At 42.1% G+C, this 69,388-nt stretch overlaps 2 protein-coding genes across 5 annotated transcripts; both read right to left on the reverse strand.

The window, feature by feature from the left end:
- Nucleotides 1-23,862: 23,862 nt before the first annotated feature.
- LOC143126206 (uncharacterized) lies at nucleotides 23,863-27,408 on the reverse strand. The gene is made up of 4 exons (XM_076288118.1): nucleotides 26,831-27,408; nucleotides 25,775-26,101; nucleotides 24,793-24,903; nucleotides 23,863-24,386 (listed from the first exon to the last, which is right to left on the reverse strand). Exons 1-4 carry the CDS (start codon nucleotides 26,958-26,960, stop codon nucleotides 24,268-24,270), a joined length of 687 nt encoding a protein of 228 aa, XP_076144233.1. The 5' UTR covers nucleotides 26,961-27,408; the 3' UTR covers nucleotides 23,863-24,267.
- A 5,514-nt stretch (nucleotides 27,409-32,922) lies between these two features.
- Nucleotides 32,923-60,103, reverse strand: LOC143126207 (uncharacterized). 4 transcript variants are annotated; one of them, XM_076288122.1, is made up of 7 exons: nucleotides 59,970-60,103; nucleotides 54,406-54,741; nucleotides 41,195-41,452; nucleotides 40,638-40,652; nucleotides 37,210-37,296; nucleotides 35,390-35,494; nucleotides 32,923-33,891 (listed from the first exon to the last, which is right to left on the reverse strand). In XM_076288122.1, the coding sequence occupies exons 1-7, from the start codon at nucleotides 60,022-60,024 to the stop codon at nucleotides 33,650-33,652; spliced, it is 1,098 nt and encodes a 365-aa protein (XP_076144237.1). In that variant the 5' UTR covers nucleotides 60,025-60,103; the 3' UTR covers nucleotides 32,923-33,649. The 4 variants fall into 4 exon arrangements, with proteins under 4 accessions (XP_076144237.1, XP_076144235.1, XP_076144234.1 ...); XM_076288120.1 differs by having other exon boundaries at nucleotides 40,638-40,682; XM_076288119.1 differs by having other exon boundaries at nucleotides 40,638-40,718.
- Nucleotides 60,104-69,388: the final 9,285 nt, after the last annotated feature.

Genomic DNA, 69,388 nt, shown 5'->3' on the forward strand with positions numbered 1-69,388 from the left:
CACATCAATCTGGCCCATAATCACTCATTTGTGATTTGCACCCCCCCGGTAAAAAATTAAAATGCAATATTATTCTGCTTTAATCGCCCCTATCTTCAGTTAAGATGTTCAGAACTGCACCAAATTTTATTTGTGATTGACCTGGCATTCTCTGGGGGTATGCCAAGTTTCGTAGAATTTCATCCATGGGGGGGTCTTAAAAAAATAGATTATGTGTACATTTAGTGACTGTACACTCATTGGCCTGTAGATGGCGGTGCACACATATACACATGCACACACACACAGGCACCCACATACTATCGGTATTAGAACGGCCGATACATAATTACAAATTCAGTAGGATTAAAAGAAAGCCAAAATATATATTCATCATCATCATCATGGCTGCATTTCCAGTATTGGCGATAAGTAGTCGTTTGTCCACTAGATGGCGCATCGTTGCAGTGAGACGTAATTTTGTTGGAAGTTAAACGTGGGTTGGAATAACAATGGACGCTTCCTACAAGGACTATAGTTTACCGCAGAGAACGTCTAATAAGGATAGGATGATGTTCACATGAAATGTAATTCCCATTTCTTCTTGAAGCCGAAATAAATCTGAGGATGTTTATCGGACATGCTTGGTTTTTAGTGCAGGTACGTTAAAGGAGAATTCCGGTGTGATATTGACCTAAAGTGTGTTGAAACATGATACCGAGTGTGAACGTATGTCTCATAGCCCATCTCGGCTTGTCCCCTGCACTCCAAAATCTGGTGCTAGTTAGCCGATGCTACCAACAGCTTGTTCAATGGTGGTGCTTCGGCATCGGGCTAGCCGTGCAAATAAATCACTGTTTTACACCATTTACGAGGCTCAATGTATCTTCACACTTCATTGGTATACTACCGAAGGCCCTGACATTTAAAACGAGACATTGAGAACTTTGAAAAAGCACTGGTAGTTTACTTACAAGACGATTTATACAGACAGTATCTTCACGAAGTTTAGCGTTTGCAGCCATCTTGAATTTAGTCACGATAAGTCGAGCGACGAGTAAGAATGAACAGGTATGATAAGGGATCAGATTCCAAAAAGAATTCAGTGGAAATGCATGGATTCCAGTTTCTTCCAGTAGCAGCAACTGGAATCCATGCATTTCCACGGAATTATTTTTGGGATCCCTTATCATACCTGTTCATTCTTACTCGTCGCTCTACTTATCGTGACTAAATTCAAGATGGCTGCAAACGCTAAACTTCGTGAAGATACTGTCTGTATAAATCGTCTTGTAAGTAAACTACCAGTGCTTTTTAAAAGTTCTCAATGTCTCGTTTTAAATGTCAGGGCCTTCGGTAGTCTACCAATGAAGTGTGGAGATACATTGACCCTCGTAAATGGTGTAAAACAGTGATTTATTTGCATGGCTAGCCCGATGCCGAAGCACCACAACTGAAAAAGCTGTTGGTAGCATCGGCTAACTAGCGCCAGATTTTGGAGTGCAGGGGACAAGCCGAGATGGGCTATGAGACATACGTTCACACTCGGTATCATGTTTCAACACACTTTAGGTCAATATCACACCGGAATTCTCCTTTAATCTTATAATATCAATAAGGACCTAGGTAATGTTACCGTTAGCGTTATGGTTGAGTGATGGAGGCCAATTTGATTGATTGCATTTGTAGAAAACTATAAATGCGGTTATACCAAGCAAATTGATAGCAGCACTGTAATTGTATCTTTCGACTGTCATTTGTTGCATGTGCTACAATAATCATTCTGTGCAGTGGAAGATTTACCAACGTTACACCGGTCTGATACAGTTTTGCCTATACATGCGTGAGACTGAGACGCCTGTTTATTTTGTTTTAAGTGCGTGCAGGGTGTGAGAGGGGAATCGATGTGCTTTGATTCCAGCTTGGTAGTTGTAGTCTGTGAAATTAAAAAGCATGTGTGTGTGAAGTATCCAAACAATGACACCTTCATTTCATTATGGCTGCTTTAGCAACAACACACCTTAAGCTACTGTGTAGTGGGTCCCATTTAGAAGTGGCTACTTCATTCGCGCTTTCCTTGACTCATGGAGCTGCATGAATTTTATTACAACTTTTGATACTGTAAGGCGTAAGCCATTGGTTTCCAAAGGAGATTTTATTTGTGTCGCCAGCATAGCCTATTGACAATTTATGTTGTAAAAAGGCCTACCTTATAAGCCTACCTGTAGCTTAGGGAAGCTAACAGCTTTCTATTAGGATCTAGTTTGTTAGTTACAGTTTTGTCACAAGTCCCTGATGCATTTTTGCATTTAGAATAGCCAGAGCGTGAACAATATAGGGTGCCTATGGACTAGGCTTGGTGAACCCAGCCTGATCTGCCCGCTATTTATTTTTTGATTTCTTAAAAGATTGAGGTTGGTCTGGTGAAAGCCAGACTAGCCATGGACCTCAGTTACACAATGCAAGGGAACATGAATCAGCCTATATTTGCACGAACAATAACGGACAACAGCTCTTCAATTTTGGCCCGTTAAAATGTGTATCTAGCGACGCATTTCATCAAGGCCCATTTGGACATGTCAGTTATTTGCACCACTAGATGTAAAACAGCATTTCGTTTCAGACTACTGTTACTTAATTTGTGCATTAACAATAACGTTTCAGACTACTGTTACTTAATTTGTGCATTGACAATAAAGTATTACATGAACTAAAGATGACAAAAATCTTATGTAGAAGAAGAAACATTCACAAAAAATCCATCCATCCAAAAATGACCTTTGTTTTTGATAGCTGTTGAAAACGGCATGGAACTGACAGAGATGTTTTTGTTTATAAATAAATAAATAAATAACATTATGCTGATACCTTTTGCTTTTCCCAAATACAATGTAGCCTACAGGTGTAAGTGACCTTTCATCAATCCAGTTGCAATGGATGAACTGTGATGAACTGCCCTACTTGTGATTGTTTAGAGATGTTAAAGGTTTTATAACAATGCTACATCTTCTTTGGCTATTCTACAATCTATTCACCTTTTCAGCACCAGTAGGCTACTCTCTGTGTAGCCGCACACACACACTCAGGCATGCCAAACAAGCATACACAAAAGTTTCAAGAGTGGGGATGGAGTAAAATATGGAGACAAATTGAAGTGTGATTTATTTTCGCGGAACGGATGTACAGGACTGAGCGGCGGTCATATTGTGTACCGCTATGCGGTACATCTAGTTTAATTTACCAGCGCGAATGCGGTGACTTCCTCTGGCTGGCGTGGGGTGGCTTCTTCCTTCCAGGTAAAGGAATTTGGGGCGAATGGATGCCAGAATAAGAGTCCTCTGGAAGGCACCACCATTGCAGATGTCATGGGGGGGGGGGGGGCTAGGAGATGATTTTGTTATTAATGATTAACTTTGACTTGATTGATATTGGTTGATATTGGTTATGATTCTTCTTATGTAAAATAATATTTATTTGCTGTTATGTTAAGGTGGCCTTTGTCTTTGTGTTTGTCTTCTTGTAAATGTTGTTAGTCCTAGAAAACCTTGTGTGTCTTGAATGGTTTGATCAGCCAGTATATATGTTCCCCCAGTGTGTCATTGTGGAAGGTCAGTTCTTTATGTTCAGTTCTGTCTGAGTCAGCATTATTTTTTGATTTGATTTGAGTTGAGTTCTGTTTTGTAGCTTTAGGCCTAGAACTATCTCTTTCGAATTAGTTGAAGATTTCGTTATGATTTCTAGTTCTGATTTCTGATCTCGTTATACTGTATGTTTTGTTAGAATAAACATTTATTTTGAAACGTTATCCCTGCATCCTCGTTGCCTTGCTGCCTGGTCCCTTACACTGATATTGCACTCCTGATAATCCCCACCCTTTCAACTGTATATTGCATCTTGATTGCGTCTGTTGAGGGTTCCACGACCATGGCACCCTTGACAGGGACAACAAGGAAGCGATCATCCTCAGCTGATCATCCTCCCCCCCCCCACACACACACGTACTGATGCACACACACACACACACACACACATATACTGATTCACACACACACACACACACACACACACACACAAACATATACTGATTCACACACACACACATACTGATGCACACACACACACACACTCTTACTGATGCACACACACACACACACACAAGTACTGATGCACACACACATTCACAATCATGCCCTTCAGTCCACATGTTTAGCTGCAGAGAAAAACTCAATAATTCTGACTGAGTTCATGCAGCAGCAGTAGATCTCCTGTGTCTCATATGTGCCCTCCAGTGCCTAAGATATACGTGTTTGTGTGTGTGTGTGCGCGTGTGTGTGTGTGTGTGTGTCTAATAATGGTAGAAGTTTAAGAAACATTTGCAAGTAAAAACGTTCCTGTGTGTGTTTGAAAATGTCAAAAAGTTGTGGCCACTCCCACAGACCGACGCAGTGCCACAGACTGATGAAGGTGATTGGTGAGTGTGTTTGTGTGTGTGTGTGTGTGTCAGAGAGAGTGCAGTGCAGAGAGAGTGTGTTTGTGTGTGTAACGTCCTGGCTCGAGGACAAGACAAAAAACAAGGGCACACGCCACACTGCGAGTAAGTTTACAATAATTTATTTAGAGCGTTTAATAACAAACAAAAGATCCTTAGAAAAACCCTGAATATGTCATTAAAGTCAGCGGTGTAGGTGAATGTATGGATGCACTGAGCAAATGTAGTGGTGCTAAATAAAGAAAGGAGATAAATACCAACACCTAACAAAACCAAGACTCAGGTCTGCCACTGCCACCAACAACCCTACGCCCCACTCTCTACCCACAATGCATTAGGGTTTGTTTAGTATGTTTGCAACATTTAGTATGTTTAGGCCTACTTAGTAGAAAAAAAAAATTGGGTAGGCCTACCTTCAGGGCCGGCGCTAGCCATTTGGGTGCCCTAAGCACAAATGCTTGGTGGTGCCCCCCCCCCCCAACACACACACACACACACACACACACACATCCCAACCAACCACCACCACCACCAAAGGAATAAAAACCATTCAGAATATTTTAGTTCGTTTTTTTTTTTCTAATTGCAGTTTCACCAACAGATGTCGCCTTGGCCTAGTATGAACCTCTTGGAAATGACCGCATAGAACAACAACTAGTAAATCAAACTAGTATCATGTTCAGTTGCAGAGTTTTTCCAAAGTTCACCTTAGGGACTGTACGATATTTACCGGGGGGGGGAGGGCCTAAGAGAATTTTTTAAGCCTTAGGGGAAGGCCCAGGAGAAATTTTTTGGCCTGGGGGGAGGGCCGAGGAAAATTATTTTTTCCTGATACATGATATTTTTTCCCCCTGATCAATGATCCGTTTTCGATATTTTAAAAGGTTTGTAGGCCAAAACATGATTCACGTCTTTTTGACAGAGTGAGCGAGTCCAAAAAGTCGCAACCCTACCTGAATCTCCCACAACTCCCCTCGTAAGCTTGCAGGTCACCCGCTGTTATGGGTCATAAACCAAATATTTTAATGATATTCGGGTCATTTGCCGGCGGGTCAGTTAAAATGTATTAAATATATATTTTCTACAAATAGGCCTACTTAAAATATCACGAGAAGGCTAGCATCAATACAGTAAAGCATCAATACAGTAGGCTAAGTCAACAGTAAAGAAGCTGAAGACGTGAGTTAAAATAATAAAGACACCCTTCAGGAAAAGCGATATAGGCTATGGGAAATATTGGGAAACGTTCTTAAAGAAGATGACAGTAGTACAAGTTATGGTCTATGTAGGCCTACTTCTTGCGAAGCCATTTAAAAGTATGACATCCGAAACGGGCAGCCTGCAGGAATAAATCTTATGGCACAGACTACACAGCCATATCTACCGGTATGTATAGGTTCGCGCATGCATAAAAGCTTAGTTCGTTGTGTTTGTGACTTTAAACAGTGGATGTGCTTTAGTAAAGCTTTGTGCTTCATTCAGCATTTTAAACCAGTTCTTACGCTAACGTTTTGACCAGCAATGTATCTCTCTTGCCTAGGCTACCTTGCCTCCCCATTTCTATTTTCGAAAGAAGTATGTCCATGGCCAAATCTTATCCTAGTGTTCTAATCCTTGGTGGTTGCGTGCGTCTTATTCTCATTCTCTTTCCTGCGCAAACATTAGGCCTATGTCCTGCATGCCTGCGTGTAGTTCTACTGCATAAAGTTTCGCAAATAAATTAGTTTGTTTTACAGAAATGGACTACTGCATGCAGGCTATAACCAAAAGCACACATTTTGTAAATAAGCGGGTCGGATCGAGGGTCGGGTATAATTTTGTCCTAATTAATATTCGCGGTCCGAGTTGCGGTCGGGAACACTGGTTTGTAGCCCCGTGTGTGTGTATGTGTGCTTATGACATTTGCTGGCCGTTTTAACCTTGTAAACGTCATTTTTCGACCAGTTTTATTTGATTCACGTAGGGGGGAGGGCCTAGGAGAATTTTTTTGAGCCGGGGGGAGGCCCCTGGAAAAAAAAATTTGACCAGGGGGGAGGGCCAGGCAGAACATTTTTAACCCGATCGTCTGGCGACCGGCCCTCCCCCCCCGCTAAATATCGTACAGTCCCTTACCAAGAGTTGTTCCCAATCATCATTTCATTACGTTGTGAAAGTGTCACTTGTACCGTTACTTTTTCACTACACAATTAGATCGTTTGATCATAATAACAAACGCCAAAAAAGCGTCCTGAAATGCAAAGCAAACTAGGCTAATAGGCTAACGTTACCTGACTATATCTCTGATGGCTCAAAGAAATGGCAAACCCAGATTAAGCATGATCAGAAATAGCATTGCTAGCTAGCAACCTGAGGAAGGATTGCATTGCTAGTCTTATGCACCGATTGCTAACGTTAAAGTAAAGTGTTGAATTGCATTCAATAACCCATAATCCATATCCATATCCACAACGTAAAATAACTAGCTAGCCAGCATCAAATTATTTGCAATGTAGGCCTAACACTTGAACATGAACATGGCTAGTAGGAGCTTACTTACAAAGTGTATTGACGGCAGTAGTATTACCTGGCATAGGCATGCATACACGCAAGGGCTACAAAACTTTTTTTTAATTTATTTAAACATTGTCTTAACTGCAAGTGAAGCGCGAGCATCATCCCGCTGTCTTCTTTTTCCTTTTATCCGCCCCCGACTCTTAGTGCCTTTTCAAGGTGATGTCTACTGTCTGCCAAATTTGGGATTGAGGAATAATCGAACAGACCACTGGGAGGTGGGGGAGGGGGGCACCAGAGGGAGACTGGAGAGAGGGCTGCACAGGAGATTCACCTTTTTCTCGACTAATTTGGTCTAAGCCTATATTACTTTTGTATTGCTTTTGCATATTAACATGCTTTATACATATTTTATTTGTTATTAATACAAGTAGCCTATTGTGGTGATTTTTCACGACCCAGATTTATTGGTGCCCCCCCAGGCACTTGGTGCCCTACGCGCAGTGCGTGATGTGCGTGTGCGGAGCGCCGGCACTGCCTACCTTATGAAGGAAAGGCTACTGTACGTTTCCAATATGACCCAGGGTAATATGCTGATTTAGCCTACAAAACAGAGGACTAAATTATAAGCGTGATATGTCATGTAGGCTTAACGTTTCTTTTAGGATAGGCTATGTTTTTGCTGAAAACGTAGCCTAGTTCGCCGGTCATTATTCATTCATTCTGCATATCTTTGCGATCGTTTTCTTTCAATAATGTCCAATGGCTTAAACATTGTCCTTTATTGTTTGCTTTAGGCCTACCTTTATATTTTAGCCTACATTATCCAACTGACGTATTGTCATCTGATCTTGGGCACTGCCAGTCTTTACGCAACTCCGCCGCAACACTAAATATGAAGATGCCCTGCTTTCAGAGGATAACTTCCGTCCTTTGGTTGTATAGGCTATATATGATATAAAATATCTATAGCCTACATTGTATATCTTACATTCAAATATTACCTTTCTGTTCTGAGCTGGGAATAGGCCTATAAGCGCAAATTAGGATGTAGTGGAGTAAACGCAGTTTATCCACCTCTGAAATTTCAGAAATAGAGTTTACCCACCTCTTATTAGAGTTTATCCACCTCTCAAAAAAGTTTATTCACTTTTAACATTCAAAACTGTATTATCCAATACTATCCTATATTCCTAATATTGTACAATAACCTCCACCATTATCAAACATGTTCTGAATGCCTTTTTAAAAAATCCGATACCGCATGGCGCAGTCCACCTCACCGAGATCACAGAATTCATAGTTCACCCACCTCTTATTTTACCACTACATTCCTGGTCTTGAAACATTCACAGGAATCCACAGGAATTAAATATTCATGTTGTTTTATCCAATATTAGTAGCCTGACGTAGTCATACTCAATTATAGTCAGAATATGAGTCTGATACTGCTCCATTGGTACATAATTATGGGGCGTGTTTCAACCGATACAGAGGAGGAATGCCTCTGCACTCAATTGGATAGACCTAACCAATCAGAGTAACGAAATAGCTTACCGTGAGGTGTAGGAAGAAAACACACAAACCATCCTTCTTCTCCACAAATGCCTTAACATTGTTTTCTGGTCTTTTGTAAAAGTTAGTGCCGTCAATAACTCCTAGCCTACAACACTCATTAGCGAAATCTAAGAGATACGTAGTAGGGTAGGCTATTAGGAAAAAACTGATAGCCCATATCCCCTGGGAAAGGCTGTCGCAAATCCCTCGAACAGGTGGTCAATCAGAGATTTCAAATGAACGAGGGAACATGTCGCAATGCAACAGTGCTGTTTTCCCTTGATGAAAGTGAAACCACGAGTTTTCCCACATCTCAACTTTGGCCAAAGTTTTCAGAAATAATCGTTTTCAGTGATAAAACCTAATTAAATAATATGCATTTTCCATATAGGGTCTTAAAAGCCATGCATCACAGCGTTTTTGTTTCAAACATAAGCCTAATCTAAGTGTGCTCAGTGGGGTATTACGAAGCACGTTAGACATATCTAGGCTATGTAGACATATCGAGGCTTCACAAAGCCTTGACTCTATCATGTTGCGTGCTGTATGAAATTACCACACTGGCTCAGAGGCAAAACGTAACCTTTACTAGTAGGCAGGTTACGAGTAGCCACTGATTACAGCTTCATCAGTAGACCCGAACTCTAGTTCAACTTAATAGAACCACTCACGACAACCCCTAGTCCAATGTGATTGGCTGTCAGAACATGACACGGGTATGGGCTTTCCAGCCCCATATACTACATCCCCCCATTTAGCTAAACAGTAGCACACAAATGCATTCCATGTAGTATTCCCATCTTCAAGAGTAACATTGAAAACATTATTTAACACAGTGATTGCATAGAACTCAAAACATCATACAGCTGACAGCCTCACTGTATATTACTCAGTCAAGCTGTACTAAAGAATGTAATCCTGTAGTCGAGTTGGCAGTTTCAGGTTTCTTCCTGCTCTGGTTGTCTGGCCTGTATCAGTCTCTGTGTCAGGCCTTTGTCCTGGCACATCATGTGTCCCATTCTGCCCTTGCTCACTCTCATGGTCGGACTCAGAGTCTGGGCCCACGGTTTCATCACTGTCTCCATGCACAGCAACTTGTTGGCAGGGAGATCCGAACGAAGAACATGCCCCATCAACAGCTGAGCTGGTGAGTATTTCATTCCTGTGACTGGCATGTTTCTGAAATGCAGGAGAGCCCTGTGAGGGTCAATACCCGTCTGTGTCGTGGCTTTCAACATGTTCTTCACTGACTGAATGGTCCTCTCAGCCAAGCCATTTGACTGTGGGTAGGCTGGGCTAGAATGCGTTATCTTGAAACCCCATTTCTTTGCAAACTGGGCCATCTCAGCACTGGCAAAGGGTACATGATCTGCAATCAACTCAGTGGGTATTCCATGCCTAGCAAAAACACCCTTGAACTTGGCTATGACAGTACCTGATGTCTTGTCGGACAGCTTCAGGACCTCAGGATACTTGGAGAAGTAATCCACTATGAGTAAGAAGGAGCGTCCTTGAAATTCAAAAATGTCAGCCGCTACCTTCGCCCATGGTGTATCAGGCACTGTGTGAGGAAGGAGGGGCTCCTTCTGGTTGTCAGGTAGCTTCTCTTGGCATGAGGGGCATGATTCAACCATCATTCTGACATCTTCTGTGAGACCAGGCCAATACATTACAGCTCTGGCGTGCGCCAAGGAGCGCTGGATGCCCTGATGTGCAGTGTGCAGCCGCCTCAGCATCTCAGCCCTGAGGCCTCTGGGGATTATTATACGGAGGTTGACCATTAGCAAGACATCTGCAATGTAGATGTCATTCTTTGCATGCCAATATGGCTTTGCCTCTAGTGGAAGGCACTTCTTCCTCTCTGGCCACCCTCGCTTGTGAAGACTCACCAACGTCTGCATCTCGCGGTCTGTCTCCGTCACTGCTCTCAGTTGCTCCAGGACAGACCCATCCAGCTGAGATATTTGCACGCACAGCACTATTAAAGCCCATTCGAGATCCAAAATGTTAGTAGAGGCGGAGCTCCACCTGTAGATATATGACAGAATCCTACACGTGAGAGAACTTCGTTTTTAAGACAATTGATTGGTCAGTGGGCGGTAGATTACACGATTTGAGCTATAACTTAGCACATAACCTCCTCCCGACCAGGTTTGGTTGACAGCATAAGATACCATGGTGATATAGCGACACTAAAACAGATCCACTTTCGTTTTCACAGCATACCCTGGCTTTGAGCGCAACATACCTCGCTAACCCACTAATCGAGATTCGTAGTATACCCCCCAGATGACGTGATAGACCAGGCGCTGTTGCTCACCTGTCCATCATCGTAAAGCCCGATTTGATTGGTCCGCCCGATCTAGGGCGAGCATACTTGCTCCACAATGGAGCAATGCCCAGGGGGTCAAGAGCGTGCAGATTAGCTTCGGCATGTTAGCATACGCCATTTTCAAATATGGCGCTGCATGGAGCATTTGGAACCAGCTCCATGCACGAAAATCCGTGTTGGGCACGAGCTCTCATGCGCGTACATGTTGGTGGGCGGGTACCTATCCGGCGGCTACAGCCAAACGTTATTCAGTGCGTATTTCTTGAGGATCCTATGAGAAGACGTGCATATTATGGTTGTTTATCCATCATATGACAAATAAACAAATAAACAAATAAAGAAAATTGTATTGATCTTGTTTCGTTGTTGTTTGTCCCGAACAAACATAGCCTAAACATGATTAAAGACAATAAATTGAACAACAGCGGCATAAAGACCTTGTCTTGTTACACCATGGGTCTCCAACACGTTGCTCTCAACCTATAGCCGCCCGAGCTTGCCAGAGGCTGAAGCACTAGGCTACTACATTTAAACACAATTATTGCCGCGAGGCATTCCAGCCTACGAATTTAATAAAAAGTAAACCATGCATAATTAAAAAAAAAACTCAGTCTAGGCTACTTCGCTATGCAATTAGGTTTCCATTAGAGCACAGCGCACGTTCAATGAATGAAGGAAAGGCCTTGTCTCGCAATAAACAGCTGGAAATTCCAACACTTTTTCAACTACACAAAACTTTACAGTGATCATCAAATACCCTCTAGATTTAAATGCACATCAGTCTCAACATTTAGCTATATAATAAAAGTCAAAAAGTAAATTAAATCCCATACCAAAACCGAAAATCGTCTGCGTTTGATAGCCTGGTATGCCGCTCCAAACAAAACGCATGTCTCACAATAACGTACAATGTAAGAAATAAAGGTCTGCCTCGAATAAGCCTACCTCAAATAAATACCTGTGCTTTGCAGCCTAAGTAAATAGCAGACCCTGGACATAATTTAGGATTTACGGAAAGTATGCAATCATACGATGTTGGACGCCTGGCGATGCTCTGGCCGTTTACTGTGCCTCTGACACCGCTGCCTCATTTGGATGGTAACTCCACAGGTGAGCGCAAAGATTGGATGTCGTGGATGCGTAAGTAAACTGTTTTTTGCTGAGTCCGCAGACAACATTCTCTTTAACCGTTACTTTACCATCTGCGGTGTACAACTCAAAGTAAAGACACCACATTTTAGATGAGTTGGGGACGTAATTGTCCGCTCAGGCTGACCGTTCTGTGCGTTATCTTCAATACTATCTTCAATATTATTTTCAAAACAGGGTGGCTATTGAGGGCTCTGGCTCCAGTCATTATTGTGGCTACTGGCTTTTATTGGCTTGATTTGGTCATGGGCCATCGCTAAAATACGTTTAGAGCACCCGCTGAGATGGCAAACAATAAAATAAAAAACAAACTAATCATAGACTGTAAAAATGCGCTACACTTGGCACTAAAAACCGAATAGTTTATTTATAGTTCGACTACGGATATTTCACGTCATGTTCGAATGCACATTTGCAGCAGGACAGCAGGCAGACCCACTGATCTATAATAGATCAGTGAGGCAGACCGCTCTTAGTTAGAGCCGCTGTGTTATCCAATGAAATTAAGTTGCGCTTCAGGCCGACTCCACTCGGACTCCATGCGCGTTCCCGATCAACTTTTTCTTCTTCTTGTTATGAGGCAAGGACTTTATGTGCATTATCGCCACCCTCTTACTGGAGGACGACTCTCTTTTTACAGAATATCCAATAAAAATCGACGTTGGTCCATGCGTCATTTCCAGCTTTGTAACTTGGCGCATGGTCAGAGCCGACTGGCGCTGGATCCGAACCCCAGTGTTCAAGATGGCGTTGACTATGAATTGGCCGGATTTACTAGCCTAGCCTCCACCATTTATTTGTATGGAGGGCGGGACTTAGTCACTCTCTCCAGTTATATATAATACCTCCATGGCAATGCCAGACCGAACTTTCCGACGTCAAATGTTGTGGGCGGGACTAAGTTTGGAATGGCACCCAGGCTACATTATTAGCGTAGATGTATAGTCCATCTTATACACACCCATAAAGCCAACAAAGAAAATGCAAAAATAGAGACTTTTGTGTAATTATTCCATATTTTGTGTAGTCATTCTATATCAGAACCTGACATACAATCCAAATAGTCTACAAGAAACCTCAGAAATGCATACTTTTATTGTCAGTATGCATTTTGGGTAACCAAAAGACCTATGGGGAGTTTCCATAGGGCATTACAAAACGCATGAGCATACCTTGGTAAACTAGATGTACCGCGTAGCGGTACAAAATATGACCGCCGCTCAGTCCTGCACATCCATTCCGCGAAAATAAATCATATTAATGAATTTGTCTCCATCTTCTACTCCATCCCCCACTCTTGAAACTTTTGTGTATGCTTGTTTGGAATGTGTGTTTGCACACATTCCGCACACAAAGTAGCCTACTGGCGCTGCAAAGGTGAATAGATTTGTTTCTGGGCCAAAAAATCTGTAACATTGTTATAAAACCTTTAAAATCTCTAAACAATCACAAGTAGGGCAGTTCATCATCCATCCATTGCAACTGGACTGATGAAAGGTACACCTGTAGGCTACATTGTATTTGGGAAAAGCAGAAGGTAGCAGCATAATGTATTTATTTATTTATTATTAAACTAAAACAATCCCTGTCAGTTCCATGCAGTTTTCAACAGCTATCAAGAAGAGAGGTCATGTCATGGATTTTTGTGAATGTTTCTTCTTCTACATATGCATAGGTTTAGTCATCTAGTTCAAATTATATTCAGCTTTATTGTCAATGCACAAATTAAATACCAGTAGTCTAAAACAAAATGCCGTTTTACCCAGTGGTGCAAATAACTGACATGTCCAAAAGGGCCTTCATGAAATGCGTTGCGAGACTGTTCATACACATTTTAACGGGCAAAGTTGAAGAGCTACTCTCCGTTATTGTTTGTGCAAATAATATGCTGATTCATGTTCCCTTGCATTTTGCAACCATGAGGTCCATGGTTAAGCTCAATCTTTTGACGCAATCTTTTGATTTTCACCCAGCCTAGTCCATGGTAGGCGCCCGATAGAAATATTGTTTAATTTTGCGATTGAGATATCCACGCACTGGCGCCCCCCCTGCGACGTGTTCGCCCCCCGGTTTTAGAGCTATTCTAAATGCAAAAATGCATAGACATTGCATGACAAAACCGTGACTGTTAACAAACTATAAGCTATATAAGGTAGGCCCTATGCTAGGCCTATTACACAACACAAATTGTCACCAGGCTATGCTGGCGATCCAAATAAAATCTCCGTTGGAACCAATGGCTTACACCTTACAGTATCAAGCTGCCACCTCTTGGCGAAAAGTTAATAGTTTTGCATATCAGTAGTAATACATTTCACGTAGCTGTGAATCACGGAAAGGGCGAATGAAGTGGACACTTCTAAATGGAACCCAACCCACTGTACAGTAACTCAAGGTCTGTGGCTAAAGCAGCCATAATGAAAGCGTTATCATTGTTTGGATACTTCACACACACGTGTTTTTTAATCGCATAGACTACAACTACCAAGCTGGAATCAAAGCACATCGACTCCCCTCTCACACCCTAAACACGCACTTCGAACAAACAAAAAGCGCCTCAGTCTCACGGAATAGCCATAGGCAAAACTGTATCTGACCGGTGTAACGTTGGTACTAAATCATCCATCGCAAAGAATGATTTTTGTAGCACGTGCAACAAATATGTGTAGGTACAGCCCTGCCCTGAATACATCTCAACGTGCGCTCTAAAACATCTGGTTTAAATGGAGATGTAGATCATCACGGGATCATAGACAGGTTATCTTTCAGGTAGCCTAGGCCTATATATTTTCCATTAAAAAACCATCACGTAGCGAACGTGTTGTGGCTAACTCACTTAGCTCCTGTTAGTAGCCTAGGTTATGGTCATAAGCAAATGAGATGACAGTCGAAAGATACAATTAGTGCTGTTATCGATTTGCTTGGTAGCCTATAAACGCATTTATGGTTTTCTACAAATACATCAATAATCAAATTGGCCTCCATCACTCAACTATGCTAACGGTAACATTATTTTACCTACGTTCTGCTATTGATAGGATTAACGTAGCCTACCTGCAGTAAAAAACAAGCATGTCCGATAAACATTCTCAGATTTATTTCGGCTTCAAGAGGAAATGGGAATTACATTTCATGCAGAAATCATCCTACCCTTAGACGTTCTCTGCGGTAAACTACTGTAGCCTACAGTCTTGTCCTTGTAGGAAGCATAGTGTCTTTCTAACCCACTTTAGATTAACTTCCAACAAAATTACGTCTCACTGCAACGATGCGCCATCTAGTGGACAAACGACTACTTATCGCCAATACTGGAAATGCAGCCATGATGATGATGATGAATATTTATTTTGGCTTTCTTTTAATCCTACTGAATTTGTAATTATGTATCAGCCGTTCTAATACCGATAGTATGTGGGTGCCTGTGTGTGTGTGTGCATGTGTATATGTGTGCACCACCATCTACAGGCCAATGAGTGTAGAGTCACTAAATGTACACATAACTTAATTTTTTAGACCCCCCCATGGATGAAATTCTACGAAACTTGGCATACCCCCAGAGAATGTCAGGTTAATCATACACATAAAATTTGGTGCAGTTCTGAACGTCTTTACTGAAGAGAGGGGCGATTAAAGCAGAATGATATTGCATTTTCATTTTTTACCGGGGGGGTGCAAATCACAAATGAGTGATTATGGGCTAAGTTGATGTGGGCCCTTGAGACCAACATACCATAAAAAATTCTTCATCCTCGGTGCCACGGTTCAGGTAGTTATTTAGGAAAAACTGCATTTTTTGGGTTTCGGGGGGCCCAGCGTGGAGGGGGAGTGGCCCCCGGGGACCAAACGAAATTTTTCCGTAAAAGTCTAGTGGGGCTACATACCCACCAAATTTCATGTGCCCCGATGTTTCGGTGCCCCGGGTATCGTTGACCAAAATTTCAGGAAGTAGATGACGGGAAAAAAAAAAAAAAAAAAAAAAAAAAAAAAAAAAAAACTTTGACAATCCCTATATGACCGCTTCGCTAGCTTCGCTAGCGGCGGTCATAATAATGGTCTAAAGTACTCATTTTTCTATATTGATCTACTTTTGCACACAGCTTCGCAAGACCTGGTGCTAGGGCTTAGTTGTGTTTCTAAAATCATATCAAGTGACCTAGAGGGCTGAAATGTGGTCAGTTCAGAGATGCTTGTTATCCGGCAGAACGAAAAAACAATATTCTAGGCTCTGTAACTCATGCTCGCATGCTCGTGCAGCGACCGGCAGCAAGTCACGTCTGTTCGTAAACTCTGTTTGTTTTTGTGATTGTGTCTTTACGCACCTTTTACACACAGTATTTAATGGCCAACAAAATATCTACTGCTGGACTTTTAACATACTTTATTGAGTTGACCAGAAAAGCATCAAATCATGGTGATAACCATCTTGTTCCTTCTGTGGACAGTGATCTATCTCGCGGAAGCGCTAACCGGGTTCACCAAACCGGAGCTTATAACATACAGCAGAGACTTTCTTCTCCAATGGAGTTACTTTCAGGATCTTCGTGGTGTGGATCTAGTGGTTCCCGATCTAAACTGTCTTGCCGATCAAACAATTGGAAAAAGGGATTCTACCGGCGCGTTTCCCCGCAAGATCAGGAAGCGAGGAAAGCGGGCTGGCCTGCGTCAAAGACTAAGGAAACAACCCCTTTCCCGTATCCCTTTGCCTTCCATAATTTTCTCGAATGCGCGGTCTCTTCGAAACAAGGTCGATGAGCTGCAAGCCAATGTCAGATTCCAACACGAATTCAGAGACGCTTGCTTGTTAGCGATCACAGAGACATGGTTGTTGGAGAGGGATTCGGACACCAAACTTGCCACTGACAGTTTTGGCTCACCCGTGCAGCTTGATTGGGATGCTGCTGCGACTGATATATCACGAGGGGGCGGGGTCTGCCTATACATGAACCAAAGATACTGCAAAAATGTTCTTGTAAGTGAAAGACTTTGCACTAAAGACATTGAACTGTTGTGCGTATCACTCCGCCCCCCTTATCTTCCTCGAGAGTTCCCCCAAATTTTTGTCATGGTTGTGTATATCCACCCAAGAGCAAACGCTGACAATGCCTCAGAGACTATATTGCAATCTACCCAAAAACTACAGGCAATATCACCCGACGCTCCAGTGCTGATCCTTAGGGATTTTAATCATTGTTCTCTTCAGAAAACCATTAGGGACTTTGACCAATATGTTAAGTGCCCTACCAGACTCAACAAAACGCTGGACTTGTGTTATGGCTCCATCAAAGGAGCATATAAAGCTATTCCCCTTCCTCCACTTGAGGGGGCCAACCATAATTATGACCGCCGCTAGCGAAGCTAGCGAAGCGGTCATATAGGGATTGTCAAATTTTTTTTTTTTTTTTTTTTTTTTTTTCCCGTCATCTACTTCCTGAAATTTTGGTCAACGATACCCGGGGCACCGAAACACCAGGGCACATGAAATTTGGTGGGTATGTAGCCCCACTAGACTTTTACGGAAAAATTTCGTTTGGTCCCCGGGGGCCACTCCCCCTCCGCGCTGGGCCCCCCGAAACCCAAAAAATGCAGTTTTTCCTCAATAACTACCTGAACCGTGGCACCGAGGATGAAGAAATTTTTATGGTATGTTGGTCTCAAGGGCCCACATCAACTTAGCCCATAATCACTCATTTGTGATTTGCACCCCCCCGGTAAAAAATGAAAATGCAATATCATTCTGCTTTAATCGCCCCTCTCTTCAGTAAAGACGTTCAGAACTGCACCAAATTTTATGTGTATGATTAACCTGACATTCTCTGGGGGTATGCCAAGTTTCGTAGAATTTCATCCATGGGGGGGTCTAAAAAATTAAGTTATGTGTACATTTAGTGACTCTACACTCACTGGCCTGTAGATGGTGGTGCACACATATACACATGCACACACACACACAGGCACCCACATACTATCGGTATTAGAACGGCCGATACATAATTACAAATTCAGTAGGATTAAAAGAAAGCCAAAATAAATATTCATCATCATCATCATGGCTGCATTTCCAGTATTGGCGATAAGTAGTCGTTTGTCCACTAGATGGCGCATCGTTGCAGTGAGACGTAATTTTGTTGGAAGTTAATCTTAAATGGGTTGGAAAGACACTATGCTTCCTACAAGGACAAGACTGTAGGCTACAGTAGTTTACCGCAGAGAACGTCTAAGGGTAGGATGATTTCTGCATGACATGTAATTCCCATTTCCTCTTGAAGCCGAAATAAATCTGAGAATGTTTATCGGACATGCTTGTTTTTTACTGCAGGTAGGCTACGTTAATCCTATCAATAGCAGAACGTAGGTAAAATAATGTTACTGTTAGCATGGTTGAGTGATGGAGGCCAATTTGATTATTGATGTATTTGTAGAAAACCATAAATGCGTTTATAAGCTACCAAGCAAATCGATAACAGCACTAATTGTATCTTTCGACTGTCATCTCATTTGCTTATGACCATAACCTAGGCTACTAACAGGAGCTAAGTGAGTTAGCCACAACACGTTCGCTACGTGATGGTTTTTTAATGGAAAATATAGCAGTGCTATAGGCTACCTGAAAGATAACCTGTCTATGATCCCGTGATGATCTACAATCTCCATTTAAACCAGATGTTTTAGAGCGCACGTTGAGATGTATTCAGGGCAGGGCTGTACCTACACATATTTGTTGCACGTGCTACAAAAATCATTCTTTGCGATGAATGATTTAGTGCCAACGTTATAAGGGTCAGATACAGTTTTGCCTATGGCTATTCCGTGAGACTGAGGCGCTTTTTGTTTGTTCGAAGTGCGTGTTTAGGGTGTGAGAGGGGAGTCGATGTGCTTTGATTCCAGCTTGGTAGTTGTAGTCTATGCGATTAAAAAACACGTGTGTGTGAAGTATCCAAACAATGATAACGCTTTCATTATGGCTGCTTTAGCCACAGACCTTGAGCTACTGTACAGTGGGTTGGGTTCCGTTTAGAAGTGTCCACTTCATTCGCCCTTTCCGTGATTCACAGCTACGTGAAATGTATTACTACTGATATGCAAAACTATTAACTTTTTCGCCAAGAGGTGGCAGCTTGATACTGTAAGGTGTAAGCCATTGGTTCCAACGGAGATTTTATTTGGGTCGCCAGCATAGCCTAGCGACAATTTGTGTTGTGTAATAGGCCTAGCATAGGGCCTACCTTATATAGCTTATAGTTTGTTAACAGTCACGGTTTTGTCATAACTCCCTCTATGCATTTTTGCATTTAGAATAGCTCTAAAACCGGGGGGCGAACACGTCGCAGGGGGGGCGCCAGTGCGTGGATATCTCAATCGCAAAATTAAACAATATTTCTATCGGGCGCCTACCATGGACTAGGCTGGGTGAAAATCAAAAGATTGCGTCAAAAGATTGAGCTTAACCATTGACCTCATGGTTGCAAAATGCAAGGGAACATGAATCAGCATATTATTTGCACAAACAATAACGGAGAGTAGCTCTTCAACTTTGCCCGTTAAAATGTGTATGAACAGTCTCGCAACGCATTTCATGAAGGCCCTTTGGACATGTCAGTTATTTGCACCACTGGGAAAAACGGCATTTTGTTTTAGACTACTGGTATTTCATTTGTGCATTGACAATAAAGCTGAATATCATTTGAACTAGATGACTAAACTTATGCATATGTAGAAGAAGAAACATTCACAAAAATCCATGACATGACCTCTCTTCTTGATAGCTGTTGAAAACTGCATGGAACTGACAGGGATTGTTTTGTTTAATAATAAATAAATAAATACATTATGCTGCTACCTTCTGCTTTTCCCAAATACAATGTAGCCTACAGGTGTACCTTTCATCAGTCCAGTTGCAATGGATGGACTGTGAAGAACTGCCCTACTTGAGATTGTTTAGAGATTTTAAAGGTTTTATAACAATGTTACAGATTTTTTGGCCCAGAAACAAATCTATTCACCTTTGCAGCGCCAGTAGGCTACTTTGTGTGCGGAATGTGTGCAAACACACATTTCAAACAAGCATACACAAAAGTTTCAAGAGTGGGGAATGGAGTAGAAGATGGAGACAAATTCATTAATATGATTTATTTTCGCGGAATGGATGTGCAGGACTGAGCGGCGGTCATATTTTGTACCGCTACGCGGTACATCTAGTTGTATTCAGCTTATCCCATCATACTGCACTGCACTGCAGAGGGGAAAACGGTCACCAAGCGGGTTAAAGTCAGGACTGATGAATCCATACTGAGTCTGCAGGGCTGCTGTGAGTGTACAGACTGGGAAATGTTTAAGCAATCCTGTTCGGACATTGACGTTCTCACAGATGTTGTCAGTTGTTATGTCACCTTTTGTGAAGATAATGTTATTCCTGAAAAAACTGTAAAGGTGTAGGCTACCCAAATAGTAAACCATGGGTGACGAAAGCACTCAGGGCACTCCTAGGCATTTAGAGCAGGGAACCTTCCAGACCTTGAAAAACTAAAAAAGGAAGTTAAACATGAAATCGCAAGAGCAAAGCGGAGCTATAAAGAAAAGCTAGAGGACCAACTGGGGAACAATAATTTAGGCTCTGCTTGGGATAGCATGAAAACCATAATCGGAACAAAGGAAATAAGAAATTCTAAATTGGTGCTGGATGGGTTCACATGTGATAGAAAGCTGGCACTGACGTTGAATGAGTTTTATCTGAGGTTTGACACACCCACATTTAAAAAAACAACCTAATGGATAGTGCCCCAACGCCCTTTGATTTGCATGCCGTAGTAGATATCTTCAGACACTCAAAGGTTAAGAAGAGCCCCGGGCCTGATAACATAGGGGGTCGCCTACTCACTTTGTGTGCTGAATAACTTGGTCCAATATTTTATTACATATTTCAGCTCTCCCTGAGCCAACAGAGAGTCCCCAAAATTTGGAAAAATTCGACTATTGTTCCAGTGGCCAAAATCAGTCGCCCTAAGGTTTTAAATGATTTTAGACCAATTGCCTTGACCTCATTGGTGATGAAATGTTTTGAAAAACTAATGAAAAGGGTGCTCCTTATCAAAACAGAGAATCTATTGGACCCACAACAATTTGCTTATAGGGCCAGGCGGGGGTTGAGGATGCTACAGCCGCTCTGCTTAATCTGATACTTAACTCATTGAATGCCAAGCTGTTTTCGGGAGCTTTGTCCTAGAGTGCCAGCAATCTAGACCATTGTTGATGATTTTTGTACAGCCACAGCATATTCTGTGTTATAGCTATGAACACATACAATGGCTTGTTTAAAAGGTGAGACTTTAAGCTCTCGGTGGGTGCAAACCGTGTATTCCTACACGCCTCTGTTCCTGAGAAATCCCAAGCTAAACAGTGGCTAGTTTTCATCAAAATCCATTTTTAGAAATGGAGATCTTTCATGAAATATGAAGTGTTGCCTGTTACTTACTTGTGTAAACTTTCCGGGAAGTGATCAGCGAGATCTGGCGAGACTGCCACCTAGTGATAGACCCACGAAAATGGCCTGGTTTTGCCCTGACGTGCAGGCGTCACTGATTCGACCCAAAGCGGCAACCGAGTTATGATAAAATGTCCAGATTGTGCATTTTCATGAGTTTTCGATCGTCATATATTTCATTTCCATTAATCACAGAGTTCCCAAAATCACATATAAGGTGTGTTAGAGTGTCTAGTTTCGTTTTTGGCACTCAACGCATGGCACTCAATGAGTTAAGCACCTTGAAGGTAGCAACACTCATGCCAAAATTTTATTTGTCGATTTTTCATCAGCCTTTAACACTATTCAACCACACATTTTAGTTGATAAGCTGTTAAGTAATTTTGATTTAGATTTCAGTTTAGTGGGTTGGATTTTGGATTTTTTTATGGACAGAACTCAGAGAGTAAGGGTGAATGGGGTACTGGAGATACTGTCCTCTACAGGGTCACCACAGGGTTGTGTCCTGTCCCCTCTTTTATACATTTTATACACTGATGACTGTCGCAGCCAGCATACTGTACAAACAGACATATTGCAGATGACTCAGTTATTGTCAGTCTTTTAAATGGAAAAGAATCTGAGCATGGTCCTGTTTTAAACGATTTTATAGCCTGGTGTGATAGTGCTCACTTACACTTGAATGTATCCAAAACTAAGGACATGGTCATTGATTTTAGGCGCAACCCTCCCCCTACCCAGGTCACTGCTATAAATGATTAACCTGTAGAGGTAGTGGGCTCATATAAATACCTGGGAAGCATAATTGATGACAGGCTAAATTTTAATCTTAACATAGAGAATATCTGCAAGAAAGGCCAACAGCGACTCTTCTGCCTCCGTAAAATGGCAAAATTCAACGTGGATAAAACCATATTTTATAAATCATTGAATCTGAAATCTCCGTTCCTGTGGTAGTTTTGGGTCGTTTAAGAGGGGTCTAAAGACATTCCTATTCAACATATACTTAGTTGTTTAAGCGCTTATGTGTTATGGTTTGTATAATGTTGTTTTATTTCAATTAGGCTGTTAATTAATTTGACATTATTGTTTATTATTGAAATTCTCCTTAATGTTGTCTTAGCATGTCATTGTTTTTATACTATTGATTGAATGGACATTATTGTTTTATTATTGCCTTTCCCCTTTTTTCCATTGCTTTTTATTAGGCTATTGATTGAATTTATATTATTGTGTATTATAACTATTCTCCTTATTATATTTGACCTACATTCTAATCAGTTCCCTGTTCAATTTTAAATATTATTATGTTGTTTGTATTTATGTGTCGCTTTGGACAAAGGCGTCTGCTAAATCCATAACCATAACCATAACCATATCAGTACAGTAGATTTGTCCAAAAAAGGCAGAATCTATTTTATCAGCAAATGGTCATCCTCTTCACCCTGAGTTTCTGTTGCTACCTTCTAAGTCATGCTTCAGATTCCCTGCAGTTAAAACCAATAGATATAGACATTCATTTGTTCCCAGTGCCATTTCTCTAACTTGAACTCGGGGCTGACATCATGGTGTTTTTGGTGCACAGTGTGAGGTATGATTTCCTCATGTATGAAGGTACTCCATGGAGAGCAGAAAGTGTTTCCTGTTTTTATTGTATTTTATTTATTTATTTATTTATTTTTTTGCCTGTATACAGACTGCACTGCTTATCTGCATGTATGTTTTCTTCACCCATTGGGTGTTCATGTTGTCATGTTGTACTTTTTGTCCTATGTTGTCTATGGATGTCTTGCTGCAAACCAAATCGCCCTTAGGGGACAATAAAAGTTTTAAGTAAGTAAGTAAGTAAAGATGTCCAGCATTTGATGGTAGGCCAAAAGAGGTGGAACACACTGCCCTCTGAAGTAGGCAGTGCAATGTTGGGGGGGAAAGCCTAGAAATGGTTATGGGAAGATTTTAAAAGAGAGACTGGCACTCTTGCACTCTACTAACATTTGTATGGTCCAAGGCAAGACTACTTTTACTTTTATACTTTAAGTAAATGTTACTTTTACTTGAGTAAAAAAGGTTAAATCAGTACTTCTACTTTTACCAGAGTATTTTTTTAAAAAGTATTTGTACTTCTACTTGAGTACGCCATCTCTGGGTCTCTGCTATCATCATTTTTGTATGCTTGAGGTTTTCCTTTTAAGCCCTAACTGATGGTTGCCATGACACCTCAGCTCAGCCAGACATATCCAGTTCACATTGGTCATGTGACTCGCACGCGGAAAGGGAAAACTACAACGCTCAAAATAACTCTCTACAATCAGATGATTAGGAGTTGGATCATGTTACGTAAAAACAAATAAAAGTAGATTTTGCAAATTTGAATCATTGTCATTTTAATTTTCTTTGCTGTTTCATCCAAAAGCATTGAATTGTGCTCACATCTTACACACACACACAGACACACACACACACACACACACATGTTCACTGTCTAGGCTGCACCTGAGCGTACACACACACACACATACACACACACACACGTTCACCGTCTAGGCTGCACCTGAGCATACACACACACACACACACACACACACACGTTCACTGTCTAGGCTGTACCTGATCATACACACACACAGACACACACACACACACGTTCACTGTCTAGGCTGCACCTGAGCATACACACACACACAAACACACACACTCACACACACACGTTCACTGTCTAGGCTGCACCTGAGCATACACACACACACACACACACACACACACACACACACACACAGACATACACACACACGTTCACTGTCTGGGCTGCACCTGAGCATACACACAGTCCTGTGTGGGCCCTGAGGGCTCATAATCCTCCTGCCTCCTCTGGGTGATGTCCACCACCGCATAGTGCAGCTCCTCTGGGGCAGCTGGGGAGAGAGAGGGAGAGAGAGGGAGGGAGAGAGAGAGAGAGACAGAGAGAGGGAGGGAGAGATAGAGAGAAAGAGAGGGAGGGAGAGAGGGGATAGAGAGAGGGAGGGAGAGAGAGAGAGAGGGAGGGAGAGATGGAGAGTGAGGGAGGGAGAGAGAGGGAGAGGGAGGGAGGGAGAGAGATGGATAGTGAGAGGGAGGGAGAGATGGAGAGGGAGAGAGATGGAGGGAAAGAGATGGATAGATGAAGAGAGAGGGAGAGGTGGAGAGAGGGATGGAGAGATGGAGGGAGATAGGGAGGGTTAGAGATGGAGGGAGAGAGAGATGAGTGTGTGTTACTATGTGTGTGGAGGTTTGTGTGTGTATGTGTGTGTGTGTGTGTAGTAAAGGGAGAGCATGTCTAACCTGGTGTGTGTGTGTTCTTCCTCCTGTAGAAGTAAAACACGCCTCCGGCCACACACACACACATCAGGAGAAAAACCAGAGACACTAATGCAGGAACTACAGGGTTTAAACCTGAAAGAGAACACACACACACACACACACATCAGGAGGAGAACCAGAGACACTAATGCGGGAACAACAGGGTTTAAACCTAAAAGACAAAACGCGCACACACACACACACAAAGTGGAGCACCATAGACACTAATGCAGGCAGCACAGGGTTTAAACCTGAAAGACAAAACGCACACACACACACACACACACACACACATACAGTGGAGCACTATAGACACTAATGCAGGCAGCACAGGGTTTAAATCTGAAGGACAAAATAAACACACACACACACACTGTTGAATCCCTGCATTGTTGAGACATGAAAGATGTGTTTTTGTGTCTTTGTGTCACATGGTGTTTATCCAATATGAACCCTACTCATATCCTACTCATAAAGCCATCTGTGTACCAAATACACGGTGCTGAACGCTACTCATGTAGGCATGTGTACCAATCACACGGTGCTGAACCCTAATCATGTAGGCATGTGTACCAATCACACGGTGCTGAACCCTACTCATGTAGGCATGTGTACCAATCACACGGTGCTGAACGCTATGTAGGCATGTGTACCAATCACACGGTGCTGAACGCTATGTAGGCATGTGTACCAATCACACGGTGCTGAACCCTACTCATGTAGGCATGTGTACCAATCACACGGTGCTGAACCCTACTCATGTAGGCATGTGTACCAATCACACGGTGCTGAACCCTAATCATGTGGCCCAGAGGCTCTGTACCAATAATGATGATGGCTGCTGAGTCTGATCTGGATGCAGTGACTTACCTGCAATGATTAGTTGAAGGTTATGTAACTTATTAAAGCTCCAGAAATAATAATTATATTAAATTACTTTATTAATAATAATAAAGTAATTTACCTTTTATGGTCAGCTGTACTGTGAGTTCCTCTCCTCTCCCTGTTGCCTCCTCAGTGATCTCCACTCTGTATGTTCCTTCGTCTCTCTTCTCTGCAGGGTTGATAATCATGGTCCCATTATCAGGAACAAACTGCCACCTCTGGAGGACTGATGTGGTGTTGAACTCCTCATAGAACACTGACTTGGAATTTCTGAATTTAAAAACAGCTTTGTCATTATAACGGAGGCTCAGATGATGTCCTTTGGTGTTCCTCATCAGCTGCAGGTACACAGGTTCTCCCAGAGCCCCATAACATGGAGCATTCTGAGTAGCATCACAGTCCAGACCTGCATTAAGAGAGGAGATTCATTCTCATAATTTGAACATGTCAGTATGAATGAGCTTTATTCGTCAATAAGAGTCCCAGAGCTGAACAGAAACCCGTAAAATGTTTCAAAAATTTTAATGACAAAAATAAAGTCCGTAAATTTACAATAAAAGACTGCCATTTACACACATCAAATGCAGTTAACCCACTGATTAGAATAGAATAGAGAGTGTTCATTGATTAGAATAGAATAGGGAGTGTTCATTGATTAGAATAGAATAGAGAGTGTTCATTGTTACTGTACAATGTAACAACATTAAGTTTGTAGCCTCTATATTCGATGCCATGAAGAATAATACATAAGATTAATATCAATACATTCATAAACAGTATAACATAAACAGATTCATATCAATATCTTCATAAACAGTTTATCATAAACAGGGCCCAACATATATTATACATATTGAATTAGTTCAGATCATGTGCAATGCAACACAATCAAAACAGCACTAAAGTTCTCAGATACACATGAATACATAACACACTCACACATAGACACATCTACTCAAACATACACATACGTACAGATAGACATGAATACAGTGCACACCCACACACACACAAATCTACTAAAACATACACACACACATACACAAATGTACTCAAACATACTCACATGTACACACACACAAACAAATATACACACACGTACACACAGTGAGACTGCTGGGGAGGTGACACTCACCATGCGCTGACATCATCATCATCATCAGCAGCAGCAGAATGCCAGTGTGCCTGTCTGCCTGTAGGGGGCGGTGTGTCCGTTCTGCTCCACTGCTCCTGGTGGCCATTGGACTCTGGCGCGCTGATGTCATACCCCTGGCCTGCACCCTGGTGTCTGCTGTCCAGTCAGCCCAGTGGTGTAGTGGACAAACTGCAGACAGTCTTATCTGTTAGCCTAGAGACAGTCAGCCTAGAGACAACTGTATCAGTTATCTTGCATACAGTCGTATCTGTAAGCTCTGTCGTGCTGGAGACGTCTTCTGTTGGCTTGTGGTGGTGTTGCACTGGGGACGGTCTTCTGTTGGGTGGTGGTGTTGCGCTGTGGACGGTCTTCTCTTGGGTGCTGACGTGCTGGAGACGGTATTCTGCTGGGTGGTGGTGTTGCACTGCGGACGGTCTTCTCTTGGGTGCTGACGTGCTGGAGACAGTATTCTGCTGGCTTGTGGTGGCGTGACTCGCTGAAGCTTCCTCTTTTGATCGGTGACCTCGCTGCCTCTCTCGCTCCCTCTCTCTGCTCTCTTCCCCCTTTCAGCTGCCTTTCCTCTTTCTGTTGTTCTTGTGCTATCTTTCCTCCTTTCTTCTGAAACACACACACACACACACACACTCACACAAACACACACACACACGGACTGGTCTTCAAAATAAACACTGTGACACAGACAATAAAGGTGTCACAGTGTGTGTGTGTGAGATGCTAGTAGAGTGTGTGTTGGTGTGTGAGATGCTAGTAGAGTGTGTGTTGGTATGTGAGATGCTAGTAGAGTGTGTGTTGGTATGTGAGATGCTAGTAGAGTGTGTGTTGGTATGTGAGATGCTAGTAGAGTGTGTGTTGGTATGTGAGATGCTAGTAGAGTGTGTGTTGGTGTGTTAAGAGGCTAGTGGAATGTGTGTTGGTTTGTGAGAGGCTATACTACAAGTCTGAGTGTGTGTTGGTGTTTTAAGAGGCTAGTGGAGTGTGTGTTGGTGTGTGAGAGGCTATACTACAAGTCAGATTGTGTGTTGGTGTGTTAAGATGCTATACTATAAGTCAGATTGTGTGTTGGTGTGTTAAGATGCTATACTATAAGTCAGAGTGTGTGTGTGTGTGTGAGAGGCTATACTGTAAGTCAGAGTGTGTGTTGGTATGTTAGGAGGCTATACTATAAGTCAGGGTGTGTGTGTGTTGGTATGTTAAACTAAATTAGCTTACGTAAGCTAGCAGGCTAACGGTATAAATTCGTTTTACGGCCGGCAGATATATCAGACCAGACGCTATTAATGGTTACAACAATGGCATAATCAGATAGTAAATTGTTTATTTCTCATCTCTAATCTACAAATCTAAGCAAAATAAGGTCACACAAATGACATTTTAAACAGATTCAGCAGCCATTACCGATGTCATCCGCCATGTTTGTTTACCTTTCACAGCTGTTTCAGACGTTGCCGCAAGGGATTATGGGTAGGAGGGAGCATGAAATGTGCATCGATGCTGCCTCCAAAAATGACCGTTATTTGGGAATTCTAAGATATCTTAAAAGGCAGCAGAATTAATTTTTTCGGTTTCGAACCGCACTTGCTGCCTTGCTCCCCAGTTAGATATCTTAAAAGGCAGCAACTTTACCCGTTTCGAACACACCCTAAGTGTGACGGGCCTTTTTGCACACTGATGCAATGACATTGTTGTCGTGGTTACTGTGTTAAAACGAGACACGGCAGGACAATATAGTTGTGTAATGCACTAGGAGGAGGAGCACTAGGGAGGAGGAGCACTAGGGAGGAGGATTACTAGGGAGGAGGACGAGGGAGGAGGACTAGGGAGGAGCGCTAGGGAGGAGCACTAGTGAGCACTAGGGAGGAACACTAGGGAGGAGGAGCACTAGGGAGGAGCACTAGGGATATTTGTAACATTAATGACTAATTTCACAGCTGTGAAAAAACTCCACTTCCCACACATCCACTTCCCACACATCATACTGACAACACTTTATTGTGGGCAGACAACTGGACCCCACTAGAACATGAAAACTGGACCAAACTAGGATATCACCAAACTAGGACATGAAAACTGGACCTGGCTAGGACATGAAAAAAGCACAGAGTTTAAAATATCTCAACGGTAATGATGGTATTTAAAATGTAGGGCACATTTCCTTCAAACAAGTTTAAAAATATAGCTGATTTACTGCAGATACACATCAACCTTAGTAACACCAACAAAAGTTACAGATACAGTTTGCTTTCCAGTTAGCATGATAACTTGTATAGTTAAAAGATAGTTATAGTTGTTAAACTTTTCTTCCAAACATTGTATAAATATGCTACCCAACATAGCCTACAGTAAGTAAGTAAGTAAGTACTTACCAGTCTTACTTAAAGGACTTTAACCAAGAAATAATAATAAACGAATATTGTATAAAAATATTTTACCTTGTACTGATGGTGAAAAACAGATGTCCACTCTGACACATCTATTACACAGGATGTGTAAATGTAAGAATTGTTAATAACCAGTTACTTTCAAGCATTTCTTTAACCCTTCAACAGAAAAAAAAAACAAATAATGATATTTCTAGAGGGTTTAATCTTTAGGCCTTGTGAACTGATCTCAGGGGGGAGTTTCTGCTTGTGTCCAGATGAAGATTGTGTGGACGTGCTGCCCCCTGCTGGCTTAAACACCCTCCAGCACTCCAGTTCTGCCACGTTGCACTGCTCTCACATGAGGAGAGCAAAGTCCTGAATGACCAAGCTCTGCAGGTCTGGTCACCTCCAGACTGGAGAATCATAGTGGTGCTACAGCAAGTTTGGCTGCACTTCTACAGCAAGCATGCCAACACTACTACTGATGGTTCTGCAGCAAGCGTGCCAACACTACTAGTGATGGTTCTACAGCAAGCGTGCCAACACTACTACTGATGGTTCTTCAGCAAGCGTGCCAACACTACTACTGATTTACATTTATTCATTTAGACACTATTGTCCAAAGAGACTTACATAATATGTTGATTATATTACAAGAGATTTCATTGTCCTGGAGCAACTTGGGGTTAAGTGCCTTGTTCAAGGGCACAACGGTGTAAGCAGTATTTTTCTTATTGTACAGCACTTTGGTCAGCTGGTGTTGTGTTTAAAGTGCTTTATAAATAAACATGACTTGACTAAGCTGGGAATTGAACCCACAACTTTCAGTATACTGCACGCTAGCCCAGCTCCTTAACCACTACGCCACCACCACCCCGATGGCTCTATGGCAAGCACGCCGACATTTCTGATGTTTTTTTAGCAAGCATGTCAACATTTCTACTGATGGTTCTACAGCAAGTGTGCTTCTAGGTTGAGACTGCAGATGGTTGGGAACATCATGGCATCACAGCTAGTCTGTGATCAGCGTTAGATACAGCATCTCGTCTGTGATCTGCGTTAGATACAGCATCTCATCTGTGATCTGCGTTAGATACAGCATCTCGTCTGTGATCTGCGTTAGATACCGCATCTTGTCTGTGATCTGCGTTAGATACAGCATCTCGTCTGTGATCTGCGTTAGATACAGCATCTCGTCTGTGATCAGCGTGAGAGCATCCACCTACATCCATTCTCCGTGTTTCATTATTTTGGTCTGTCCGATTGACACCAGTTCTCCATGTTTGATTTCTCTGATCTGTGCTCCAGATTGACACCCGTTCTCCATGTTTGATTTCTCTGGTCTGTGCTCCAGATCGACACCTGTTCTCCATGTTTGATTTCTCTGGTCTGTGCTCCAGATTGGCACCCGTCCATCAGCGTTCCACCACTCGACTGCAGCCTGTTTTGGAATCTGGTCCCTCAGCAATCCCTATCTGATTATGAGAACCAACCATCTATTATCATTTCAAGACATCAAGCCTTTTAATTAATTGGTATGATTCCTGCCAGTGTATTAGCATAGAGGAAGTCATATAAATTGTAATACATATATTATTCCTGTGTTATAATTGTTTTATTTAAAGGTTTAATACGACCGTAACACTTCAGAGTTTTACCTTTCATTTGAGACCAGGCCTATGCTTCTACACCAAGGGGTTCATATGCAGTAAGCCTTTTATTGTCAGTATACATTTTGGGTAACCAAAGGTTCTATTGGGGTCCCCATAGAGCATTTTGCAAAACGCATGGACATACCTTTTCAAATAATTGTGTAAAGTACTCATCTTTTCATCTATATTGATCCACTTTTACACACAGCTTCACAAGACTTGGTACTAGGCCTCAGTTGTGTTTCTCAAATGCGTCAAGTGACTGTCAAGTGGTCAGTTCATAGATGTTTTTGTAACCCGGTAGAAAAAAAAAAAAACTATATTCTAACCTCTGTAACTCCAGTACTTCACACACTTCTTCTGATTGTTTCTACAGAGGTCAAGCATTTGATGGTAGGCAATTTTGGGGGGAAAAGCCTAGAAATGGCATATCCCATGTGAAGTTAATGCATAGTAGCATAGTGAGCTGTGGCATTTGGGCCAGCAGAGGTGCAATGGGACACAATACGCTCACACACACACTGAACTAGCAGGCTACACTGGACACAATAAGCACACACACACATACACACTGAACTAGCAGGCTGCACTGGACACAATAAGCACACACACACACACACACACACACACACACACAATGAACTAGCAGGCTGCACTGGACACAAGCACACACACACACACACACACTGAACTAGCAGTATATATACTCTTTTGATCCCGAGAGGGAAATTTGGTCCCATCAGGCTGCACTAGACACAACAAGCACATACACACACACTCACTCACTCACAGGCTGCACTAGACACAATAAGCACACACACACACACACACACACACACACAGTGTAGCGGTTAGGCATGCCTGCCTACTTTAATAATTAAATAGTAACTGGTGGATTTTGGTGTAGACTGGTGGCAGTTGAGAGGTTCTGTTTGTGTTTGACGTGGCGCGATGACGTGAATCTGAGGGTAGGTCTGTCATTATATGAATGAAGTCTGTGGCGAAGAGAGTGTGGGCCGATGGCGGATGAGGTGTGGCAAGAGAGAAGTTTACTGAGAACGGGAAAAGATCGTGTGGATTCTATTATGTGGTGGATTATTCTATACCATGGGAGCGTTTTTGGACCCTGAAACCCTTTTCTGAGAATTCAGCAGGACATACAGGGAGTACATTGGAGCTTTCTACGACGAACAGCGCTGGATGCTGGGTTTGATCCAAACTTTTTCTGCTGTGACCGGTTTCCCTAAGCCTGTTTGTAGCCTCCAAAAACCCTTTCACCTGCCCTCCATACCTACCGCTGCCCCAATCCCATTTAAATTCCTCGTTACAACAAACTATAGCCTACTTTTCCGTGGCGGCGCCCACGCAACAAAACGTCTCACTTCTTTCACCTCTGACTCCTTTTGGTTGATATTTTGACCTACTCTAACTTTTGATTTCATACATTTTTGGTTTCATACATTTTCTTTCTTTCATTTTCTTTTCTTTTGATTAGACATCGTATGCTCTAGGAGAACGATTCACTTTGTGTTGTAGGCCTATGTTAAGACCGACGTTGTCGGAAAACTGTTTGCTGCAGTAGCCTACATTTCTTTAATGTTCCTGAACTCAATAGAGGATTGTTGAAGCTGACTGCTATTTATATGTATGCTATTGTAAGAAAGTGGGTTAACGAACAACTGCGTATTGAACATTTTGAGTTTGGTTTGAATGGAGTTTTTTATTGTTTGGGGTGATTCCTTTGTTCAACTGCGCCTTGACTGCGGCTTACGTACAGCTAGGCCTGAAGTTGTTAATATGCCACAGTCTGAAATACTGTTGAGAACTTGAACATTTCAATACATTAATTTTCATATAAAAGTTCAGAGTGAAATCGAGTCTCCTTTCTCACATACAAAAAATAAGCTGGCGTAACTGAAATGACTATGTCTGGGTTTCAGTCACGTTACAACACACACACACACACACACACTCACTCACTAACAGGCTGCACTGGACACAATAAGCACACACACACACACACTCTTACAGTGTCAGTAAGACGTTTTTAATAAAGCGGCAGATTCAGAATGGCCATTTGGGATTGGGATTTAGGATTTTATGGAACATGGCATGGCATGAAATCTACGAAAAACCATATGGGCTACACACAACCAAACTTCAGCAAGTGAGATGTGTGTGTGTGAGAGAGAGAGAGAGAGAGATAGAAAGAGAGAGAGAGTGAGCCGGTGTAAATGTAACATGAGTTGTGCTGTAGATAGATAGATAGATAGATAGATAAATACAGTAGATAGATACTTTATTGATCCCCAAGGGAAAATTCAAGGTCTCAGTAGCATACCGGCATCACACACATGCACTTACAACAGAAAAAGTAATACAAGTATATAAATATAAAAAACACCACTAAAATACTACTAAAATACTAAATATACTAAATAAAACTAAATCAAATATCCACATAGTGTGCTTAAGGATGATCAAGCATGAGGCACTTGCAGTGACAGGGCAGGGACTGAGCCTGTGATTCTGTATGCATGGTAAGGTGCTCTATGAGAGTGAGTGTCATGGTGATGGTGCAAATAAGTAAGTTCAACAGTGCAACAGTGCAAGAATAAAGTCTAGAGACCAGCATAAAATAAATATGGACATATAAGAGAATAATGTAGACAAAATAATATAAATGAATTATAAATGAATTCTGCTGAATCATAAGATATCGCTGGTGTGCATGTTAAATGAATTCTGCTGAGTCATCATAAGACATTGTGGATACGGCCGAGTCTCTACGGGGTCCCCAGGGGTGGGCCCACCTGGGCATACACACTGTACACCTGCTGGACAGGTGAGGTGCTGACCGCAGGAGATTTCACCTCCTCGTACTCCACATGCTGGACAGGTGAGGCGCTGACCACACTGTACACCTGCTGGACAGGTGAGGCGCTGACTGATTTTACCTCCTCGTACACCTGCGCTCTCTGCTGCCCCCTGAAGTCTATCTCAGCATACGGCACCTCCACATTCACACCTGGGGGGGGGGGGGGGGGGGGGAGACTCAATGTTATTATGTCTAACTAACACATTTGGTCACAGCAATGAGTTTATTCAGCACAAATAAGGTAAAAGTGACGCAGTAACTCTGAACCAGAGGCCAATTGGCCACATGGGATTGTGCAGGCTCAACTTTAACTTTTAAAAGTGCTTAAAAATGGTTAATTGGCCACATGGGATTGGTGCAGGCTCAACGTTAACTTTTAAAAGTGGTTAAAAATGGTTAATTGGCCACATGGGATTGGTGCAGGCTCAACGTTAACTTTTAAAAGTGGTTAAAAATGGTTGGCAGCTTGGCAACCAGGCATGATTATGAGATTTATTGGTGCTACCACTTCATGGCATAAGCATTTCCAAGGGCACTGAGATAACCAAGCAGTTACCAGCGTAGCCAAAAGCTTTAACATGTGTTTGTTAATGTTATTTAAAGGCACTCTAAGCGATGCTGGGTAACGTCACTTCTATTGACGTTCAAACAAAACAGAAAGCTAGCTCGCTACTTCCTCCTCCTCCCTCCCATGCAAATGAAACTCTCCTAAACGTGCATCTCGTCTGTGATTTGCTGGAACAGTTTGTTATGTTTTTATGGGCCAGGTTGGCCCAGGTTGTTTTTGTTGCTGTTTTTGGAGCCTGAGCTGAGCTGCACAGAGATCGCGTTTTTTTACGTGTATTCAGGACACAGGAAGTTAGCGGATGTTTGCTGTAAGTGACAAAAAATGTTTTAGTCTAAAAAATGCTGGCATTGCTTAGAGCACCTTTAGGTTGAGAGATCAGTAGAACTTTGGAGCTGCGTTGTGTCGTGTGTTGTGCTTTGAGATGGCCATGCTTTGGTCCCACTATGAGTGTGTTGGGTATTGAGCATGTTCAATGTATACGTCGTTCTATGCCATGTTTCCAAATTCCTTGAATGTATTCAAAACACTTCATCTGAAGAAGCTGTGACATTGCAAACAATGTTGTATTTGCATTACATCAAGGAATGCTGCATTCATTTTAGAGATGTGATTTACAGTATGTGTTAAGTAAATCCAATGAATGAATTCCAACATTTGAATATATTGTATTTGTATATGTTATGCTAGTAAGCGTGTGTGTGTGTGTATGTGTGTGTGTGTGTCGGGGATCCGGTGCAGTGTGAGTCTGGGGATCCGACAGGTCCATTGTGCTCTCTGCCAAAACAGACATGTGATTGGTCTATCACCTCAAACAGACATTGATTTGGTCTATCACCTCAAACAGACATGTGATTGGTCTATCACCTCAAACAGACGTGTGATTGGTCTATCACCTCAAGCAGACATGTGATTGGTTTATCACCTCAAACAGACATGCGTGACGCATATCCCATACAGAGCAGCGTAGAGCAGTGTGTGTGGTGTGTGTGTGAGAGAGAGAGAGAGAGAGAGAGAGAGAGTGTGTGTGTGTGTGTGTGTGTGTGTCTGTGACAGAGGCAATGGCCTGTGCAGCTGACTGACCTGTTTGTGTGTGCTTTTTCCTCTTGCAGACGTAGAGTATCCCCCCTGCCACAAACACACACACAAAGATGGCAGCAAGAGACACCGAGACAGGAAAGACAAACCCTACAAACACACACACACACACACACACACACAAACTAAGCATGAGAGGGACACCAGTGTGATGCAGATTGCACTATAGTGTGATGCAGGGTGCACTATTTATATCAGTATATATCACTCTGCGGCTTCTCTGTGATGGTGTGGTGGCTGAAAGGAAAACAGCGCTCATAGTGGCTGGAGGCGGTATTGACTTTTGATTGCTTTTAACCGGACAAGACTGTTTTAGGGAACCTTGTGACTGCCAGACTGAGATGATTTGAGATGCTAGTTCATTTATGATACTGTTTTAATATTTTCTGCCTAACATAACTTATTTAATAAATTAACTAAAGTAAGAGTAAAATCCTTGTCTTGGAATCGTTCGTCTGCCCACCACATTCCCTGCATCTGGTTAAATGGTTTGCCTGATCCCGGGCAGCCCAAGCCGGTAGACCCGCGTGACATGTGTATCCTCAGCATGCTCGTAACACCCACAATCCTGTGCGCACCTTTATGATTTAACTGATTTAAAAATCTGTACTAAACAAGGCAGTTCACTATGTATTTAATTGTAAACATTGTCTTATTGTCACTATATAAAGCAGCCTAAATGAAGTATGGGCTTAGGTATTTCTAACAACTTTGAAGTTTTATACCATAATTGTGTAAAGAAGGCATTTTGGAAGGGTATTTATACCTTTTCAAATGAGAACCATTGCGAGCTAATTAGTAATTTTTCTCTTTTTTCTCTCTCAACTTTGCTTCATAGTTGCTGCTCCGTGGTTGAGTTTAGCAAAACAATCAAACATACACAATTCAACGTATTGACGTGAGAGAATGACAGTGGTGCATTCATTGTTTTTCAAAAGAAGTGGGCAGGAGGCACGATTTCCAATAACGCAAACCTGCATCTTCCTGCACACTCGCTAGTCTGTTCCATTGTGTGTTGTTTTGCTATAGTGCTACAATGCTAAGACGAAGCCTTGTCTCGTCTTTGAAGGATTTGACTTGGCAGGGCCCCGCTCTACTAAGCACGAAACCTCGAGGATCCTCGACTTTGAGAGACAGCAAGGATCTTAGAGCTGTAACTCGTTGTAACGGTTGTATTCTATGCCATCAGGTATCAGGCTATTGTGACTGTGTGTGTGTGACTCTGATTACCGTGGGTAATGAGTGTGTGTGTGTGTGTGTGTGACTCTGATTACTGGGGGTAATTGGTGTGTGTGTGACTCTTGATTACTGTGGTAATGGGTGTGTGTGTGTGTGTGTGTGACTCTGATTACTGTGGGTAATGGGTGTATGTGTGTGTGTGACTCTGATTACTGTGGGTAATGACTGTGTGTGTGTGTGACTGATTACTGTGGGTAATGTGTGTGTGTGTGTGTGTGTGTGTGTGTGTGTGTGTGTGTGTGTGTGTGTGACTGATTACTGTGGGTAATGTGTGTGTGTGTGTGTGTGTGTGTAACTGATTACTGTGGGTAATGTGTGTATGGTTGTGTGTGTGACTGATTACTATGGGTAATGGGTGTGTGTGTGTGTGTGTGTGTGTGTGACTGATTACTGTGGGTAATGTGTGTGTGTGTGTGTGTGTGTGTGTGTGACTGATTACTGTGGGTAATGTGTGTGAGAGGAGAGAAGAAGAGAAGTCCCAGTGCATGTGATGCTATACGCATCAGACTTTAACTGAGGTAGTTTATCAGGTGCTGTAGCAAGTGACGCAGGTGTATCAGGTGTACCAGGTGCTGTAGCAAGTGATGTATCAGGTGTGCCAGGTGAGCAGGAGGAAGCCGAGTGCTGGATGCAGTTGTGTGGGGGGTCTGACTCTGAAATCAAATAAATATCATCATCATGACTTTATATTACTATCAGATAAGCAGCCCTATGAATGAGTGACTATATTACTATCAGATAAGCAGCCCTGTTGTAATAAGTTGTAATACATTTCACCCAGCTGCGTGAATCACAGAAAGCGCGAATGAAGTAGCCACTTCTAAATGGGACCCACTGTAGAGTAGCTGAAGGTCTGTGGCTAAAGCAGCCATAATGAAAGTGTCATAATTGTTTGGATACTTCCCACACACACATAGCCTGGCGGGCCATCCTATATCATTGACATGTATAGTCTGGAATCGAATCATTCACCTGCTTAATCCAAGGGGCGGGAAAACTGCAAATACATCCTTCTTCGAAAGGAATGACTTAAGTGCATTGTGTTGCTCTACTTTCAAAGAAAAGCACAAGTCCAACTCCTCCAAAGTTGACGCCAACGCCGATTCAAACAACCGCTCTTCGTTCGCCATAGCCACCTTCCTTGTTGTTCACCGTCGCAGGATGTCGTTATCCTGTTAAGCCCGCCTTAAGACTCTCTAACGAAATAGAGCGCTGTGATTGGAGAACATCCACGGTGTTAAGCCAATAGAAATTCCTATGGTTCGATACTAGACGTACAGGCTGAGCAAATTAATTTGCCGCGCTAGGGTGCGTCTAGATTTCTAGGCTAACACACACATGCTTTTTAATCGGATAGACTACAACTACCAAGCTGGAATCAAAGCACACCGATTCACCTCTCACACCCTAAACAAGCACCTCAAACAAACAAGCGTCTCAGTCTCACACATATAGCCATTGGCAAAACTGTATCATACATAACATTGGTAAATCATCCATGCACAGAATGATTTTTGTAGTATGTGCAACAGCTCTGCCCTGGATAAATCTCTCAAAGTGTGCTCTAAAACATTTGGTTTAAATGGATATGTAGCCTAGATCATCACTGGTGCGTTAATAAATCTATGTTGTGACGAGTTGACACAAATTATTCACTTTGACAAATTAATGTAGTCTAGTCAATTACGTCGTCTCAGCCCTATTACTTTACTTTGAGCCATGCTCTTCCTTAACGTTACTGAAACACCTTTGAAAATAGAGGATTGTTTGGGAATGAACGTTAGCTCAGATGCTTTTTGAGACTTTTTGTGGTCTTAAAGGGATACCAGGCAAGCCTGATGCTTTTTCTCTACGAAACTCCCCATTGCGTCTGTATGTGGCGATACGTGTGCGAGCCCTTGCTCGGTCTGAAACTCTTTTCCTTGTCTTTGCATCTTCCATCAAGGGTTTTTGCTGCTTCTTCGTCGGCTCTGTCATTATACACACGTTTGCAACAATCGCTAGCATTTCGTTAGCCTACCTCTGTGCTGTGGATGCACAATGTAAACTGATCCTGCTTCTCGCGATGTCTGAGACTTTGTGAGACTGAAGGTCGGCGGGTACGATACACTGAACTTGCAAGCGGAATATTCTTCCTACAGGCAGTAGGGGCGGATGAGAGAGTCTTCATTCGCCCTGTAACGAGTCATTTAACCATATACCGACTTACAAAGATGATTAATTAACACGAAAACGTTGCCTGGTGTCCCTTTAATGCAACATTTTACAAAGCACTGACAGGGTCACCAAGGACCGTGAGCGAATCAACAGCAGAAAAACCTATGCGTTATGGCTAACTCAGCTCCTGTAGGCTATGGTCACAAACTTATGAGATGACAGTCGAAAGATAATTACAGCGCTGATATCGATTTGCTTGGTAACCGCATTTATGGTTTTCTACAAATACACCAATAATGAAATTGGCCTCCATCACTCAACCAATGCTAACGGTAGGCCTAACATTATTTTACCTATAGGTCGTAGGCTATTGATACAACTTGTATAAGATTAACGTACCTGCAGTAAAAAACAAGCATGTCCGATAAACATTCTCAGATTTATTTCAGCTTCAAGAAGAAATGGAAATTACATTTCATGTGAAAATCATACCCTTATTAGACGTTCTCTGCGGTAAACTACAGTGTTGTCCTTGTAGGAAGTGTCTATTTTCTTTCCAACCCATACCACTTTAGATTAACTTCCAACAAAATTACATCACTGCAACGATGCGCCATCTGGTGAACAAATGACTACGTAACGCCAATACTGGAAATGCAGCCAAATGATGATGAATATTTGGTTTTCCTTTAATCCTACTGAATTTGTAATTATGTATCGGCTGTTGTAATTGCCGATACCGACAGTATGTGCGTGCCTGTGTGTGTGTGTGTGTGTGTGTGCGTGTGTATATATGTGCACCACCATCTACAGGCCAATGAGTGTACAGTCACAAAATGTATGCATAACTTAATTTTTTTAGACCCCCCCCCATGGATGAAATTCTACGAAACTTGGCATACCCCCAGAGAATGTCAGGTTAATCATACACATAAAATTTGGGGCAGTTCTGAACATCTGAAGAGAGGGGCGATTAAAGCAGAATGATATTGCATTTTCATTTTTTACCGGGGGGAGGGGTGTGCAAATCACAAATGAGTGATTATGGGCTAGGTTGATGTGGGCCCTTGAGACCAACATACCATAAAAATTTCTTCATCCTCGGTGCCACGGATCAGGTAGTTATTTAGGGAAAACTGAATTTTTTGGGTTTCGGGGGGCCCAGCGCGGGGGGGAATGGCCCCCGGGGACCAAACAAAAATGTTCCGTAAAAGTGCCTAGAAAGAGCCTAGATGTGCATCATCTGTTTATTCTCTTATAGCCAATCAGAGTTGTAGATATCATGGCATTTACATGAGCTTGCCCCAGAGCAGAATCATTATTGACCTGCCTGATGTCTGTATTACAGATTACAGAGGTAATCATGATTACTGTAAATCACTCAGGTGTGAAGTCAGTGGTGGAGGCACCTGAAAGGAAACAGCACCTGTAGCACCATATGTGACTGAAACACTCCCTCCAGCAGGGGGCACAAGCATCTTACAAACATGCTGCATGTGTTTAATAGATGGTAAAGGCTGTTATAATATGACCACATAGTGGACAACAGATGAAAAATGATCACTAACTGATCCTAGCACTTACCACCTGACTAGAACTGACACTCGACTGTTTAAAAACACGCAGCAACACACAGACACACCAGGATGAACACCAGGAAGGACGACACATAAATCACTGCAGTTTCTGAGAGAAGGCACACACACACACACACACACAGACACACACACACATAGACACACACACACACACACATTATTAAGCACCTGGAGCGCCCATTAAGAAAATGAAGAAAACGATGACGGTTAACAGCCACATAGTGAGATAACCGTCTTACCTGAGACTGGACGCTCTGTGTGGGCAGAGGGGAGGGTGTGGTTAGCTGGTGTGACAGACACAGAGGGGAGGGTGTGGTTAGCTGGTGTGACAGACACAGAGGGGGGGGGGGGGGTGTGCGTAGCTGGTGTGACAGACACAGTGGTGGAGGCACCTGAAAGGAAACAGCACCTCTAGCACCATATGTGACTGAAACACTCCCTCCAGTAGAGGGCGCAAACATCTTACAAACATGCTGCATGTGTTTAATAGATGGAAGAGACTGTCATAATATGACTATTTACTGTAATAGATGGTATTACACGAACACATAATGGACGACAGATGATCAAATAAACAATGCATCATGTATGATCCTCTGATCAATATTTCAAGCATAATAGTTATGATAGTATTTCTTCATTCTCATATAACCAGTCAGAGTTGTGGACATCAAGGCATTTACATGAGTTTGCCCCAGAGCAGAATCATTATTGACCTGCCTGATGTCTATATTACAGATTACAGAGGTACAGTACTTATGATTACTGTAAATCACTCAGGTGTGAAGTCACTGACCAGAGCAGAGCTCTATCAGTCTGGTGGTGTGTGTGCTGCTGACGTGGTTCCTGACGCTGCAGGTGAGTTGTCCAGTCACATTCCCCCTCAGCAGGAGAGTCTGGTTATCTGAACTGAGATCAGCATCAGCTTCACCCAGAGGCCTCCCATCCAGAGACCAGCTGTACTGAGGACTTTCCCCATTGGAGGAGCAACTCACATTCCTCCTCTCCCCATTGGCTGAGCAGCTGATTGACAGGTCCACATCAGACACGGGAGCTGGAGAAGGGGAGGAACCACAGTGAGGATCAGAATGTAGTTATGCACATGGCCATGTTTGTTCAGGATGTCCACCAGAGACCAGGGATACCCCAGACTGCTCCCTTAACCCACATCACAGGACTGGCTGAGATCACAAGTCAGACTGACATCACACTTGAGGCTTGGTGGGGGAAGACAGCTCACACTCTCTGAGTTTACTTACAGCCATTAGAGTCTGATTACTAAACTTACTAATGTCTAACAGAGCAGATGAGGATATTTACTTTCAATCATCCACTGCACTGTGTCCTTATAGACCCCTTTGATATCCTCACTAAACCCCTCTGTGTTACAGTGCAGGAGATGTTACATCTGTTGTCACATCAGAGGAGAGATGAAGTGATTTACCTTCTATGGTCAGCTGTACTCTATTTCATTTATTACATTTATTATGACTGCCGCTAGCGAAGCTAGCGAATCGGTCATACTGTATAGGGATAGTCAAAGTTTATTTTTTCTTTTTCCCCGTCATCTACTTCCTGAAATTTTGGTCAACGATACCCGGGGCACCGAAACACCGGGGCACATGAAATTTGGTGGGTATGTAGCCCCACTAGACTTTTACGGAAAATTTTCGTTTGGTCCCCGGGGCCACTCCCCCTCCGCGCTTGGCCCCCCGAAACCCAAAAAATGCTGTTTTTCCTAAATAACTACCTGAACCGTGGCACCGAGGATGAAGACATTTTTATGGTATGTTGGTCTCAAGGGCCCACATCAACCTAGCCCATAATCACTCATTTGTGATTTGCACCTCCCCGGTAAAAAAATGAAAATGCAATATCATTCTGCTTTAATCGCCCCTCTCTTCAGTTAAGACGTTCAGAACTGCACCAAATTGTATGTGTATGATTGACCTGGCATTCTCTGGGGGTATGCCAAGTTTCGTAGAATTTCATCCATGGGGGGGTCTAAAAAATTAAGTTATGTGTACATTTAGTGACTGTACACTCATTGGCCTGTAGATGGTGGTGCACACATATACACACGCACACACACACACACAGGCACGTATACCATCAGTATCGGCAATTAGAACGGCCGATACATAATTACAAATTCAGTAGGATTAAAGGAAAACCAAATATTCATCATAATAATAATTTGCCTGCATTTCCAGTATTGGCGTCACGTAGTCGTTTGTCCACTAGATGGCGCATCGTTGCAGTGAGACTAATTTTGTTGGAAGTTAATCTAAAGTGGGTTGGAAAGACACTATGCTTCCTACAATGACAAGACTGTACAGTAGTTTACCGCAGAGAACGTCTAAGGGTAGGATGATTTCTGCATGACATGTAATTCCCATTTCCTCTTGAAGCCGAAATAAATCTGAGAATGTTTATCGGACATGCTTGTTTTTTACTGCAGGTAGGCTACGTTAATCCTATCAATAGCAGAACGTAGGTAAAATAATGTTACCGTTAGCATGGTTGAGTGATGGAGGCCAATTTCATTATTGATGTATTTGTAGAAAACCATAAATGCGTTTATAGGCTACCAAGCAAATTGATAACAGCACTAATTGTATCTTTCGACTGTCATCTCATTTGCTTATGACCATAACCTAGGCTACTAAAAGGAGCTAAGTGAGTTAGCCACAACACGTTCGCTACGTGATGTTTTTTTAATGGAAAATATAGGCTACCTGAAAGATAACCTGTCTATGATGCATCCTAAACACCGGGCTGGGACATTTCTGCTCAAAGTCTCAAAAAGCATCTGAGTCAACGTTCATTCCCAAACACCCATATAGGCTACTTCAATCCTCTATTTTCAATGGTGATTCAAGTAAGGAAGAACATGGCTCAAAGTAAAGTAACTGAAACTACATAAATTCATCAAAGTGAATAACTTGTGTCAACTCGCCGCAATGTAGATTTATTAACGCACCCGTGATGATCTACATCTCCATTTAAACCAGATGTTTTAGAGCGCACGTTGAGATGTATTCAGGGCAGGGCTGTACCTACACATATTTGTTGCACGTGCTACAAAAATCATTATTTGCGATGGATGATTTAGTACCAACGTTACACCGGTCAGATACAGTTTTGCCTATGGCTATACCGTGAGACTGAGGCGATTTTTGTTTGTTCGAAGTGCGTGTTTAGGGTGTGAGATGGGAGTCGATGTGCTTTGATTCCAGCTTGGTAGTGCGATTAAAAAACACGTGTGTGTGAAGTATCCAAACAATGATAACGCTTTCATTATGACTGCTTTAGCCACAGACCTTGAGCTACTGTACAGTGGGTTGGGTTCCATTTAGAAGTGTCCACTTAATTCGCCCTTTCCGTGATTCACACAGCTACGTGAAATGTATTACTACTGATATGCAAAACTATTAACTTTTCGCCAAGAGGTGGCAGCTTGATACTGTAAGGTGTAAGCCATTGGTTCCAAAGGAGATTTTATTTGGGTCACCAGCATAGCCTAGTGACAATTTGTGCTGTGTAATAGGCCTAGCATAGGGCCTACCTTATATAGCTTATAGTTTGTCACGGTTTTGTCATAACTCCCTCTATGCATTTTTGCATTTAGAATAGCTCTGAAACCAGGGGGCGAACAGCCAGTGCGTGGATATCTCAATCGCAAAATTAAACAATATTTCTATCGGGCACCTACCATGGACTAGGCTGGGTGAAAATCAAAAGATTGCGTCAAAAGATTGAGCTTGGTCTGGCGAAAGCCAGACTAACCATGGACCTCATAGTTGCAAAATGCAAGAGAACATGAATCAGCATATTATTTGCACAAACAATAACGGACAGTAGCTCTTCAACTTTGCCCGTTAAAATGTGTATGAACAGTCTCGCAACGCATTTCATGAAGGCCCTTTTGGACATTGGTCAGTTATTTGCACCACTGGGTAAAACGGCATTTTGTTTTAGACTACTGGTATTTAATTTGTGCATTGACAATAAATCTGAATATCAAATGAACTAGATGACTAAACTTATGCATATGTAGAAGAAGAAACATTCACAAAAATCCATGACATGACCTCTCTTCTTGATAGCTGTTGAAAACTGCATGGAACTGACAGGGATTGTTTTGTTTAATAATAAATAAATAAATACATTATGCTGCTACCTTCTGCTTTTCCCAAATACAATGTAGCCTACAGGTGTACCTTTCATAAGTCCAGTTGCAATGGATGGACTGTGATGAACTGCCCTTCTTGTGATTGTTTAGAGATTTTAAAGGTTTTATAACAATGCTACAAATGTTTTAACCCAGAAACAAATCTATTCACCTTTGCAGTGCCAGTAGGCTACTTTGTGTGCGGAATGTGTGCAAACACACATTCCAAACAAGCATACACAAAAGTTTCAAGAGTGGGGGATGGAGTAGAAGATGGAGACAAATTCATTAATATGATTTATTTTTGCGGAATGGATGTACAGGACTGAGCGCCGGTCATATTTTGTACCGCTCTGCGGTACATCTAGTTTCATTTTAGAACTATCTATGTTTTTTTTTTCAATGATTATGTAATTGTCAACATTATAAAGTCGAAATAAATCATAGAAGAGATGTATACTAAATCTTTGGGATAGTGGAAAGTATTCTTGATCCCTATCCTGTGTGAGAATATATTGTGCCAAACTTCATAACATAACAGCAACAGTGCCGCCAGCCGAGCTAGCTGCAAGTTACCAGTGAACGGTTAGCCCAAGAATTCTCGTCGGCAAATCAAAATTCCACTGGAGCTCCAAGCGGATTTGTACACGCAGCCTTACAACACTGTTTACAGCTTATCGAGCCACGGTAAAATGTAATTTTTGGTACATAGCTAATTTAGATAAACTTATGGTGTGAGTGCTTGCGTTTCTTTAGGAATCCGCCGCCTTGGTTTGTATAGAAATGAATATTAAGTGACACATACACGTAAGAGGTTGGACATACGTGACGGTTGGTAATATGTGACGTGACGTTCCGATAACTAAGTTAAAATCAAAGATTCTAGAGCTGAGCTCTAGAATCTTTGGTTAAAATGGACAGATTTGTCACAATTGCTGCAAGGCTGTGGCTTAACTGAAGTGAATATCATTATTTGAAAATGATTGTCGGGGAGGGGGCGGAGGGCGGCGCGAGGGGTCACTGTTTTCAGAGGGGAGGCCCACATTCATGGACTAGGCTATCAAGATTAGCCTATCTTTAATGCACCAGCATATGTCATTCCTTGCTCTTGGCATTTAGGCTAGGCTATGTTTCAAAGCCATCAATCTAACAAAAAGCAAGCACTGCAAAACATGTAGGCTACTGTAGGCTATACACTTTATTGAAGTTAGTGTGTCTGAGGTGATTTAATTGAATAATGCATAACTCCAGCCAGCAATACAACTTCACGTTGATGGTCAGTCAGAAGGCAGCTTGCCGTAACTTCGTACCGTAACTTCAATCGAGTGTTCAGTAGCAGCGTGAAAGGAAGGCATAAAGCCGTATCTGATGTTAGAGGCTTCTGCCACAGTTTCCCCTCGGCTTTTTGAAGTTACGGCAAAAACATAATCTTATTTCTCCCAAAAAACAACCGAATTGAAACTTGATGTTTGTCTACATGATAAAACTTATGTTTATTGTCCTAATAATGACAAAAACTCATTTTCGCCAAAATCGAAGTTACAACCTTTTGCCTTAGTGTGGCACAACCTTTTGCCTTAGTCCTTCTCGATGGCAGAGTTGCAACAGTTTGGCTTGAATTCCCTGCTACTTGAAAACAAATAAGATAATGTTGCTGTTGGTGAACAGTGTGACACGAGTTAAGCTTTTATTAAGTTGGCAAAAGTTTGAACTAGCCAACTAGCTCCGCTGGTGGGAAAATGCATGGGACTCATAGCTGTCCTCAGAGGTGATTCTAGAGTCTGTGGGGGCTCCAAGCAAACATTTCAAGGGGCCCCTACTATAAATAATCTGCTACCAATGGAAAATGTATTAAATAAAACCTTTTTTTTTCATTCCAAATATTCCAAACATGAAAAACTTCTTTGGATAAAGTCTATATTTTATTCTTAAATAAGCTACTTGGTTGACCCATCTCCTGACAATGTTTATTGTTTGCTTACAGGAATTATTAGCATGCAGAGTGAGAAGCATGCAGAGTGAGAGTTGGAGCTGTGAGAAAAATAGCTGGGCCTATAAACAGGAATGGAAAGAAAAATTTGCGTTCATCTTACCCGGTTTCACAAATGGGTAGATGACAAATAGCAGAATTCAGACTGTCCATGTGTCACACACTTATAAAAAATGGCAATTGTTAAGAATTGATATGGAAATGTTGTAGGTCTGGTAGGTTCAAGTTCTGTCATATTAAATGTATTGGATTTGTATTTAACTTTTGACTTAAAATAATCATCCAAACATAAAAAATGTCATATGGTGTGACTGTCCACCATGTGTGCGAACTTCCTAAAAAGCGCGTATATCCATAAAAAGTATAATTACTTTAAAGTTTTACCATGCATATAAAATAATTGGATGTTTTTTACAACCACAGAAAGTTTTGATGTTTATGCATGCTGTCCAACTAAGTTATAATCAAATATATTTTGTCCATAAAATGGTTGTCATATGGCGTGACACTATATTGTATATTTTGACCGGGCATTTATTTGGACATTATTATTGTGAAGAGGACCCTGCTTAACCAGTAACAATAGTAACAATAGAAGTAACAATAGAATGTCAGGAGTAATTGGCATGGTCAAGAGGGGAGTTCTGCTTTTTAGATTTATATAAAAAGCTTCGAATTGGACATCATCAATCGTGGCCAAATTTTAGTGTCTTATGGTGTGACATCATTTGCCTAAAAAGTAGCTATTTTTCACAAATATTCTTCATGAATTCACTGCTGCCATGTGGTCAGTTGCATGCTAAATAATATTTAGCTGTATTTAACTGTCTAGAAAATTAGCTTAACTGTCAAAATGTCATATAGTGTGACGCTGCATCATATGGTGTGACAGCTTTTTTCACACAAAAAAAGTCACACTATATGACATTTCTGTCACACCAAATTGCATTTTTACATAAAAGTTTTTAAATTCAGATATTATATGTTTTTTTGTTAAATCTGTGATAATTGGGAAAAAATGTATCTGTACAATTCATATTTCTCATACTTTTTTCTTTTATGTTACCATGTGATGTAAGTTTAAAAAATAAATACTAAACTTTCATCTATTTTGCTGTTACACACATACACCATTCATAAAGTGACTTCAAAATTCATTGTTAATGATTTTATAGTCATTAAAAACCCTGCTCATCTCTGACACATGGTGGAGTGGTGCAGTTCATTGTATGGCGTGACACCATGTCATTTGGTGTGACATTAAATAATGTCACAAAAAAAGACTTTATAATTGAAAAATCATTAAAACATCAATAGCACACAAAGGAAATGGTATCTGCAAGAACCTCAAGAATTTTGAGTGAGTTCTTACAAGAAATATCAGAATTAAGCTAAAATATCTGGTTACACTTAGGAACATTCTCCACCTTGACAAAATAACTTGTTAAATGTTAGGTTTTTCTTCTAAATATTCACAAGGAAATGTTGCATATCAAAGCAAACATGATTAAAATGTACAGTGACATAAATTAAAGTAGAAAAAAGTATCTAATTTTCATTTTATTTCAAATTATTTTCACGTCACACCATATGACAATTTTAGGCACTAACATGACAAATTCACATATATTTTTTAAAAAATTCACATATTTTTTGAAAAAAAAAAGTATATTAGTCAAGTTTAGAGATACAGCAACACATATAAACACTTTTTAGGGATGATATTTGAAGTTTTTTAAAATTCCTTTTTTCAGGCTTATTTGTCACCCAATTTATGCAAAACCTGTGTATCAGATATGCAACAACGCTGCCACGATAAATAATATCATACCACACTACAAAACGCAGCTATTTGCTCCAAACAAGCACAAAGGCGCAATATTGAAGCGCTGGCCGAGGTCTATGCACAGCTAGCAGGATCCAGTGCATTCTGGTGTTCTTTCTCATATTTGTTTAAGCACCAACTCACAGTCTGATTGGTGAATAGGCTATTTGTAAATCGATATCGTAAAATAAAAGATTTAAAAAAATGCCAGAATAATTTGACTGGGCCAAACAATATCAGTGGTGGCAGCTTTGGCCGCCTGTTGCCGACCCATGTCGTAGATTATAGTTTAAACTCGAGGTGTGTCAATGATATTTTAATTTCATGTCGACTGAGCCGACAGGGATTTTTTTTTTTTTTTTTAAAGTATAACGCCCATTCAGCCGACCGGGAATTCAGAACTGCGTTAGTGTTTATTATCTTCATGACTAGGCCTACAGGAGGAAGGCAGAGTTTGAGGACAATAAACGATGTATCAAAGGGTCAAAATATTGGCAGCCAAAGAGAATTGTTGATAACAGAACAAGTGACGGTGTAAAATTAAAAATCTTTGGCGGCACTCATTAATGTGATTAAAAATTAACGTGTATGATTGGTCCTTACTCATTAACACGTTATGCTGACAGCCCTAATACAAACATAATGTTAACCATCTCCTTGCTTAACTAGCTGTAACTGTCGCTAGCTAGCTGAATTGTCGTATAGATGTAGCAAACCATGTTCAATCTTTCTGCCAATTAACATTAGCCTATAACTTCATTGAGTAAATGTCAAAATCCGATGTTGATCCGTCATCACTGCACCCTCGATTGACGTTTACCACAGTAGCCTAAATATGTGTGGATTCTTTGAACTCTTTTGAACACAGATCCGCTGTTTATAAGGCCATAGCATAGGGCCTACATGTACAGATGTACTGTTTGTAGCCTACAACAGGACAGGAGCATGCAAAATCTCGCTTGTCCCACCGGCAAACCCGCTGAGACCAGGTCGGGGGCCCCCTAGCAGCTCGAGGCTCCAAGCAGTTGCTTTGTTTGCCTGTTGACAAGGTGCGCCTCTGGCTGTCCTATTGCGTGCAGAGGGAATTTGAAAGACAACCGATTATCCCACCCCTCGGACTGAGCACTGCGAGCGGTGAGGGCCCAGACCCTACATTTTAATGTGGGTCTGGCTCGTCAGGCTATAAATAAGATACATTAATTGTAAATGTATTAACTTACAAACCCCTAACCTCACTTTAGATCGGCACGTAACCTGGGGTCAGTGAAGATGAGTCAAGCTCAATGTTAATCTGTTGGGGAATAGCTGTTTTAGCTGGAAACACCAAAAGCTCAGTTTTTTGAGAAATTAAGCTGAAGGTGGAGGTCTCTCATCCAGACTGAAATATCCTTAAGGCTTTCCCAGAAATTCCCAGTTCAGATAGAAAGAAGAACGTGATGGTTAACAGTATCAAAGGCGGCAGATAAATCTAGTAGAATTAATACTGATGACTGGGCAGAGGACTGTAGTTCTTCACCTCAGTTAGAAGGTATATTTTTCTTTAGCAAAGGTGTAACCCTAGCCTAAAAGAATAAGGAACTATTCCAGAACTGAGTGAAGTGTTAAACTCCTGTGTGACTGCTGGTAGAACAGCGGGTGCGATAGACTGTAGAAGAGTGGGCGGGACCGGATCCAATGGGCATGGTGTTGGACGACTTTGCTGAAGCAATAGAGAGACTGCTTCCTCATCAAGAGGAGAGAAAGAGTCCAACGCTGCCATCATGCCAACACAAGGCAAAGCCCTCCTTATAGGTTCATCAAACTGAGCATTTATTTGAACAACTTTTTCAGTGAAAAATGCTGCAGTCATCTGCTGACAGTGAAGTAGCTGATGGCGGTGGTGGAAGATTGAGAAGAGACTTGAAAGTGGAAAACAGTTTTCTACTGCCAGTAGCGCTCTCAATCTTGCTCTGATAGAATGCCTTTTTTGCAACTGTAACAGTGGATGAAAAAGATGACAGCAAAGACTGGTAATTACTAAGATCATTTCCGTCTCTGGATTTACGCCATTTCCTCTCAGCAGCTCTAAGTTCCTTTCCTACTGACACTATACTGTTCGTCAGCAATGGATGACGAGGTTTAGAACGAGTGGGTCTTGAGGAAAGAGGATATGCTGCATTCAGACAAGATGCCAGTGTAGAGCAGAGAGTCTCTGTAGCGTCATTAACCTCAAGTGCCAAGAATGAGCTAAGAGTAGGTAAAGCAGATGTTACTAATGTTGCAAAACCGGAACGAAATTGTTGGAGCTGCTGGGTAATCTAGGAGTACATGTAACGGATTAACCAAAACGTTGTCTGTATTACAGTTACGTAGCTAAATTATATCAAGATCTTTACCAGCCTTGTGTGTAGGAGGACTGTGGACACGTGTGATATTAAATGAGGAGAATATGGACAGGAAGTCAATTAAAGACGAGTTATCCAAATGAATACTAAAATCGCCAAGGATTAATAATGGGCAAGTATCCATTGGAATAGCAGACAGTAGAATGACCAACTCGTTCACAAAGTTCCCCAGTTGTCCTGGAGGGTGTTAAATAACCACCAAGTATGATGGTATGATGGCAACTTTTGAGTAAACTTTCAGTCATCAGAGGCAAGAAAGTCTGTCCCGCCTCCTCTACCAGATGAACGACTGGTATGCGAAAAAGCATAATTGGTGGACAACGCTAGGGTTGCCACATTTGATTTGTGAAAATCCGGGACATTCATTTCCGCCCCCCCCCCCCCCAAAAAAAAAAAAAGTTAGGATTTTGATCAATGTTAACTCATTGAATGCCAAGCTGTTTTCGGGAGCTTTGTCCTAGAGTGCCAGCAATCTAGACCATTGTTGATGATTTTTGTACAGCCACAGCATATTCTGTGTTATAGCTATGAACACATAACCTGACAATAGCCAGATGAATTTCGCTCCGCCTAGCTCCACTCATCCATCTGGAACCGATCCATTGAAGTGTTGCTTCAGAAGGCTGGGCCTAATCAAAAAATGCTTGCATATGATTGAATAAGCCACTTGTCCGTCATCTATTGACGTGCTACTTCAACCACTCACATCGAAGCCAACCCGTGACGCTAATAACAGTCTCACAGTCTTTTCTACGCTATGTCACATCTATGAAACTCCCACCCTGCGTCCTGATTGGCTGAACCATAAAGTCGGTTGCAGAAATCACTCTCAATGGAAGAGGTCCCAGATGGATGTGAGTAAAGCTAGGCGGAGCTAAGCGGAACGACATTCATCTGGCTATTGTCAGGTTAATGAACACATATAATAGCTTGATTAAAAGGTGAGGCTTTAAGCTCTCGGTGGGTGCAAACCGTGTATTTCTACACGCCTCTGTTCCTGAGAAATCCCAAGCTAAACAGTGGCTAGTTTTTTATCAAAATCGCTGTTTTTTTCTAGAAATGGAGATCTGTTACCTACCCGCACGCACTCACTCTCTTGGACATGCTTGCTTAAGGTAAACTTTCGTTTCGCAGGTCTGCATTACAACCAATCAAATAAGCACATGCCTGCCTCCGACAGCAGGATACAATCAAGATAAGGGACTGTTCGTTATTTATAAACGGGATCACCGGAGGGATTTTGAGTGCTTCGATCAAAAGTTGCATGACCCTCCCCTGCCTGCAATATAATTTTCAACGACCCTCCAGCAGCATTTTCAAAAATGACATGACCCTCCCCGGCCAATTGTCGATGTCTTCCGCCCATGCTCTTACGCGCTATGATAACACATAAACATATGCTACCGTCCTAAAATCAACCTCTGCTTTCTGATCTTACACATCACACTTCACCAAGATGGTGGCCATTTCAGTAGATTTACTCCCTAACATTGTTGTGGAAACACAATAAGCATGGAAACAATTTCACAAATAATCACAAGGACCGAAAAATACCTAACATGCCAACTTTTTCCGGGTTTATCATTTTAACGTTTCCCTGCTGTCTTGCCGTTTTAATATTTTCCCGTAGAATATCCCATATTACTGTAATACTCATAACATTAGTCCTGCATTCTGGCCTGTCTCTGTGTTGTCCTGTTGTTACCCCTTGCCCTTCCAGTGAAACAGATGTATTCAAATCATCGTTTTGCTTGATTGAACGCAAACTCAGAGTGATGTTAACCTAGGCCTATTTAAGTTAACGACGTGGTTGTCGTGAGAGCAAGATTCATTAGCGCTTGCGGTGTTCGGCCGTAGGCTATGCCTACGTGCGCACATGCCAGGCAGTTAGACAAAGAATTCCCCCTGTATATTCACTCCAAGTTGGCCTACCATAACTTACCAACTACACTGTAGACCATAAACTGACTATTTATATGACCAAATGTATTTGTTCAACTTTATGAAGCAGAATTACGCACTGCTACTTGGAACGTAGGCCTAACAAATTTTTGTTGGCAGGAGAGAGAATGACAGCGATTAACAAATTGCACTTGTTGCTGGTTACCAATAAATACTATATATTTTTTTGCAAACAACAAAAACAGAAAGGATGGAGACAGCAAAGCTAGAGATGGGCAGGAACAAGGTCAATTGGTAGAAATGCTTGTCAAAACGTTAGGAGCTGGATGTGTGGATGAATGAAGCACATGCTTTGTGTTAAGCATGCACACTGTTTAAAGTTAGGCTACACGGTAAACTACAAGTAAACCAAAGTTAAATTTAGCTTTTTTAGGGCTGGATAAAGTTGACCAAATGGATATAGGCTGTTAGGCGTGAATAAAGTAGGCTACTTTGTTGCTCCAACCCTTCCAACGTTAATGGGGACGAATGTTGACATTTTCCGTATTTTGCGTGAGAAACCCGGGAAATCTCCCTTATTTTCATTGTTCAATGTTGACAGAGCTATGGAACGAAAGAGAACGTTATATGGCGACAGAAATCAACAATCAAACAAGCCACTTTGATTTTTTGCTGTTTTCATAATACAAAAGATGGGTGACCCTCCCTCCTAGACAAAAAAAAGTTAGGTGACCCTCCCCTCAACAAAGAATAAAAAGACATGACCCTCCCCTATTTTCCTACGGTGACCCCGTTTATAAATAACGAACGGTCCCTAACTTAAGAAAAATAGTAGGATTGCAGGAGCGGAACGTAGGTTTTATTGAAAGTGAAATTAGGGAATACTTAAAAAAAATAGAAGTGCCTTTGCACCAAAAAAACGGGACATTTGGTGTCCCGGGAAAGATTATCAATTTTCCGGGACAGACATTAAAAAAAGAGAACAATCCCGGGAAAACCAGAATGTGTGGTAACCCTAGACAACGCTGCAGGTGTGGCTGTATTCTCTGGCCTAATCCACGTCTCTGTAAGTGCAAGTAACTGAAGCGATAACTGTGAGGCCAGAGCAGGGGAGTCCGCTTCATTCACTGCAGATTGGCAATTCCACAACCCCACAGAAAAAGGAGGACATACTGAAGCCTACTGGACTGATGTTATGTTGCCTTTCAACATCAGTGCGCTTACTAACCTGACCCGATACAGGGATATGTTGAAGGCACATTATTACTAGAAGGATTGCCAGACAAAAAAGACAAAGTGAGACAAGAGTGAAACTTGATTATGAGAGGTGCCTTGCTTGTGTCCTTGCTCGGCGGACTCGTCGCAGGTAGACTCGTTTCGTCTTGACACAGGAGGACGGCTGCACACAAGTGCTGACGCCTCCGCTGACGCTCCAGCACAATAACCACTTTAAATGCTAGTCCTAATTGATCACGCGGAAAACCTCGAAAACCAAGGCCAGTCTAAGCACAATGAAACAGACGACCATAATGACCAGTCTTAACACAATTAAACAGACGACCATAATGACCAGTCTAAACACAATTAAACAGACGACCATAATGAAAACAATATTGGCTTCCCCCTACCCAGCAGGGCTAATATCTACTGTATACAGAACTCTATATATAGACTGTATATATATAACGTGTTACATCTGTTATCACATCAGAGGAGAGATGAAGTGATTTACCTTCTATGGTCAGCTGTACTGTGTGTTGTCCCACTAATTTCCCTGTCCCCCTTTTATGGATGTCCACTCTGTATGTTCCTGCATCTCTCCTCTCTGCAGGGTTGATAATCATGGTCCCGTTAACAGGATCAAACTGCCACCTCTGGAGGACTGATGTGGTGTTGAACTCCAGGTAGAACACTGACTTGGGTCTTTTGAATTTAAAAACACGTGTACTGTTATAATAGAGGCTCAGTTCATGTCCAATGGTGTCCCTCATCAGCTGCAGGTACACAGGTCCTCCCAGAGCCCCATAACATGTAGCATCCTGAGTAGCATCACACATGGAGTCCAGACCTGCATTAAGAGAGGAGATTCATTCTCATCACATAAACACATCAGTATGAATGAGTCCAGAGTTGAACAGACAGAAACCCTTTACTGACAATAAATAGATCATAAATAAAGAGCTGAGAGCATCTCCTCTTGTAGCACTACAACTAGACTTGCTAATGTTAGCACATACTGTACTGTATACCACCTGCCTACAACTGACACTCTCTGTATGGAAGTAGCACTCACTGCTGCACTAACACACACACACACACACACTCACACACACACTCACTCACACACACACACATACACACACACTCACTGCTGCACTAACTTGTCCTTACCGTACTGTACCTTGACACACACACACACAAACACACACACACACACACTCACTGCTGCACAAACTTGTCCTTATCATACTCTACCTTCACACACACACACACACACACATACACACACACTCACTGCTCATGGGCGGATTATGAACTTTCGGGCACCTGGGTACAGAAGTTTTAAGGCCCCCCCACTAATAGTCGCATATGTGGGAGGGGGGGGGGGGTTTGGGGGTCCTCCCCCAGAAATTTTTTTATTTGTTTGATGTGTGATTTCCTGTATTCTGGTGCATTTTGGGGATGGCCAATACTAAATTCAATCAGATTCATAGCCTACATCCTGATTTGTTGATATTGAGGCAATGATTCCATGCAAAGGCTTGGGCTTCAGGGCCCCCTGACCTCTTGGGCCCCTGGGCCCGGTAGGCCCGTGCAGTAATCCATCCCTGTCACTGCTGCACTAACTTGTTCTTACCGTACTGTACCTTGACACACACACACACACACACACACACACACACACACACACACACACTCACTGCTGCACAAACTTGTCCTTATCATACTCTACCTTCACACACACACACACACACTCACTGCTGCACTAACTTGTCCTTACCGTACTGTACCTTAACACATACACACACCCACACACTCACACACCCACACACACTCACTGCTGCATAAACTTGTCCTTATCATACTCTACCTTCACACACACACACACACACACACACACACACACACACACACACACACTCACTGCTGCACTAACTTGTTCTTACCGTACTCTACCTTCACACACACACACACACTCACTGCTGCACAAACTTGTCCTTATCATACTCTACCTTCACACACACACACACACACTCACTGCTGCACAAACTTGTCCTTATCATACTCTACCTTTACACACACACACACCCACACACTCACACACCCACACACACTTACTGCTGCACTAACTTGTCCTTATCGTACTCTACCTTCACACACACACACACACACATACACACACACACACACACACACACACTCAATGCTGCACTAATTTGTCCTTACCGTACTGTACCTTGATACACACACACACACACACACTCACTGCTGCACTAACTTGTCCTTATCGTACTCTACCTTGACACACACACACACACACACAAACACACACACACACATACACACACACACACACTGCTGCACTAACTTGTCCTTATCATACTCTACCTTGACACACACACACACACACACATCCCACACGATCCCACCCCATCTCCCTCTCTCCTGCGGTCATGTCCCGATCCCACCCTGTCTCTCCCTCCCACTCACTTTCTGTCTGTCTTCACTCTCCAAATAAAGGCAAAAGCCCAAAAAATAAACTTAAAAAAAAGGATACATAATAGAATGCTGACAGAGGTGAGACATTTAGAATAAAGCACAATTAAAAATAAGGCTCATGTTGGCTAAACACTGGGCTGTGTGTGTGTGTGTGCATTCCCGATGACTATATCTCCTTACTACTGGCAGTATTCATGAAGTGTCTCCTGTCGTTATCCTCCCCTGGCTAGTAGACACAGGAACACTCTCCCCAAAGGAGGAAGCCTACATACAGTAAATAGACAAGGGATGAATGAGCATGTCTTTTGTCTAAAAACTGGCATCAACGATTTTAAACATTCATCCGCCAAGTTTTATAATGTCTTCCTGGAGTTCCACGATGCCTTTGGTACATAATGTCATGTCACACGCCCTTTTGGAAATAGGCCTGCCACAGCCATACGTCAGCATTTTTGAGGATGTTCAAAACTCCTACATACAAGTTATATGTGGGAAAGCATTGACCGATCCAATACCATTAATGACTGGCATCGAGACTGGGTGCCCATGGAGCGCCATACATTTAACTCCTGGTTGAAATGGATGTGCCAGCATGCGCCCCCTGGCGTGCGCTCCCCGAACCCCGGGCAAGGCTACGCGGGCGATGTGGAAGTATGCTCCTCCATACTGAACAGTTCATCAGATGGTCGGATCTGGACATTAAACTTACAAAATGTGCAGTATTTTATGAGAGACGGCGTGCAGGAAATAGATGCTATAGAGCAAAGCTTGACAAACTTCCCAACTTTACAGTAATGCAAGCACCTATCCGAAAGTATGGCGGTCATGAAACCTATCCTTATTTAGGACATAAATTCAATATTGCTGGTGACTGGGATGAACAGGTCAGAGTTGTGCCAAGAGGACATCCATCGAATCACACTAATTGACTCTGATCCCCTCCCTGTACACATGAAAATCGATGCTATCAGGCAGATCGCAGTAGCCCAAATCCAGCTTCTGTTTCACAGTTTACACATTTCACAACAAAACCTGTCAACCAGAGGTGGGACCAAGTCACTGTTTGGCAAGTCACAAGTAAGTCCCAAGTCTTAGCAGTCAAGTCCAAGTCCAAGTCACATCAAAGCCAAGTCGAGTCCAAGTCCAAGTCCCAATCTTTTTCAAGTCCTAAACAAGTCATCAGGTACTCTTCACTTAATAATGCCATTATTAGACTATCGATCATAATTTTAGCACTTACATCTAATCCACAGTATTTTTTTTTATAAATACAGATTAAAACATGTTCAATGTTTCTGTCTTGCAATCTTTTACGACATGCGCATACCTGTGTAATATACACATGTGCATACCTGAGTAATCTGTACAAAACGTATAGCTACATGACACTCAGCACAGCTGCAAATATATATATTGTTTTTCCAAATTGCGTAGCCCACTGTAAGGATGAGTAATAATTTGACTGATGGCATTTCACTGCGCTATGCCACAGATTTGCCTGCAAACAATTATTATTATTATTATTATTATATTATTATTATCGGTATTATATTATTATTAGGCTGTCTGCCAGTGGCGACTCATAAGGGAAGCCAAGGTCAACACTTTTATATTATTTAAAAGATAATAATGACAGTAATTTTGTTTTAAAGTATTAATTTCTTAAGAAATAATACACATTTGATGCTGTTTATCTCATTTGTAAATGGTGCACTGTCACTTTAAGCCCATTGTGCCACTGTCCACACGTTCTCATAATGATCTTTTTTTACCAGCTCCATTCAGCCTATGGCTAGTCCACAAACTCAAACATTGTTTGTGCCACATGTATAGCACAAAATTAACAATGATAAGCATTATATTAAGTTGGCACAAACAGCTTTCATTCCTTTGGAAAGAGAAGCATGTATGACATGACGCTTGCTTGACATTTTCTGTTTGCAATTAAAAGTGAATTAGCCTATGAGCCTGGTAGCCAGTAGCCACCTAGCTACAGTAGCTGAGTGGAATGCGTTTCAATCTGCATATCATGTGCTTCATGTAAATAAATTATAGAATACTTCAAGACTCACCAGTTCCATTACACAAAGGCAAAGACAACTCTTCTTGTCCACTTTCCAAATCACAGTGAGTGCAGAGTATGTCATAGTGACCTGGATCTCATAGTTTATAACAGTAGGCTAGTGAGAACCGGATACATTCGCAATCTCCTCTAATCTCTTATTTGTTGCCTTCACGACGTTACTTATATTTAAAAGAAAATATCAATTATCATCAACAATGACAAGCCAGCTGGAACCTACTCGTTTTCTCTCCCTCTCGTGCGTGCTTAGATGCGTTCTCAATTAAATGCAGTAGGCTAGCATAAGTTCAAGTTGGATCTTCATGGAGAGAGGTCTCGAAAGTATCATCTTTATGTAACATGCTGTTGGTACATTTTAACATTAAACGTTCTCTAACAAGAGTGCAAATTAGTTTGCAGTAAAGCTACTATTTATTGGCTAAATGTTGGTCCTTCCTCTGGTGCCCTACACACAGTGCATAACACGTGTGGGGGTAGCGGCAGCACTGAACTTTGCTCTGGCCACTTGTCTCCGCTATTTTTATTTTTAGTCGCGGAGGGAAAGCGTCTTTGGGATGACTGGTCCACGGTCAGGAAATTTAGTTTTTGATTCGAGACATGTCAAGTCATCACAAGTCAAAGAGGCAAAGTCCGAGTCAAGTCTCGAGTGAATAGTATTCAAGTCCAAGTCGAGTCGCAAGTCATGCAGAATTTTATCAAGTCAAGTCTGAAGTCATTAAAATCATGACTCGAGTCTGACTCGAGTCCAAGTCATGTGACTCGAGTCCACATGTCTGCTGTCAACGATGAAAAATGAAACAATGAACCTTGTGTGAAAATGGCTCTGTCTAAAATAAATAGGCGCACATCCCGGGACATTCTTTTTCAGCCACGCAAGAGCGGAGGCCTTCGAGTCCCGAACACTGAATGGCTGTATACCTCCTCCAGGATAGGGCACCTGCTGAGCATGCTCCATAATGACGACCTGACGGCTAGGGAGATGGTACGCCAATCATCACCTACAGCGGCACACGATACCCATCGCTTCCCAGAATGAACCCCAGTTCCTCGAGTTCAAATTGAAGCAAGACACACACACAAACACACAGACATAGCCCTGAGGACATAGCCCTGAGTCTTTCTTCTCTCTCTCTCACACACACACACACACACACACACACACACACACACACACACACACACACACACATAATGTGGACATAGCCCCTGTATGTTCATGAGTCTTTCTTCTCTCGCACACACACACACACACACACAATGTTGACATAGCCCCTCTTTCATCTCGGCATAGGCTACCCTTCTGTTTCTTTTAGGAATTTCACAATTACATACATTTACAACTCAAGTATGTGTGAAAAGAAAGTTGTTGTTTTTGTAAATATTTACTTGCATATAATTGATTTGAAGTATCACTGTAATTGTCTGTGTAGTTGTTTACTCTCTCTCTCTCTCTCTCTTTCTCACACACACACTCACACTCACACCAAACTCACAACTAGTTGATGCGGTCAGCATCACTGTGAGCAGCAGGACAGATCTTGTCTTCATGTCGTTGTCCCCTGAAGATGTTCTGTTTCCAAACACCTTTAGCCATTTACTTCCTACACACAAACACACACACCTGTGTAAAGCGATCTGACCGGTGATATCTTGTGTGTCAGAGTGCTCTTTGTTGTCTATCAGGTCACATGCAGGAAAATGAGGAAGTGAAGTTTTCCTCCATGTGTATCCGGGAGTGTTTACTGTTGTAAACTACTAATGTTTGTGTGTGTGTGTGTGTGTGTCGGAAAGGTGTGTGTGTGTGTGTGTGTGTGTGTGTGTGTGTGTGGGGGGGGGGGTTATATGAGAAGCCAACTGGCTTCTTGTTCCCCCCTTGATGAATATGAGGAATCACATAGAACATCACTATTGTAGACACTTCTCTTTTCTATTTTCTCTCTCTCACACACACATTACAAGTTTACACAAGTTAGATTATTAAACACAGAAAGGACACATCTCTCTCTCTCTCTCTCTCTCTCTCTTTCTCTCTCTCTGTCTCTCTCACACACACATATCCAAGGTAACACAGATTATTGAACACAGAAAGGACACATCTCTCTCTCTCTCTCTGTCTCTCTCTCTCACACACACATTACAAGTTTACACAAGTTAGATTATTGAACACAGAAAGGACACATCTCTCTCTCTCTCTCTCTCTCTCTCTTTCTCTCTCTCTGTCTCTCTCACACACACATATCCAATGTAACACAGATTATTGAACACAGAAAGGACACATCTCTCTCTCTCTCTCTGTCTCTCTCTCTCACACACACATTACAAGTTTACACAAGTTAGATTATTGAACACAGAAAGGACACATCTCTCTCTCTCTCTCTCTCTCTCTCTCTTTCTCTCTCTCTGTCTCTCTCACACACACATATCCAAGGTAACACAGATTATTGAACACAGAAAGGACACATCTCTCTCTCTCTCTCTGTCTCTCTCTCTCACACACACACACATATTCCAAGTTAACACAGATTATTAAACACAGAAATGACACATCTGCAATCTCTTCATTTGCCTAGTCCTTGTGATTATTGTAAATTCTGCATACGCCTACTAGGCTTGGGAATCCGTTCCAGGTATTGGTTAGGAACCGGTTACAAACATTCCGATCCATCGGAATCATACACATCCACACATTAAAGGTCCAGTATGTAGGAAATAATGGAAAATAAACTGTAACCATTCCAAAAATGATCACCATATGTTGTCAGAGAGTAAGGAAACACGATGAATTGAAGTAATGGCTTATTTGACAACATTATTCTAACCTGTAAAACCCCGTAAAACCCATGAAAAAAAATGAGTTACGGGGCGGAATCTCTTGGAATTTTCGTTTATGTTTTGAACGATTAATTCTAGAATAGCGTATTAATAATGGGCTAGCGCGTCCTCCTATTTGGGTTGCCAAATTAGCAAAGGCCAACTGTCAACAGCTGTCAGTTGTAGTCATGAACGCCTACAAGAGGCAGGAAAATTTCCAAAATTAAAACAAGAAACCAATTAAGTGGACATCGGAGGAGCTTCCTGAGATGGTGACGTCTTCGTCAAACGAAGAATATCAAGTCTGACGCAGAGCTGGCCATATTTCTCCACAACAGGTAGCCTAGGCTAAACTTCATCTGTATCGCTAACTTCAGCTAAATATGTTACGTTGGTTAGAGAGGTATTTTTTGTTTTCACTGTTTCCGTATGTGTAGCTGGGTCATGGTTGGAGAAATGTTAAAGCAGATGCAGGTCAACTAACGTTAGCTAAGTCTTCATTACATCTGGCAACCCAGAAGAGGCTCGCGTCTGGTAGTCTTGAGAACGTTCACCAGTGTTTTGATTTTGGCCTACAGAACGTTCGGTAACAATCCTACAAATCGCACCTTTAACGATTCCACTAACGATTCCAATACAAAACTTTGTTTTAGAAATATTTACTTTTTAGAAATTTTAAAGCATTCAACTTCTGTGTTGATATTGCACACTTGGTATTCATTCTCTAAAAACACTTTACATTAGACATTCAAAGCCAACAACTCTCAAAGCCATCCTATAAGTGTTCAGCAAATGGTACAGGAATTGATAAGGAATCACATCGATAAGTAGACTCGACAATGGCATTGATATCGATAATTTCTTAACAATGTTACAGGCTATGCCCATGCTTCTGTCACACGTCTGATCATTTGCGGCACAAATTAATTGTAGACTATTGTAGAACCTCTGGCTGAAAAAAACTAAACATTTTCCAGATTAGGAAATATTTCTTAATTGTGTGTGATCAAATAAAGAGGCATAGCCTACAATTGGGGGGTAGTAATGTGAGCGCTCATTCAATATCTATGCGCGTCTGCGCAAGTGAAACTGAACCTTTTCATAAAGACACCTTCTCAACAACTTTACTGTTCAATCTGGACCAGCATAATTTCTTTTTGAATTTCCCCTTCAATAAAGCGGGGATTTGTGTGTGTGTAGTTATGTCTGACTGATGCGTGTGATGTGTGTGTGTGTAGTTATGTCTGACTGATGCGTGTGATGTGTGTGTGCAGTTATGTCTGACTGATGCATGTGTGTGTGTGTGTGTGTACTTATGTCTGACTGATGCATTTGTGTGTGTGTGTGTGTGTAGTTATGTCTGACTGATGCATGTGTGTGTGTGTGTGTGTGTGTGTTTGTGTGTTTGTGTAGCTATGTCTGACTGATGCATGTGTGATGTGTGTGTGTGTATGCAGTTATGTCTGGCTGATGCGTGTGTGTGTGGGGGTGTGTGTAGTTATGTCTGACTGATGCATGTGTGTGTGTGTGTTTGTGTTATGTCTGACTAATTAATGTGTGATGTGTGTGTGTAGTCATGTCTGACTGATGCATGTGTGTGTGTGTGTGTGTGTGTGGTGTGTGTGTAGTTATGTCTGACTGATGCATGTGTGTGTGTGTGTGTGTAGTTATGTCTGACTAATGCATGTGTGTGTGTGATGTGTGTGTGGGTGTAGTTATGTCTGACTAATGCATGTGTGTGTGTGATGTGTGTGTGTGTGTGTGTGCGTGATTATGTCTGTGATCTGTGTGTGTGTGTTATGCCTGTAAAAGCACAAAAGCTAAATAGGGCGTCACCCCTGCCAGACTCAGCATCCAAGTCAGTCAGTGCACATAAATCATTTGCATTTGATTTGCATCAATGTGGCCAAGGCATCAACTTACAATGGAAAAGTTATTTCCTGCTTCTCCCCTATGTGTGTATGTGTGTGTCAGGGGGTATCATGTGTTGAGGTCTGATGTCTGTGTGTGTGTGTGTATCAGGGGGTCTCATGTGTTGAGGTGTGAGATAATACTTTATTAAATCCCACACCTGGGAAATTCACATGTCACAACAGCCCAATAATAAATAAATAAATAATAAAGTAAAAGAAGATTATATACAGTATGTCCAGTATGTGTGTGTGTGTGTGTGTGTATCAGGGGTCTTGAGGTCTGATGTGTGTGTGTGTGTGTGTGTGTGTGTGTATCAGGGGGTCCCACCTGACTGACATTACACATACACACACACAAACACACACAGACACACACACAAACACACACACACACATGAACACACACACACACAGATCTATTACACGTGTGAGTGAAAACTTTTTTTCAGTCAGTTGCTGTAGCAGCTTTAACAGTTTTGTAGTTTAAAGAAGCCCTATGCCAGTGGTTCTTAACTGGTCTGGCTTTGGGACCCACAATTTCCCATGTTCATTTAGTCGCGACCCATATTTTTTTTTTTTAGTGTTCAAGCCAACAGATAAGGTGAGCTAACATGGTAAGACACGCAAAGTGCCTGTAGGCCTACTTGTTTAGAACATGCTGATGTTTGGCATTACATTTGTGAAGTCTTCAGGATATTAAGATAGTACTGTAGATCTGACAAAGTAGCACTTAAAATGGGTGATTATTTATTTATTTTTTTACCCACAAGCTCCACGACCCACCCAGAATGGTTCCGCGACTCACTTTTGGGTCCCGACCCACCAGTTAAGAAACACTGCCCTATGCAACAATTTTAGCAAAAATGACCTTATTATGCAGGTTGAGAGTCGTTCTGATGGTTCTACAGTACAACACTTTTTAGGTCGTTTGGTGGGTGCTTCGTCTCCCCCTAGTGCTTCTCCGCGGAAAAAACGAATATGCAACTTTCTGGTCCCATCCCGAACAAATCCGGATGTGACTCAGCGGAAGTATCCAATCGTGTCTCGAAAATGTCAGATTGTAGTTTCTAAGAAGACTGCAAAACGGACTCCGACTTGGCTTTGTTGCTGTTGAAATTGTAAGTAGCCTACCCTTGGGTGAACTTCGTTTTTGTAATGTGATAATGTGAATGAATTGCTCGACCGTTTTATTGTCAGCCCTGTATGTGTTTAGCTTGGTTTCTCGATGGCTAGCTCGCAAGCTAGTGGGGGGTTAGCGTAGCAGTCACTTGCTACCGAAGCTGCAGGGGGAGCTATGTTGTGAAAAATGTGAGCCCAAATTAGGCGTAAACCCAGAAACAGCGAAGAAATAACCAGACCGGCATAGGGCTTCTTTAAAGGGCCGCTCACACCAGGAACGAAAACACACTGATCATCAATATGGAAAGTGTTTGTGTGTTTGTGTGTGTGTGTGTGTGTTCAGCCTCTCTTCTCCTCTGTGATATCTACAATTCAATGGATTCTGATTGGCTGTCAGTATTCTATTGTTCTCAAAATTGCTCTCAAAATGATCCCCAGCGATATCGTTCTTCATGTCGTTATCATTATGGTATGCGGTGTGTGGACGTTGTCATTCATATTAACTTGAACTTAAAACTGTTGTTTTTTCCTTTATTGTTCCTGTTGTGAACGGCCCTTAACTCCTATTACTGAAACAGTTTAGTAGTTTAACCAGAGACTTTCTCATGAGGAGACACAGCACTTGGAAGACTCCATAGAAATGCATGGGGTTAGTTTGTAATGCCAATATAGCAGCTGTCTAGTGTCTACACATATCCCGCTCCTTCCTGTAATGTATATGTTTGCCTCCCCATTCACTTGGGTAGGAAAATAGCTGCCCGATAACTGCCCAGAGTGTGTTACCAAGATGGCTGCCAAGTGAGGGGGGGGGGGGGGGTCTTGCCTATAAGGACTATGTTTTAACTTTGAGTGCAGCTCTCCCTCAGATGGCTGGACTGTGGAGATGCCTCTCTCCCCGATCAGATTCGCAACACACGACTCCACAGGGCGGAGTGGGCAGAGCTGCAGAGGATTACAGCTGGCTAACACAAATGCACTTTCATTTTCAGACCGTTTTAATGAAACATGAGAAATGTCAGATATCTCAGCGTACGCGACATTCTCTGGGATTATTGGATTTGGAAACTAAAAGCAATGACATTTCCAGGCTTGAATGAGGAAATAGATTATGCACATTTTTTGTAACTGTTTTCAGCTTTTCATGGTCTTGTAAGAAAATATAGGATCTATTTATAGGCTACTCTATGTATGTATGTAGATTGTGTAGTCTCACAACAAGTAAAATATGTAGGTTTTCTTGATTTTGTGAATGTTTACCATCTTATGCAGGGACCCGTGTGAGAGGCGGCCCAAAGTTTGTTTTGCTATTTTGATTGACAGCTCTCTACTGCTGAGAGCTGTGTGAGAGGCGGGCTCAGCAGTGGGGAGAAGCTCAGCACTAATTGTCTAGTTGTCTGCACCGGTCCTTACCCACATCCTTAACAAATACACTACTCTGTCCTTTTGTGTTACTGCCCTGAAGAAGGCACTCATGCCGCTACGCGTGGGCCTTGTTTTTAATATGTCCATGTAGGACTTGTCAAATTAATAAAGACATTTTAAGTTGGAGTGCCTTAGTCAGAGAATTTATTCTCATTCTTGAACCTATTCTCTGGGATTAGATTGAAAAAGGGGGGTTGCCCTGTGGCAACTCAAAGTCAAAATTATTTGACAATTCTGCTTTATTGTCAATTCTGCTATAGGTACAAGGCACATTAGAATATGATAGCTGGTGCTGTGTGTGTGTGACTTATGGTTATGATTATAGTTATGAAATTTAGCAGACGCTTTTGTCCAAAGTGACTTACAAAATAAAATAATACAATAGTTAAAAAATGAACATGAAACAGTTTTAGAAAGTTGGCCAGACTACATTAAGGAAAATAGCAATAATAATAATAATGTTGGAGGGTGATGTGTTTTGCAGGGGGAATCGGAGTTTAGAGTCCAGTCTTCATGGTGGCAGAGGGCACAGAGGAGGCTGACAGGCTGGTGAATCAAGCTTCACTGAGAGATTCACTGACCAGCTTGTCCAGCTCTCTTCTAGCCTGACGAGCCAGACCCACATTAAAATGTAGGGTCTGGGCACTCACCGTTCGCAGTGCTCAGTCCGAGGGGCGGGATAATCAGTTGTCTTTCAAATTCCCTCTGCACGCAATAGGACAGCGGCAGCGCTATGAGTCCCATGTGTTTCCCACCAGCGGAGCTAGTTGGCTAGTTCAAATGTTTGCCAACTTAATAAAAGCTTAACTCGTGTCACACTGTTCGCCAACAGCAACATCCATCTTATTTGTTTTCAAGTAGCAGGGAATTCAAGCCAAACCATTGCAACTCTGCCATCAATCATTATGTTAAGCCCACCTAACGACTCTATACACGATTTCATTGGCCTGATTAAGTTTCGATTTCTGGAGCTCACAAGCCAACGGAGGGTTGCTAGACTAGCCCTGGCAGCAAATGTAATTTGCTGCCGCTAGGGGCGCGTCTAGATTTCTAGGCTAGCTCTCTTCTAGTTCCCCTCCAAAAGCCAACTGCCCTCTGGGGTTCTTGTTATAGTCTTTTCTGTGAAGGTTGTTTTGTGTACCATTCAGGAGCCTCAGGAGTACGTCTCTGTAGTTTTATTGGTTCAGCACCTTCCACTCCACTTCATGGCTGGCAACACTGAGCTGTCAAAATAAGGGAGATTTCCAGGGTTTCTCACCCAAAATAAGGGAGATTTCCAGGGGTTCTCACCCAAAATACAGGACATTTTAAATATTCATCTTTCTGTTGCTATCGCTCTGCTAAAAGCAAAAATTCAGACTACAGAACTGCTGCACTAAATAAACAAGCTCTGAAGCTAGCTCTAGCGTGACTGTGCTTACAGATTGTAGTTGTTATTAGTGTAGTTATGTAGTTGTTATGTAGTTATTAGTTGTCCCCTTAGGGAAATTATTTTTCACATTTTCCATATTTCTTGAATGTCCCCTTGGGGATCAATAACATATCTATCTATCTATCTATCAATCTTAAGGCCTGATGTGTTGAGGTCTGATGTGTGTGTGTGCGTATCAGGGGGTCTCATGTGTTGAGGTCTGATGTGTGTGTGTGTGTGTGTGTGTGTATCAGTGGGTCTCATGTGTTGAGGTCTCCTGAAGGACCCACTGGGGAAAAGACACTCTCAGCATGTCTGTCTCTACCTGTTGGTATCCCACAATGTAACTGGAGCTTGGGGGCATGCTCATCATCTCCACTAGAGGGCAGAAGAGGACAAGAAACACTGCCAGCGAAACATGCTGTGTAATGACAACATGACCAGTAGCCACAGAGATGACCACCAGAGAGCACTCTGGGTAATATGAGCTGGACTCACACGCCAAATAAGTACAATTTTATTGGTTTATTGGTAGATAAAGACACGGATACAGTCACGTTTGACACACACACATACACAGTCACGTCTGACACACACACACACACACACATATACAGTCTGACACAAACACATACACAGTCACATTTGACACACACACATACACAGTCACATCTGACACACACACACATACACAGTCACGTCTGACACACACACACACATACACAGTCACATCTGACACACACACACACATACACAGTCACGTCTGACACACACATACACAGTCACGTCTGACACACACACACACACACACATACACAGTCACGTCTGACACACACACATACACAGTCACGTCTGACACACACACACACACACACACACACACACACACACACACACAGTCACGTCTGACACACACACACATACACAGTCACGTCTGACACACATACACAGTCACGTCTGACACACACACGCACATACACAGTCACGTCTGACACACACACACACACACAGACGCAGTCACGTCTGACACACACACATACAGTCACGTCTGACACACACACACACACACAGTCACGTCTGACACACACAGTGGACGGGTCAACAGGAGGAGAGAGAGGGAGAAGGTGTGTGTGTGTGTGTTTGACGGGTCAACAGAGACCTCATCTGACTAGTGACAGCTTCCCTCAGAAATGCACAAATAAATACAAAACAGGACATACAAGCTTCCAAGGCCGTAGTCATGATGTCAACATTGGGGGGGACCAAATCTGTGGTGGGGTCTGAGGGACCCCCAAACAGAATGCGCCCCCCCCCCCCCCCGTGAAAAGAGAAGGGTGGAGAAGAAGCAACTTCACTGGTCCCGTGACTCCATTTGTGTTCAAAATGTAGGCCTATACTTTAAAAGAAATTACAAACTAGAGTATCTTTTGATAACCTCTATATTACACAGAATGTGGTTCCTTGACTTATTACTTACACCTGAAGATTGTTTTAAACTAAGGCTTAGACTCATAGGTTTGGAGCCTAATAAGATTTTATCTTTTAATTTAGATTTTATTATGCTGGCGGCTAATCACACAATTTTAACGTAGTTTGAAAGGGACAGGATTCAGGAATAGGCCCCTCTTCTGTCTGACTCACCTCATGTTACCCGTGTATGCATTATAGACTGGCTTCTGACAGAAATGACGTTTTGTGCCAACATGTAGAAACACTAGGCCTACTACAGCCTTTAATTAGTGAATGGAGGTGCAAATTCCTTTCTTTGGTTATTGTCCGCGATTCACATTAACTAGGCTATCACGTATTGTAAACGTCGACACATTTGATCACGTTTTGTTTGTTTGATCACGTGAATCACAAATTCATCATTTAAAATAGAACGTTTCACTTTCGCTATCATTGCGAGAATAGGCTACAATATGGAAAATGTTCCCTTTCAGTCTGATCGGCTCCAAACATGTATGGGATTTCCTTAGCCTGTACTACACCTTTCCAAGAAGTTTTGTGAAAAGTGTTCCGGTAGCTTTTGCGATATTGTTGACAGCACTACCTCACCGCAGTAGGGTGCAGTAAATGGAAGCTTTTGATAGCGCACGTACGCCACTAACGAAAAACGGAAAATCACCAGTACAAACCACTCAGGGGTGTAGGCTACTCTGGAACCATAGGTTTGTGCGTTATTTACATTTGATTACATTTCAGATACGTGTTGGTTTCCTGTAGGCCTAGTATA

Source organism: Alosa pseudoharengus, unplaced genomic scaffold, assembly GCF_046254945.1.
Source record: "Alosa pseudoharengus isolate Yale_2024_CS ecotype anadromous, Long Island Sound unplaced genomic scaffold, YU_APseudo_1.1 YU_APseudo_1.1_scf_16, whole genome shotgun sequence".
Taxonomy (NCBI): Eukaryota; Metazoa; Chordata; class Actinopteri; order Clupeiformes; family Clupeidae; genus Alosa; species Alosa pseudoharengus.

What these genes read in the sequence shown, in the direction of transcription:
- LOC143126207 (XM_076288119.1), bottom strand. Translation starts at nt 60,024, where the DNA reads ATGAAGACAAGATCTGTCCTGCTGCTCACAGTGATGCTGACCGCATCA. An exon ending in AGTACAGCTGACCATAGAAG is followed by an intron (nt 41,453 to 54,405) that starts GTAAATCACTTC and finishes CCCCTTCTCCAG; the next exon opens with CTCCCGTGTCTGATGTGGAC. An exon ending in ACTGATAGAGCTCTGCTCTG is followed by an intron (nt 40,719 to 41,194) that starts GTCAGTGACTTC and finishes CTGTCACACCAG; the next exon opens with CTAACCACACCCTCCCCTCT.
- LOC143126206 (XM_076288118.1), bottom strand. Translation starts at nt 26,960, where the DNA reads ATGACATCAGCGCGCCAGAGTCCAATGGCCACCAGGAGCAGTGGAGCA. An exon ending in GATGATGATGTCAGCGCATG is followed by an intron (nt 26,102 to 26,830) that starts GTGAGTGTCACC and finishes CTCTTAATGCAG; the next exon opens with GTCTGGACTGTGATGCTACT. An exon ending in GAAGAACACACACACACCAG is followed by an intron (nt 24,387 to 24,792) that starts GTTAGACATGCT and finishes CTCTCTCCCCAG; the next exon opens with CTGCCCCAGAGGAGCTGCAC.